Source organism: Salmo salar, chromosome ssa03 (assembly GCF_905237065.1).
Source record: "Salmo salar chromosome ssa03, Ssal_v3.1, whole genome shotgun sequence".
Classification (NCBI taxonomy): Eukaryota; Metazoa; Chordata; class Actinopteri; order Salmoniformes; family Salmonidae; genus Salmo; species Salmo salar.
The window spans coordinates 49,544,417-49,616,505 of NC_059444.1; the positions used below are offsets into that span (position 1 = coordinate 49,544,417).

Below are 72,089 nucleotides of genomic sequence, written 5' to 3' on the forward strand. Positions count from 1 at the left end.
AATCATCTCCTTTGCCTTGAATCATGTAGTAACCAAAAAGGTGTTAAACAAATCAAAATATATTTTATATTTGAGATTCTTCAAAGTAGCCACCCTTTGCCTTAATGACAGCTTTGCACACTCTTGGCATTCTCTCAATCAGCTTCATGAGGTAGTCACCTGGAATGCAGTTCAATTAACAGGTGTGCCTTGTTAAAAGATAATTTGTGGAATTTCTTTCCTTTTTAATGCGTTTGAGCCAATCAGTTGTGTTGTGACAAGGTAGGTGTGGTATACAGAAGATAGTCCTATTTGGTAAAAGACCAAGTCCATATTATGTCAAGAAAAGCTCAAATAAGCAAAGAGAAACGACAGTCCACCATTACTTTAAAACATGAAGTCAATACAGAACATTTCAAGAAAGTTTCTTCAAGTGCAGTCGCAAAAACCATCAAGCGCTATGAGGAAACATGCTTTCATGAGGACCGCCACAGGAAAGGAAGACTCAGAGTTACCTCTGCTGCAGAAGATAAGTTCATTGGAGTTACCAGCCTCAGAAACTGCAGCCCAAATAAATGCTTCACAGAGTTCAAGTAACAGACACAAATCTCAACATCAACTGTTCAGAGGAGACTGCATGAATCAGGCCTTCATGGTCGAATTTATGCAAAGAAACCTCTACTAAAGGACACCAATACGAAGAAGAGACTTGCTTGGGCCAAGAAATATTAGCAATGGACATTAGACAGGTGGAAATCTGTCCTTTGGTCTGATGAGTCCAAATTTGAGATTTTTGGTTCCAACCACCGTGACTTTGTGAGACGCAGAGTAAGTGAACGGATGATCTCCGCATGTGTGGTTCCCACCATGAAGCATGGATGAGGAGGAGGTGTGATGGTGTGGGGGTGCATTGCTGGTGACACTGTCTGTCATTTATTTAGAATTCAAGGCACACTTAACCAGCATGGCTACCATAGCATTCTGCAGCAATACGCCATCCCATCTGGTTTGTGTTTAGTGGGACTATCATTTGATTTTCAACAGGACAATGACCCAACACATCACCAGGCAGTGTAAGGACTATTTGACCACAATCACCTGAACTCAACCCAACTGAAATGGTTTGGGATGAGTTGGACCAGTGCTCAGCATATGTGGGAACTCCTTCAAGACTGTTGGAAAAGCATTCCAGATGAAGCTGGTTGAGAGAATGCCAAGAGTGTGCAAAGCTGTCATCAAGGCAAAGGGTGGCTACTTTGAGGAATCTAAAATATAAATATATTTGTCACGTCCTGACCAGTATAAGGGTTATTTGTTATTGTAGTTTGGTCAGGACGTGGCAGAGGGTATTTTGTTTATGTGGTTCGGGGTGGTGATTTATTTAGTAGGGTGTTGGTTTAGTTAGTTCTGGGTTTTTGGGGTTATGTTCTAGGTTTGTATTTCTATGTGGTCTCTAGTCTTTTGTATTTCTATGTCTAGTTTATTGGGGTTGGACTCTCAATTGGAGGCAGGTGTTTTCTAGTTGCCTCTGATTGAGAGTCCTATATATGGGTATGTGTTTGGTTAAGTGTTTGTGGGAGATTTTTTCTTGTTTTGCCTGTGTGAGCCTGACAAGACTGTTGGTCGTGCGTTCTTCGTTTTGTTGTTTTGGTGTTCTCTTTATTTAAAATAAATATCAAGATGAGCATCCACATTCGTGTTGCGTTTTGGTCCTCTATTCCCGATGACAACCGTTACAGAATCTCCCACCACAATAGGACCAAGCAGCGGAGAAGGGAGCGATGGGAATATGATATGGACTGTCGGGAAAAGGAGACATGGGCAGAGTTGAGGAGAGGCATTTCCAGGGCTGTGGAGGATTTAAGGGAACCCGAGAGGCAGCCCCAAGATTTTTTATGGGGGGGGCACACGGGTAGTTTGGCTGGGCGAGGAGTGAGCCCCATGCCAAATCCCTGTACCTTTTTTAGGCAACCAGTGACTGGACAGGTCCCGTGCTTCGGGGTAATGGGTACTGTGGCGAGGCCAAGTATTTTTAGGCCAGTACGCGCAGTACCAGCGCCCTGCATTTGCCAGGGGGAAGTGGGCATCCAGCCAGTAAGAGCGATGCCAGTTCTGTGCTCGAGACCGCCAGTAAGCCTCTACGGTCCAGTGCGTCAGCCCAGTCATACTCGTCCTGTTCCCGCTCCCCGCACTAGCCCTGAGGTGCGTGTTCCCAGGCTGATACCTCCAGTACCAGCACCACGCATCAGGCTTCCAGTGCATCAACCCAGTCCGACTCGGCCTGTTCCCGCTCCCCGCACTAGCCCTGAGGTGCGTGTTCCCAGTGTGATACCTCCAGTACCAGCACCACGCATCAGGCTTCCAGTGCGTCAACCCAGTCCGACTCGGCCTGTTCCCGCTCCCCGCACTAGCCCTGAGGTGCGTGTCCCCAGACTGGCACATCCAGTACCACGCATCAGGCTTCCAGTGCGTCAGCCCAGCCTCGAGAGTTCGGCAATAGTGTGTAGTCCAGAGTATCCGGCAACAGTGTGCAGTCCAGAGTATCCGGCAACAGTATGCAGTCCAGAGTATCCGGCGACAGTGTCTAGCCCGGAACCAAGGGAGTCTGCCTGCGACCCGGAACCGAGGGAGTCTGCCTGCGACCCGGAACCGAGGGAGTCTGCCTGCGACCCGGAACCGAAGGGGTCTGCCTGCGACCCAGAACCGGGTGAGTCTGCCTATGACCCAGAACCAAGGGAGTCGATCAGCAACCCGGAACTGAGTAAGTCTGTTGACAATCCGGAGCTAAAGATGATTAACTGTGTATCGAATGAGTCTGCCTACAGTGTGGAATGGAAGAGGTCTGCCTACGATCCGGAACGATGGGAGTCTGCCTACGGCCCGAAACTGAGCAAGTCTGTCTGCATTCTGGAGGACAGTAGGCCGGAGCCAGAACCACCTCCTGTATAGGTGGGTTGTGGAGGGGTGGTGTAGCACAAGTGCCGTCGGTGACGGCAGCCACCCTCCCTTCCCTCCCTTTAGTTTAGGGGGATTTTTTGTTGTTGTTGTTTTTTTGTTTTTTTTAGTTATGAGGTGCATCTGGGGTCTGCACCTTTAGGGGGGGTACTGTCACGTCCTGACCAGTATAAGGGTTATTTGTTATTGTAGTTTGGTCAGGACGTGGCAGAGGGTATTTTGTTTGTGGTTCGGGGTGGTGATTTATTTAGTAGGGTGTTGGTTTAGTTAGTTCTGGGTTTTTGGGGTTATGTTCTAGGTTTGTATTTCTATGTGGTCTCTAGTGTTTTGTATTTCTATGTCTAGTTTATTGGGGTTGGACTCTCAATTGGAGGCAGGTGTTTTCTAGTTGCCTCTGATTGAGAGTCCTATATATGGGAGTGTGTTTGTGGGCGATTGTTTCTTGTTTTGCCTGTGTGAGCCTGACAAGACTGTTTTGTTGGTCGTGCGTTCTTCGTTTTGGTGTTCTCTCTATTTAAAATAAATATCAAGATGAGCATCCACATTCCTGCTGCGTTTTGGTCCTCTATTCCCGACGACAACCGTTACAATATTTGAATTTGTTTAACACTTTTTTGCTTACTACATGATTCCATATGTGTTATTTCATAGTTTTCATGTCTTCATTATTATTCTACAATGTAGAAAATAGTAATTTCACGTCTAATCCCGCTCCTCCCCTCCGGCGTTCGACGTCGCCGGTTTACTAACCACCGGACCTGGCATTCATCATTACGTGCACCTGGCATTCATCATTACGTGAACCTGTGCTTCATCAATAGGCACACCTGGACTCCATCACTTCACTGATTACCTCCCCTATATCTGTCACTCCCTTAGTTCCATTCCGAAGGCAGTATTGACTATGTGTTTCATGTCTGTATGCTACTCGTGTATCTTGTGTTGTTCCGTTTATTATTAAACTCAACACCTGCACTTGATTCCCAACTTCCAGCGTCCACATTACAGAACACTGCCTCGCCAAATGGAAGCAGCAGGAAATCAGGACATCTCCCAGACGGTCGATGATCAGGGATACCTACTTCGTAAGCACCATGACCAGCTGCAGTCTTCAAAGTCTAGAACATGCCCTAAAGGCGTTGCCTTCCACTAGCAGAGGATACTCTGCCACTAGTCGACCCAGCACATCAGTACATTCAGCAGTCTGCCCAGGTCAGCGATGCCCATTTGTCCCTCCTGGATAAATATGACGGAAACCCAACTAAATGCCGTGGCTTCCTACTCCAGTGCTCCCTCTATTTTACGCATCAGACGGGAGTCCCCGCCACCGAGAGGTCCAAGGCTGCCACCGTTATTTCTCTACTGACTGGGCGGGCGTTGGAGTGGGCTACGGCTGTCTGGGAGAGATGAGAGGAGGAGCTGACTTCGTATGAGGGGTTCATGGCTCTGTTCATAGGTATTTTTGATCATCCACCGGAGAGCAGAGAGGGGGATGAGCGCCTACTCCAACTATGGCAGGATGACCAGACCACTGCCGAGTACACGCTCACCTTCCAGACAGTAGCAGCATCCAGCAGATGGAATGAGCCTGTGCTCGGTATGCTTTTCCAAAGAGGACTTTGCGAGGAGGTCCAAACGGAACTGGCATGTCGTGACGACAACCTCTCCCTGGACGCAATCATCGTGACGCCCATCCGGTTGGATAATCCACTTCGGAGGCATCGGTACCCACATCCCTTCTCTCCCTCCCTCAGTGAACACTCTGTAGCAGAACCTGAACCTATGGAGGTAGGGGTCACACGCCTCCCTGCGGCCGGGCGACGCAGACGGAGACAGCTGAGGCTCTGTCTCTATTGTGGTCAAGGGGGTCACCAACTTCAGCAGTGTCCGGTACTTCCCAACTCAGGATCCACGAGAGCAGAGCAGGTCATGTGATCTTCCACCTCCTGAGACAGGTGTGAGTATCCCATCTTCATCAGTTTCTGTTAAACCCTTTTTATTGTCGATCACATTGTCACTTATGCACTGTTTCTACAGTGCTAGTGGATTCCGGTTCCGCAGGGAACTTTATTGACCAGACCCTCTCTGAACATCCCCTCATACCTGCTCTCCTCTCCGTTTCCGGTTCAAGCCCTTGATAATTGGCCACTAGGATCCGGAACCATCACACACATCACCACACCACTCACCCTCACCGTGGAGTCCATTCATCAGGAAGACATCCCCTTCATCACTAGTGCACCAGCTCACAAGAGCATCCTCTGCCTCCTATGGCTGGTCATAACCCCACCATCTCATGGTCGAGGATGAGAATCACGGACTGGTCACCCGAATGCCGGAGGACCTGTTTTCCTGTTCCCTCTCATGTCGTAGCCTCTGTCTTCTGGGACGTAGATGTGGACATTTGCCAGGCTCTGGAGAGGGAACCCACCTCCACTACCTGTCCTCCTAAGCACCTCTACGTTCCCACTGGGATAAGGGAGCGACTGTTGACCTGGGCACACACAGTTGTCGTCGCTGGACATCCTGGGATCACCCGTACTACACAATCACTCTCCGAAAAGTATTGGTGGCCTACCTTGGCGCAGGACGTTACTCGCTACGTCAACTCCTGTTCTGTGTATGCCCAAACTAAGTCTCCCCGGGACACTCCAACAGTGAAACACCTTCCCCTTCCCGTGCCTCAGCATCCTTGTTTTCATCTGTCTGTTGACTTTGTTACCGATCTCCCCTCCTGGGGTCCCGTGTGGCTCAGTTGGTAGAGCATGATGTTTGCAACGCCAGGGTTGTGGGTTTGATTCCCACGGGGGACCAGTACGGGGGAAGAAAATGTATGAAATGTATGCATTCACTACTCTAAGTCGCTCTGGATAAGAGTGTCAGCTAAATGACTAAAATATAAGTGTAAAATGTATTTGACGGTTTCACCACCATTCTGGTGGTTGTGGAAAGATTTTCTAAATCATGCCAGTTTATTCCTCTCTCTGGTCTCCCTACCTCTCTCCAGGTTGCTGAGGCACTGTTCCAGCAGGTCTTCCGTCGCTATGGCCTTCCGGAGGACATCGTCTCCGACCGTGGCCCCCAATTCACGTCACAGGTATGGAGGGATTTTGTAGAGAAACTGGGGGGTCACGGTCAGCCTCACTTCCGGGTACCGGCCTCAGTCCAACGGGCAGGTGGAGAAGATGAACCAGGAGCTGGGGAGGTTCCTGAGAGTCACTGCCAGGACCGGCAGGGGAGTGGGCCCGATTCCTTCCCTGGGCGGAATACACCAAGAATTAATTACGTCACTCTTCCACCGGGCTTACCCCCCTCCAGCTTGTCCTGGGTTATCAGCTGGCCCTGGCTCTGTGGACTCTGAGCCAGACCAAGGCCCCTGCAGTGGACAAATGGTTCCGGCGCGCAGAGGAGGTTTGGAGTGATGCACATGTGAAGCTCCAGTGTGTCGTCCGTCGCCAGAAGGAGCGATTGCCACTGCAGTAAGGCGCCCGTGTTCCATCCTGGTGATCGCGTCTGGCTCTACCATGAACCTCACTGCGCCTGCCCTGCAAGAGGCTGAGCCCCTGGTTTGTGGAGCCATTCATGGTTCTCCGGAGGATTGACGAGGTGACGTACAGGTTACAGCTTCCCGTTGACTATAGTATCTCACCTTTGTTTCATGGCTCCCTTCTCAGGCCGGTGGTTCCTGGCCCCCTGGTTGATGCTGTCCCCCACGACACCCCTCTAACCCCCCCCCGGATGCTGAGGGGGGTCCCGCCTATGCCGTCAGATCCCTACTGGACTCCAGACGTTGTGGGGGTCGGCTCCAGTACCTGGTGGACTGGAAGGGGTATGGCCCAGAGGAGCGGTGTTGTTTCCGGCCTGCTCCTCGGGGCCATCCCTCTGGCCGGCGTCATCCTGCGGCTGGAGCCGCGTGTTGGCGTACTCTCAAGTCTAGTCCCGCTCCACCCCTCCGGCGTTCAATGTTGCCAGTTTACTAACCACCGGTCCTGGCATTCATCATTACGTGCACATGGCATTCATCATTACGCACACCTGCGCTTCATCAATAGGCACACCTGGACTCCATCACTTCACTGATTACCTCCCCTATGTCTGTCACTCCCTTAGTTCCATTCCCCAGGCAGTATTGACAATGTGTTTCATGTCTGTACGCTACTCGTGTATGTTGCATTGTTCCATGTTTATTATTAAACTCACCACCTGCACTTGCTTCCTGACTCCCACTTGCTTCCTGACTCCCTGACTCCCACATTACAAGGGAAAATAAAGAAAAACCCTTGAATGAGTAGGTGTTCATAGTTTTGACTGGTACTGTACATGTGTCCAGTTTTGTAAGGGTTAGGAGAATATCCCATCAACGTCCCACCAAACACACACAGAACATGGTGGCCATGTTCTCAGAAAATAAGTTATTAATGTTCTCGACACATTTCATGGGAACGTTGCAAGAACATTTCTGTGTATCAGTTGTCAGGATGTCTCCTGATGGAACCAAAGAAATGTTCTCCACCAAAAAATAATTGACATTACGCCTTGTTACTGTTGCCGAACCAGTCAAGGCCTTGAGTGGTGAACCACTGACCCATTCACAGCTCTCCGTCTGTTGGCAAGGTTAGGGATACTCACACACAATGCTTTTAATAGTGTTTTCAGCCTACATTTGGAAAGTATTCAGAATCCTTGACTTTTTCACGTTACAGCCTTATTCTAAAATTGATTAAATTGTTTTTCCTCCCACATCAATCTACACACAATACCCCATGACAAAGTGAAAACAGGTTTTATATACATTTTTTCAAATATATATAAAAAAATCACAATTACATAAGTATTCAGACCCTTTAATCAGTAATTTGTTGAAGCACCTTTGACAGCGATTACAGCCTTGAATCTTCTTGGGTATAACGCTACAAACTTGGCACACCTGTATTTGGGGAGTTTCTCTGCAGATCCTATCAAGCTCTGTCAGGGTGGATGGGTAGCGTAACTGCACAGCTACAGAGATGTTTGATTGGGTTAAAGTCTAGGCTCTAGCTGGGCCATTTAAGGACATTCAGAGACTTGTCCCGAAGCCACTCCTTCATTGTCTTGGCTGTGTGCTTAGGGTCATTGTCCTGTTGGAAGATGAACCTTCTCCCCCAGTCTGAGGTCCAGAGCGTATCAAGGATCTCTCTGTATGTTGGTATTTTGCTCTGTTCATCTTTTCCTTGATCCTGCCTAGTCTCCCAGTCCCTGCTGCTGAAATACATCACCACAGCATGATTCTGCCACCACCATGCTTCACCGTAGGGATGGTGCCAGGTTTCCTCCAGAAGTGACTCTAGGCATTCAGGCCAAAGAGTTCATTCTTGGTTTCATCAGACCAAAGAATCTTGTTTCTCATGGAATGAGAGTCTTTAGGTGCCTTTTGGCAAACTCCAAGTGGGCTGTTATGTGCCTTTTACTGAGGAGTGGCTTCTGTCTGGCCACTCTACCATAAAGGGTTAATTGGTGGAGTGCTGCAGCGACGGTTGTCCTTCTGGAAGGTTCTCCCACAGAGGAACTCTAGAGCTCTATCAGAGTGACCATTAGGTTAGGGTTCTTTGTCACCTCCCTGACCAAAGCCCTTCTCCTCCAATTGCTCAGTTTGGCCATCCGGCCAGCTCTAGGAAGAGTCTTGGTGGTTCCAAACTTCTACCATTTAAGAATAATGTAGGCCACTGTGTTCTTGGGGACCTTCAATGCCGCAGAAATGTTTTGGTACCATACCCCAGATCTGTGCCTCGACACAATCCTGTCTCGGAGCTCTACAGACAATTCCTTCAACCTCATGGCTTGGTTTTTGCTCTGACATGCACTGTCAACTGTGGGACCTTATATAGACAGGTGTGTGCCTTTCCATATCATGTTCAATCAATTGAATTTACCACAATTTACCACAATTTTGATGGATAGCATCCCAGAGTCGCCTCTTCACTGTTGACGTTGAGACTGGTGTTTTGTGGGTACTATTTAATGAAGCTGCCAGTTGAGGACTTGCGAAGCGTCTGTTTCTCAAACTAGACATTCTAATGTACTTGTCCTCTTGCTCAGTTGAGCACTGGGGCCTCCCACTCCTCTTTCTATTCTGGTTAGAGCCAGTTTGTGCTGTTCTGTGAAGGGAGTAGTACATAGCATTGTACGAGATCTTCAGTTTCTTGGCAATTTCTCGCATGGAATAGCCTTCATTTCTCAGAACAAGAATAGACTGACAAGTTTCAGAAGAAAGTTCTTTGTTTCTGGCCATTTTGAGCCTGCAATCGAACCCACAAATGCTGATGATCCAGATACTCAACTAGTCTAAGGAAGGCCAGTTGTATTGCTTCTTTAATCAGGACAACAGTTTTCAGCTGTGCTAACATAATTGCAAAAGGGTTTTCTTTTTTATTTAACTAGACAAGTCAGTTAAGAACAAATTCTTATTTTCAATGACAGCCTAGGAACAGTGGGTTAACTGCCTTGTTCAGAGGCAGAACGACAGATTTTTACCTTGTCAGCTCGGGGATTCGATCTTGCAACCTTTTGGTTACTAGTCCAATGCTCTAACTACTAGGCTACCTTCCGCCCCATTTTAAAATTCTAAACTTGGATTAGCTAACACAACATGCCATTAGAACACAGGAGTGATGGTTGCTGATAATGGGCCTCTGTACGCCTATGCAGATATTCCATTAAAAATCAGCCGTTTCCAGCTACAATACTAATTTACAACATTAACAATGTCTACACTGTATTTCTGATCAATTTGATGTTAATATAATGGACAAAAAATGTGCTTTTCTTTCAAAAACCAGGACATTTCTGAGTGATCTCAAACTTTTGAACAGTATACTGTATTCTACTCTACTGTATTTTAGTCAATGCCACTCCGACATTGCTCATCCTAATATTTATATATTTCTTAATTCCATTCTTTTACTTTTAGATTTGTGTATTGTTGTGAATTGTTAAATACTACTGCACTGTTGGAGCTAGGAACAGAAGCATTTCACTACATCCGCAATAACATCTGCTAAATATGTGTATGACCAATACAACATGATTTGATTTGATTGGCTAGGCAACAGAGGTGAAAGCATTATTGTTGTCTATCAACAATGACAAGCCACCGGGGTCTGGTAACTTGGATGGAAAATTATTGAGGATAATAACGGACGATATTGCCACTCCTATTTGCCATATCTTCAATTTATTAAGCCTACTAGAAAGTTTGTGCCCTCAGGCCTTGAGGGAGGCACAAGTCATTCTGCTACCTAAGAACAGTAAAGCCCCCCGTTTAAAAAAAAATGAATTACCTTTATTTAAACAGGAAGTCACATTGAGATTAAAAATCTATTTTACAAATGAGCCCTGTATACATTACAATAAAAACAGAATAATAAAACATACACATGTGTATAAAACAATATAATTCAGCACACAATAACAAAATAAACATATTTAATAAAAGCAATCACATTAAACTACATACAGTGAGGGAAAAAAGTATTTGATCCCATGCTGATTTTGTATGTTTGCCCACTGACAAAGAAATGATCAGTCTATAATTTAATGGTAGGTTTATTTGAACAGTGAGAGACAGAATAACAACAACAAAAAATCCAGAAAAACGCATGTCAAAAATGTTATAAATTGATTTGCATTTTAATGAGCGAAATAGGTATTTGACCCCCTCAATCAGAAAGATTTCTGGCTCCCAGGTGTCTTTTATACAGGTAAGGAGCTGAGATTAGGAGCACTCTTAAAGGGAGTGCTCCTAATCTCAGCTTGTTACCTGTATAAAAGACACCTGTCCACAGAAGCAATCAATCAATCAGATTTCAAACTCTCCACCATGGCCAAGACCAAAGAGCTCTCCAAAGATGTCAGGGACAAGATTGTAGACCTACACAAGACTGGAATGGGCTACAAGACCATCGCCAAGCAGCTTGGTGAGAAGGTGACAACAGTTGATGTGATTATTCGCAAATGGAAGAAACACAAAAGAACTGTCAATCTCCCTCGGCCTGGGGCTCCATGCAAGATCTCACCTCGTGGAGTTGCAATGATCATGAGAACGGTGAGGAATCAGCCCAGAACTACACGGGAGGATCTTGTCAATGATCTCAAGGCAGCTGGGACCATAGTCACCAAGAAAACAATTGGTAACACACTACGCCGTGAAGGACTGAAATCCTGCAGCGCCCGCAAGGTCCCCCTGCTCAAGAAAGCACATATACATGCCCGTCTGAAGTTTGCCAATGAACATCTGAATGATTCAGAGGACAACTGGGTGAAAGTGTTGTGGTCAGATGAGACCAAAATGGAGCTCTTTGGCATCAACTCAACTTGCCGTGTTTGGAGGAGGAGGAATGCTGCTAAGGGGACAGGACAACTTCACCGCATCAAAGGGACGATGGACAGGGCCATGTACCGTCAAATCTTGGGTGATGTCACGGCCGTCTGAGTGAATGGATCAAGGGGCAGCGGGTCGAGTGTTCATCTTAACTTTATTTGCGAACACTTAATAAACAAAACAAGAAACGAACGAACTAACAGTCTTGCAGGCTAAATACAGCAATGCAAAGAACAACCTCCCACAATACCCAAAACAAACATACTCCTAATTATAGGACCTTCAATCAGAGGCAACAATAAACAGCTGCCTCCAATTGAAGGTCCCAATCCCAATTACTTAAACAAAGATCTAAACACCCTAGAATAGACATAGAAATATACAAACATAGAACAATGACCAAAACCCCCGGAATACATAAATCAAACACCCCTCTACATAAACACACACTCAAAACCATATAAAACAAATACCCCTGCCACGTCCTGACCAAACTATAATAACAAATAACCCCTTTACTGGTCAGGACGGGACAGCAACCCCCCCAAAGGTGCAGACCCCGGATGCACCTAACAACAAAAAATATCTACAAAATAAACCCCTAAACTAAAGGGAGGGAAGGGAGGGTGGCTGCCATCACCGACAGCTCCCGTGCTACACCCCCCTCCCCAAACCTCCTACAGTGGAGGTGGCTCAGGCCTTAGTCCCCCACCTGACCAGTCCACCTCTACTGAATACCTTGGCCTGAAGCATGTCACTGTAGACCCTGGACTGTACTCTGGGAGCTCCAAACTGTAGGGCGATTCTGGGAGCTCCGGACTGCAGGGCGACTCTGGGAGCTCCGGACTGTAGGCCGTCTCACTCGGTTCCGGACTGTAGGCCGACTCACTCGGTTCCGGACTGTAGGCCGACTCACTCGGTTCCGGACTGTAGGCCGACTCACTCGGTTCCGGACTGTAGGCCGACTCACTCGGTTCCGGACTGTAGGCCGACTCACTCGGTTCCGGACTGTAGGCCGACTCACTCGGTTCCAGACTGTAGGCCGTCTCACTCGGTTCCGGACTAGTAGGCCGTCTCACTCGGTTCCGGACAGTGGGCCGTCTCTCTTGGTTCCAGACAGTGGGCTGTCCGTATACGGGGCACTGTCGCCGGAAGCTCTGGATGAGGCACTGTTGCCAGACACTCTGGATGAGGCACTGTTGCCGGAAGTTCTGGACGAGGCACTGTTGCCGGACACCCTGGACGAGGTACTATCGTCGGAAGCTCGGGACTGGGCTGACGCACTGGAAGCCTGGTGCGTGGGGCTGGTACTGGAGGTATCAGACTGGAGACACGCACCCCAAGGCTAGTGCGAGGAGCAGGTACAGGACGTACTGGACTGGGCTGATGCACTGGAAGCCCACAGTGCGTGGTGCTGGTACTGGAGGCATCAGACTGGAGACACGCACCTCAAGGCTAGTGCGAGGAGCGGGAACAGGACGTACTGGACTGGGCTGACGCACTGGAAGCCTGGTGCGTGGGGCTGGTACTGGAGGTATCAGACTGGAGACACACACCCCAAGGCTAGTGCGAGGAGCGGGAACAGGACGTACTGGACTGGGCTGACGCACTGGAAGCCTGGTGTGTGGTGCTGGTACTGGAGGTATCAGACTGGAGACACGTACCTCATGGCTAGTGCGAGGAGTGGGAACAGGACGTACTGGACTGGGCTGATGCACTGGAAGTCTGGTGCGTGGTGCTGGTACTGGAGGTATCAGACTGGAGACACGCACCTCAAGGGTCGTGAAGCATTACTGGCGGTCTGGAGCATACAACCCCTACGGCCTGAGTGCTCACTCGAGCATGGCACTTGCGAGGGGCTGGAATCATTTTCACCGGACTGTTCGTGCGCATAGGCGAAATCGTGCGCACTTCCGCATAGTACAGTGCTCCTCTGATCCTCTGTTCCCCATAATAATCACGGATAGTTGGCTCAGGTCTACTGCCTGCTCTTGCCAAACTACCCGTGCAGTAATTTGCATTTTATTGCATGACATAAGTATTTGATACATCAGAAAAGCAGAACTTAATATTTGGTACAGAAACCTTTGTTTGCAATTACAGAGATCATACGTTTCCTGTAGTTCTTGACCAGGTTTGCACACACTGCAGCAGGGATTTTGGCCCACTCCTCCATACAGACCTTCTCCAGATCCTTCAGGTTTCGGGGCTGTCGCTGGGCAATACGGACTTTCAGCTCTCTCCAAAGATTTTCTATTGGGTTCAGGTCTGGGGACTGGCTAGGCCACTCCAGGACCTTGAGATGCTTCTTACGGAGCCACTCCTTAGTTGCCCTGGCTGTGTGTTTCGGGTCGTTGTCATGCTGGAAGACCTAGCCACGACCCATCTTCAATGCTCTTACTGAGGGAAGGAGGTTGTTGGCCAAGATCTTGCGATACATGGCCCCATCCATCCTCCCCTCAATACGGTGCAGTCGTCCTGTCCCCTTTGCAGAAAAGCATCCCCAAAGAATGATGTTTCCACCTCCATGCTTCACGGTTGGGATGGTGTTCTTGGGGTTGTACTCATCCTTCTTCTTCCTCCAAACACGGCGAGTGGAGTTTAGACCAAAAAGCTCTATTTTTGTCTCATGAGACCACATGACCTTCTCCCATTCCTCCTCGGGATCATCCAAATGGTCATTGGCAAACTTCAGACGGGCCTGGACATGCTCTGGCTTGAGCAGGGGGACCTTGCGTGTGCTGCAGGTTTTTAATCCATGACGGCGTAGTGTGTTACTAATGGTTTTCTTTGAGACTGTGGTCCCAGCTCTCTTCAGGTCATTGACCAGGTCCTGCCTTGTAGTTCTGGGCTGATCTCTCACCTTCCTCATCATCATTGATGCCCCACGAGGTGAGATCTTGCATGGAGCCCCAGACCGAGGGTGATTGACCGTCATCTTGAACTTCTTCCATTTTCGAATAATTGCGCCAACAGTTGTTGCCTTCTCACCAAGCTGCTTGCCTATTGTCCTGTAGCCCACCCCAGCCTTGTGCAGGTCCACAATTTTATCCCTGAAGTCCTTACACAGCTCTCTGGTCTTGGCCATTGTGGAGAGGTTGGAGTCTGTTTGATTGAGTGTGAGGACAAGTGTCTTTTATACAGGTAACGAGTTCAAACAGGTGCAGTTAATACAGGTAATGAGTGGAGAACAGGAGGGCTTCTTAAAGAAAAACTAACAGGTCTGTAAGAACTGGAATTCTTACTTGTTGGTAGGTGATCAAATACTCTGCTCAAAAAAATAAAGGGAACACTTAAACAACAAAATGTAACTCCAAGTCAATCACACTTCTGTGAAATCAAACTGTCCACTTAGGAAGCAAAACTGATTGACAATACATTTCACATGCTGTTGTGCAAATGGAATAGACAACAGGTGGAATTTATAGGCAATTAGCAAGACACCCCCAATAAAGGAGTAGTTCTGCAGGTGGTGACCACAGACCACTTCTCAGTTCCCATGCTTCCTGGCTGATGTTTTGGTCACTTTTGAATGCTGGCGGTGCTTTCACTCTAGTGGTAGCAGGAGACGGAGTCTACAACCCACACAAGTGGCTCAAGTAGTGCAGCTCATCCAGGATGGCACATCAATGCGAGCTGTGGCAAGAAGGTTTGCTGTGTCTGTCAGCGTAGTGTCCAGAGCATGGAGGCGCTACCAGGAGACAGGCCAGTACATCAGGAGACGTGGAGGAGGCCGTAGGAGGGCAACAACCCAGCAGCAGGACCGCTACTTCCGCCTTTGTGCAAGGAGGAGCAGGAGGAGCACTGCCAGAGCCCTGCAAAATGACCTCCAGCAGGCCACAAATGTGCATGTGTCTGCTCAAACGGTCAGAAACAGACTCCATGAGGGTGGTATGAGGGCCCGACGTCCACAGGTGGGGGTTGTGCTTACAGCCCAACACCGTGCAGGACGTTTGGCATTTGCCAGAGAACACCAAGATTGGCAAATTCGCCACTGGCGCCCTGTGCTCTTCACAGATGAAAGCAGGTTCACACTGAGCACATGTGACAGACGTGACAGAGTCTGGAGACGCAGTGGAGAACGTTCTGCTGCCTGCAACATCCTCCAGCATGACCGGTTTGGCGGTGGGTCAGTCATGGTGTGGGGTGGCATTTCTTTGGGGGGCCGCACAGCCCTCCATGTGCTCGCCAGAGGTAGCCTGACTGCCATTAGGTACCGAGAGGAGATCCTCAGACCCCTTGTGAGACCATATGCTGGTGTGGTTGGCCCTGGGTTCCTCCTAATGCAAGACAATGCTAGACCTCATGTGGCTGGAGTGTGTCAGCAGTTCCTGCAAGAGGAAGGCATTGATGCTATGGACTGGCCCGCCCGTTCCTCAGACCTGAATCCAATTGAGCACATCTGGGACATCATGTCTCGTTCCATCCACCAACGCCACGTTGCACCACAGACTGTCCAGGAGTTGGCGGATGCTTTAGTCCAGGTCTGGGAGGAGATCCCTCAGGAGACCATCCGCCACCTCATCAGGAGCATGCCCAGGCGTTGTAGGGAGGTCATACAGGCACGTGGAGGCCACACACACTACTGAGCCTCATTTTGACTTGTTTTAAGGACATTACATCAAAGTTGGATCAGCCTGTTGTGTGGTGTCCCACTTTAATTTTGAGTGTGACTCAAAATCCAGACCTCCATGGGTTGATAAATTGGATTTCCATAGATTATTTTTGTGTGATTTTGTTGTCAGCACATTCAACTATGTAAAGAAAAAAGTATTTAATAAGATTATTTCATTCATTCAGATCTAGGATGTGTTATTTTAGTGTTCCCTTTATTTTATTGAGCAGTGTACTTATGTCATGCAATAAAATGCAAATGAATTACTTAAAAATCATACAATGTGATTTTCTGGATTTTTTACAGACCTCTACTTGCTTTGTAAGTAGGAAAACCTGCAAAACCAGTAATGTATCAAATACTTGTTCTCCCCACTGTATATATACATTTTACTTACATCATTTAGCAGACACTCTTCTCCAGAGTGACTTACAGTAGTGAATACATACATTTCATGCATTTCTTTTTGTACTGGCCCCCCGTGGGACTCGAACCCATAACCCTGGCATTGCACACACCATGCTGGCGTTGCAAACACCATGCTCTACCAACTGAGCCACAGGGAAGACTAAAGTAACATGCACGTATATATATATATATATATATGTACACACACACACAGTTGAAGTTGGATGTTTACATACACTTCGGTTGGAGTCATTAAAATTAGTTTTTCAACCATTTCACAAACTTCTTGTTAACAAACTATAGTTTTGGCAAGTCGGTCAGGACATCTACTGTGTGCATGACACAAGTAATTTTTCAAACAATTGTTTACAGACAGATTATTTCACTTATAGTTCACTGTATCACAATTCCAGTGGGTCATAAGTTTACATACACTAAGTTGACTGTGCCTTTAAACAGCTTGGAAAATTCCAGAAAATGATGTCATGGCTTTAGAAGCTTCTGATAGGCTAATTGACATCATTTGAGTCAATTGGAGGTGAAAAATCAAAATAAATCAGCCAAGACCTCAGAAACAAAATTGTAGACCTCCACAAGTCTGGTTCATCCTTGGGAGCAATTTCCAAACGCCTGAAGGCCCCGTCGATGAAAATGGAGGTGTGCTCGGTCCACCTTTTCCTGTAGTCCACAATCATCTCCATTGTCTTGATCACGTTGAGGGAGAGGTTGTTGTCTTGGCACCACATGGCCAGGTCTCTGACCTCCTCCCTATAGGCTGTCTCATCGTTGTTGGTGATCAGGCCTACCACTGTTGTGTCATCTGCAATTTGATGATGGTGTTGGAGTCGTGCCTGGCCATGCAGCCATGAGTGAACAGGGAGTACAGGAGGGAACTGAGCACGCACCCCTGAGGGGCCCCAGTGTTGAGGATCAGCGTGGCAGATGTGTTGTTACCTACCCTTACCACCTGGGGCGGCCTGTCAGGAAGTCCAGGATCCAGTTGCAGAGTGAGGTGTTTACTCCCAGGGTCCTTAGCTTAGTGATGAGCTTTGAGGGCACTATGGTGTTGAACACTGAGCTGTAGTCAATGAACAGAATTCTCACATGCGTGTTACTTTTGTCAAGGTGGGAAAAGGCAGTGTGGAGTGCAATAGAGATTGCATCATCTGAGGATCTGTTGGGGCGGTATGCAAATTGGAGTGGGTCTAGGGTTTCTGAGATAATGGTGTTGATGTGAGCCATGAACAGCCTTTCAAAGCACTTCATGGCTACAGACGTCAGTGCTACGGGTCGGTAGTTATTTAGGCATGTTACCTTAGTGCTCTTGGGCACAGGGACTATGGTGGTCTGCTTGAAACATGTTGGTATTACAGACTCAGTCAGGGACAGGTTGAACATGTCAGTGAAGACACTTGCCAGTTGACCAGCGCATGCTCAGAATACATGTCCTGGTAATCTGTCTGGCCCTGCGGCCTTGTGAATGTTGACCTATTTAAAGGTCTTACTCACATTGGCTACGGAGAGCGTGATCAAACAGTCGTACGGAACAGCTGATTCTCTCACGCATGCTTCAGGCTTACTTGCCTCGAAGCGAGCATAGTAATTAAAAGTAGTTTAGCTCGTCTGGTAGGCTCGTGTCACTAGGCAGCTCAAGGCTGTGCTTCCCTTTGTAGTCTGTAATAGTTTGCAAGCCCTGCCACATCCGACGAGCGTCGGAGCCAGTGTAGTACAATTCAATCTTAGTCCTGTATTGAAGCTTTGCTTGTTTGATGGTTCGTTTTAGGGCATAGCGGGATTTCTTATAAACTTCCGGGTTGGAGTCCCGCTCCTTGAAAGCGTCAGCTCTAAATGAAATAAAATGTTATTGGTCACATGCACATGGTTAGCAGATGTTATTGTTAGTGTAGCAAAATGCTTACCCTTTAGCTCAGTGCAGATGTTGCCTGTAATCCATGGCTTCTGGTTGGGGGATGTATATACGGTCACTGTGGGGACGACGTCATCGATGTAGTTATTGATGAAGCCAGTGACTAATGTGGTGTACTCCTCAATGCCATCGGAAGAATCCCAGAACATATTCCAGTCTGTGCTAGCAAAACAGTCCTGTAGCTTAGCATCTGCTTCATCTGACAACTTTCTTATTCACCGAGTCACTGGTGCTTCCTGCTTTTGTTTTTGCTTGTAAGCAGGAGTCAGGAGGATAGAATTATGACCAGATTTGCCAAAAGGAGGGCGAGCGAGAGCTTTGTACGCGTCTCTGTGTGTGGAGTAAAGGTTGTCAAGAGTTTTTTTCCCTCTGGTTGTACATTTAACATGCTAAAAAATATGAATTTCCCTGCATTAAAGTCCCCGGCCACTAAGAGCACCGCCTCTGCATAAGCGTTTTCCTGTTTGCTTATGGCCGTATAGAGTTCATTGAGTGTGGTCTTAGTGCCAGCATTGGTTTGTGGTGGTATATACATTGAGGGAAAAATGTATTTGATCCCCTGCTGATTTTGTACACTTGCACACTGACAAAGAAATGATCAGTCTATAATTTTAATGGTAGGTTTATTTGAACAGTGAGAGACAGAACAAAAAGATCCAGAAAAAGCTCGTCAGAAATGTTAGAAAATGATTTGCATTTTAATGAGGGAAATAAGTATTTGACCCCTCTGCAAAACATGACTTAGTACTTGGTGGCAAAACCCTTGTTGGCAATCACAGAGGTCAGACATTTCTTGTAGTTGGCCACCAGGTTTGCACACATCTCAGGAGGGATTTTGTCCCACTCCTCTTTGCAGATCTTCTCCAAGTCATTAAGGTTTCGAGACTGATGTTTGGCAACTCGAACCTTCAGCTCCCTCCACAGATTTTCTATGGGATTAAGGTCTGGAGACTAGCTAGGCCACTTCAGGACCTTAATGTGCTTCTTCTTGAGCCACTCCTTTGTTGCCTTGGCCGTGTGTTTTGGGTCATTGTCATGCTGGAATACCCATTCATGATCCATTTTCAATGCCCTGGCTGAGGGAAGGAGGTTCTCACCCAAGATTTGACTGTACACAGCCCTGTCCATCGTCCCTTTGTTGCGGTGAAGTTGTCCTGTCCCCTTAGCAGAAAAACACCCCCATAGCATAATGTTTTCACCTCCATGTTTGACGGTGGGGATGGTGTTCTTGGGGTCATAGGCAGCATTCCTCCTCCTCCAAACACGGTGAGTTGAGTTGATGCCAAAGAGCTCCATTTTGGTCTCATCTGACCACAACGCTTTCACCCAGTTGTCCTCTGAATCATTCAGATGTTCATTGGCAAACTTCAGACGGGCATGTATGTGCTTTCTTGAGCAGGGGGACCTTGCGGGCACTGCAGGATTTCAGTCCTTCACGACATAGTGCGTTACCAATTGTTTTCTTGGTGACTATGGTCCCAGCTGCCTTGAGATCATTGACAAGAATCTCCCGTGTAGTTCTGGGCTGATTCCTCACCGTTCTCATAATCATTGCAACTCCACGAGGTGAGATCTTGCATGGAGCCCCAGGCCGAGGGAGATTGACAGTTCTTTTGTGTTTCTTCCATTTGCGAATAATCGCACCAACTGTTGTCACCTTCTCACCAAGCTGCTTGGTGATGGTCTTGTAGCCCATTCCAGCCTTGTGTAGGTCTACAATCTTGTCCCTGACATCCTTGGAGAGCTCTTTGGTCTTGGCCATGGTGGAGAGTTTGGAATCTGATTGATTGCTTCTGTGGACAGGTGTCTTTTATACAGGTAACAAGGTGAGATTAGGAGCACTCCCTTTAAGAGTGTGCTCCTAATCTCAGCTCCTTACCTATATAAAATACACCTGGGAGCCAGAAATCTTTCTGATTGAGAGGGGGTCAAATACTTATTTCCCTCATTAAAATGCAAATCAATTTATAACATTTTTGACATGCGTTTTTCTGGATTTTTTGTTGTTATTCTGTCTCTCACTGTTCAAATAAACCTACCATTAAAATTATAGACTGATCCTTTCTTTGTCAGTGGGCAAACATACAAAATCAGCAGGGGATGAAATACTTTTTTCCCTCACTGTAGATAGCTACGAAAAATACAGATGAAAACTCTTGGTAAATAGTGTGGTCTACAGTTTATCATGAGATACTCTACCTCAGGCGAGCAAAACCTCAACACTTCCTTAGATTTCGTGCACCAGCTGTTGTTTACAAATATACATAGACCGCCACCCCTTGTCTTACCAGGGGCCGCTGTTCTATCCTGCCGAAAAAGCTTAAAACCTGCCAGCTGTATGTTATTCATGTTGTCGTTTAGCCACGACTCAGTGAAACATAAGATATTCCAGTTTTTAATATCCCGTTGGTAGGAAGTACTTGATCGTAGTTCGTCTATTTTATTATCGATTGAGCATGCGTTGGCTAATAAGTTGGCTAACAAATAACGGGGAAAAAACATACACAATAGCGCAATTGGTTACGGGATCGTAAAACGGCAGCTATCTCCATCTTCGCAATTCTTCACATGTATGTGTATGTGTGCCTGTGTGTGTGTGTGTCTCTTCACAGTCCCAGCTGTTCCATAAGGTGTATTTCTTATCCTTTTTTTATCTGATTCTATTGCTTGCATCAGTTACCTCATGTGGAATAGAGTTCCATGTAGCCATGGATCTATGTAGTACTGTGCGCCTCCCATAGTCTGATCTTGACTTGGGTATTATGAAGAGACCTTTCATGGCATGTCTTGTGGGGTATGCATCGGTGTATGCGCTGTGTGCTAGTAGTATAAACAAACCCCTCGGTGCATTCAGCTTGTCAACACTTCTTACAAAAACAATTTGTGCTGAAGTCAATCTCTCCTCAACCTTGAGCCACAAGAGATGTACATGCAAATTATTAATGTTAGCTCTAAGTGTGCATTCAATGGCCAGTCGTGCTGCCCTGTTCTGAGCCAATTGTAATTTTCAGAGGTTCTTCTTTTTGGCACCTGACCACACGACTGAACAGTAGACCAGGTGTGACAAAACTAGAGCCTGTAGGACCTGCCTTGTTGATAGAGTTGTTAAAAAGGCAGAGCAACGCTTTATTATGGACAGACTTCTCCCCATCTTAGCTATTGTTGCATCAACATGTTTTGACCATGACCGTTTACAATCCAGGGTTACTCCAAGCCGTTTAGTCACCTCAACTTGCTCAATTTCCACATTATTTATTACAAGATTTAGTTGTGGTTTAGGATTTAGTGAACTTATTCATGGCCATTCTTTCTGAAACTAACTGCAGCTCTTTGTTAAGTGTTACAGTGATTTCACTTGCTGTAGTAGCTGACGTGAATAGTGTTGAGTCACCCGCATACATAGACACACTTACTTTACTCAAAGGCAGTGACATGTCATTAGTAAAGATTGAAAAAAGTAAGGGGCCTTGACAGCTTCCCTGGGGAATTTCATTCTACCTGGATTATGTTGGAGAGGGTTCCATTAAATAACATCCTCTGTGTTCTGTTAGACAGGTAACTCTTTTTCCACAATATAGCAGGGGGTGTAAAGCCATTGCACATCCATTTTTCCATCAGCAGATTATGATCTATAATGTCAAAAGCCTCGCTGAAGTTTAACAAAACATATCATACAATCTTTTTATAATCAGTTTCTCTCAGCCAATCATTAGTCATTTATGTTAGTGTCATGCTTGTCTGTTGTCAATTTGTTTTCAGCAAACATAATTTTTGCCAGAATTTTTGGTTGGTTGATTGGTCGGCTATTTGTGGGCTTTACTATTCTTTGATAGCAAAATTACTTTTGCTTCCCTCCAGGCCTGAGGGCACACACTTTCTAGTAGGCTTAGATTGAAGATATGTCAAATAGGAGTGGCAACATTGTCCACTTTTATCCTCAGTAATTTTCTATCCGAGTTGTCTGGCTTGTCTGGCTTGTCATTGTTGTTGTCATTGTTATTGTTGATAGACAACAATAATTTTTTTGCATCTTCCACACTCACTTTACGGAATTCAAAATGACAATGCTTGTCCTTCATAATTTGATCAGTTATACTTTCATGTGTAGTGTCAGCGTTTGTTGCTGGCATGTCATGCCTAAGTTTGCTTATCTTGCCAATGAACAAAATTATTAAAGTAATTGGCAATATCAGTGGATTTTGTGATGAATAAGCCATCTGATTTAATTAATGTAATTTAAGGTTCTCCAAATCTTTTTACTATTATTCTTTATGTAATTTATCTCTGTTTCATAGTGTAGTTTCATAGTGTAGTTTCAATCCACTGGGATTTAACCTTTTTTACAGTCAATTTCTTAATGGGTGCATGGTTATTAGTAACTGGAATAAGCAATTTCATAAATGTGTCAAGTGCCTGGTTGCTCCTCATTATACACCACAGACCAACAAATATTCAGCAAATTAGGAATCACTACAAAATGTATCACATGTCCTCGTATACACTATATTAGGCCCAGCCTTTGGAACTTTGGTTTTCATAGAAATTGTTACTATATTGTGATTACTACATCCAATGCATTTTGAAACTGCTTTAAAGAAATGTTCTGTAGCATTAGAAAATATGTGACCAATACAGGTTGATGATTTCATTCCTGTGCTGTTTGTAACTACCCTGGTAAACTGATAACCTGAACCAGGTTGCAAGCACTAGTTACAGTTTGAAGCTTTTTGTTGAGTGGGCAGCTTGATGAAAGCCAATCAATATTTAAATAACCCAGAAAATACCTAGGTAGCCTAGTGGTTAGAGTTTTGGACTTGTAACCGAAAGATCAAATCCCCGAGCTGACAAGGTAAAAATCTGTTGTTCTGCCCCTGAACAAGGCAGTTAATAACCCACTATTCCTAGGCCGTCATTGAAAATAAGAATTTGTTCTTAACTGACTTGCCTAGTTAAATAAAGGTTAAAAAATAAATACAAATATCACATGCATTTCACGTTACCAGATACTGACTGTTAACATGTGGTGGTCTATTGCAGCTTTGCACCAGAATGGGCTTTAGGTGGGGCAGATGAACCTGTAGTCATATTACTTCAACAATATGTAACTCTTAGCACTCTTTACAGGACTGTGGTTCTGAATGTGGCAACACCTCCTTCTGCATTTCTATCTTTTCTGTAGATGTTATAACAATGTATTGCTACCATTGTGTCTTCCAATGCCCCTGGGAAAATGTACATTTGCTAAAACATTATGACAACTCAGCAACACAATGGTAGGGATTAACTGAGCTGGGCTTGGGTCATTGATAAGTCATTGTCTCAATGCAGGCTTGAAAGGATCCAGGAGCCCAAATTATTTGGGTGTATCCCATCCTCCTTATAAAACAATCTTATTTCCAGAATGTATCAAACTTGTCAATAAGTGTTACACCCACAGAGCTGCAATCATCTCGTAGCCATTTATGGAGGTCTAAACGTCTGCCGAAACATTCACTACCATGATTTAGGTAGGGCACAGGGCCAGATATTATGGGGCATTTGTTGGTGTCAAGCAGAGACACAATCAGTTCTTTAAAATCCATCTTCAGCTGTTCTGAGCTGCCCTTCATAATGTCATTGAATCCCACATTAACTATAATATATTACATTTCCTGATGCAGGTTTAACATGTTTGGGAGCAGCTTATTGATGTCCTGTACTTGTGCTCCTGGATAGCAAAATGTTTTTGCTCCAGGGACTGAGACATGGGATGGAGAAATCCACACATTCCTACCCCTCCCACAATTCGTTTAACTATTCCAGGGCCCACGAGAACCAGGTTAGCCTACGTCCGTTGCTCCAGGCGATAGGTCCAGACCTCTCACAGCAGACAGGGCCTCGTCAGATCCAGGGAAAGGAGCCGAACTCTATGACAAAGCCGCTGCTGGAGTCAGCATAGTTGGAGTCAGCAAAGCCGTCGCAGACACAGACAATCCCAACGATGTAGGCACAGGTAGATCAGGTAACAGTGCAGCGAAGCTATTCCTTATGTCAATCTGCTTCCAACTTCTCACAGACACTCGAGTCGGCTTAGTATCATGCCGCTGCCTTTGGTTTCCACGACTTGTGACATGGGACCAGCACTGATTTGTAGAATCCTTTTGCTGTTCTCCGTCTACTCCACTACAAGATGGAGGGGGAGAAGCAGATGGAGATGACTTCCTTGGCAGGCTAGATCCAAGTAGCACAGGCAATTTGGATAGGGACAGACAACACGGCGGGGCATCCACCAGGCCCGAGCGACATCCAGCCACAGGTGTTGAGAATGATAAACTTTCCATTTGCGTTTCCCCACAATTTCCCGCAGACTTGAAATTTGCTTGCTAAGGATAGCCACCTAATTTCTTTAATCCTCTGCAAGCAAACAATTGCCCCATTGGAACTCTGGATTGGCAATATTTTCCCGGACAAAAGCGTAATAAACACAGCTTCTACAGAGCTGGAAATATTTGTTAGCTATTCCAGGCGAAGCAGGCTCCATTGCAACCTAGCTAGCCAGCTAGATGCCTAGTTGTAAGAAGGGATGCTTTATATAAGAAATAGACTGCCATTGGGGATGCAGACCTTAGATAGGTCCATGTGACACTTAATAGGTCACAGAACTGGGTCTGTGACACTGTTTGAGAATATTTTTTATTTAAGCTTTATTTTGACAAGGAGCAACTTGGTGAACTGCGTACAGTAAGATATATAGTAAGTGTATCTTTTGTATTTTAAACTGTTTCTCACTCATGTAAGTGGTCTGGACATTTACTTCGGTTGGCATACAGTGGCTTGTGAAAGTATTCACCCCCTTGGCATTTTTCCTATTTTGTTGCCTTACAACCTGGAATTAAAAATGATTGGGGGTTCGTATCATTTGATTTACACAACATGCCTACCACTTTGAAGATGCAAAATATTTTTCATTGTGAAACTGACAAGAAATAAGACAAAAAAAACTGAAAACTTGAGCGTGCATAACTATTCACCCCCCCCCCCAAGTCAATACTTTGTAGAGGCACCTTTCGCAGCAATTACAGCTGCAAGTCTCTTGGGGTATATCTCCATAAACTTGGCACATCTAGCCACTGGGATTTTTGCCCATTCTTCAAGGCAAAATTGCTCCAGCTCCTTCAAGTTGGATGGGTTCCGCTGGTTTACAGTCGTGGCCAAAAGTTTTCACAAAGTCTGCTGCCTCAGTTTGTATGATGGCAATTTGCATATTCTCCAGAATGTGCAGATGTGCAGATGAATAGAAATTAATTGCAAAGTCCCTCTTTGCCATGCAAATGAACTGAATCCCCCAAAAATATTTCAACTGCATTTCAGCCCTGCCACAAAAGGACCAGCTGAAATCATGTCAGTGATTCTCTTGTTAACACAGGTGTGAGTGTTGACGAGGACAAGGCTGGAGATCACTCTGTCATGCTGATTGAGTTCGAATAACAGACTGAAATGTTCAAAATGAGGGTGGTGCTTGGAATCATTGCTCTTCCTCTGTCAAAACATGGTTACCTGCAAGGAAATACGTGCCGTCATCATCGCTTTGCACAAAAAGGGCCTCACAGGCAAGGATATTGCTCCCAGTAAGATTTCACCTAAATCAACCATTTATCGGATCATGAAGAACTTCAAGGAGAGTGGTTCAATTGTTGTGAAGAAGGCTTCAGGGCACCCAAGAAAGTCCAGCAAGCGCCAGGACCGTCTCCTAAAGTTGATTCAGCTGCGGGATTGGGGCACCACCAGTACAGAGCTTGCTCAGGAATGGCAGCAGGCAGGTGTGAGTGCATCTGCACGCACAGTGAGGCAAAGACTTTTGGAGGATGGCCTGGTGTCAAGAAGGGCAGGAAAGAAGCCACTTCTCTCTAGGAAAAACATCAAGGACAGACTGATATTCTGCAAAAGGTACAGGGATTGGATTGCTGAGGACTGGGGTAAAGTCATTTTCTCTGATGAATCCCCTTTCCGATTGTTTGGAGCATCTGGAAAAAAGCTTGTCCGGAGAAGACAAGGTGAGCGCTACCATCAGTCCTGTGTCATGCCAACAGTAAAGCATCCTGAGACCATTCATGTGTGGGGTTGCTTCTCAGCCAAGGTGGGCTCACTCACAATTTTGCCTAAGAACACAGCCATGAATAAAGAATGGTACCAACACATCCTCCGAGAGCAACTTCTCCCAACCATCCAGGAATAGTTTGGTGACGAACAAGGCCTTTTCCAGCATGATGGAGCACCTTGCCATAAGGCAAAGGTGATAACTAAGTGGCTTGGGGAACAAAACATCGATATTTTGGGTCCATGGCCAGGAAACAGCCCAAACCTTAATCCCATTGAGAATTTGTGGTCAATCCTAAAGAGGCGGGTGGACAAACAAAACCCCACAAATTCTGACAAACTCCAAGCATTGATTATGCAATAATGGGCTGCCATCAGTCAGGATGTGGCCCAGAAGTTAATTGACAGCATGCCAGGGCGGATTACAGAGGTCTTGAAAGAGAAGGGTCAACACTGCAAATAGACTCTTTGCATCAACTTCATGTAATTGTCAATAAAAGCCGTTGACACTTATAAAATGCTTGTAATTCAAATCAAATCAAATGTATTTTTATATAGCCCTTCGTACATCAGCTGATATTCTCAAAGTGCTGTACAGAAACCCAGCCTAAAACCCCAAACAGCAAGCAAAGCATGTGAAAGAAGCACGGTGGCTAGGAAAAACTCCCTAGGAAAAACTCCCTAGAAAGGCCAAAAACCTAGGAAGAAACCTAGAGAGGAACCAGGCTATGAGGGGTGGCCAGTCCTCTTCTGGCTGTGCAGGGTGGATATTATAACAGAACATGGTCAAAATGTTAAAATGTTCATATATGACCAGCATGGTCAAATAATAATAATCATAGTAGTTGTCGAGGGTGCAACAAGCACGTCCGGTGAACAGGTCAGGGTTCCATAGCCGCAGGCAGAACAGTTGAAACTGGAGCAGCAGCACGGCCAGGTGGACTGGGGACAGCAAGGAGTCATCATACCAGGTAGTCCTGAGGCATGGTCCTAGGGCTCAGGTCCTCCGAGAGAAAGACAGAAAGAGAGAAAGAGAGAATTAGAGAGAGCATATTTAAATACACACAGGACACCGGATAAGACAAGAGAAATACTCCAGATGTAACAGACTGACCCTAGCCCCCCGACACATAAACTACTGCAGCATAAATACTGGAGGCTGTATTCCATAGTAACATCTGACAAAAATATCTAAAGACACTGAAGCAGCAAACTTTGTGAAAATTAATATTTGTGTCATTCTCAAAACTTTTGGCCACGACTGTACAGCAATCTTTACGTCATCCCACAGATTCTCAATTGGATTGATGTCCGGCTTTGACTGGGCCATTCCAAGACATTTAAATGTTTCCCCTTAAACCACTCGAGTGTTGCTTTAGCAGTATGCTTAGGGTCATTGTCCTGCTGGAAGGTGAACCTCTGTCCCAGTTCTCAAATCTCTGGAAGACTAAAACAGGTTTCCCTCAAGAATTTCCCTGTATTTAGCGCCATCCATCATTCCTTCGATACTGACCAGTTTCCCAGTCCCTGCCGATAAAAAACACCCCCACAGCATGATGCTGCCACCACCATGCTTCACTGTGGGGATGATATTCTCGGGGTGATGAGAGGTGTTGGGTTTGTGCCAGACAGCGTTTTCCTTGATGGCGAAAAGCTCAATTTTAGTCTCATCTGACCAGAGTACCTTCTTCCATATGTTTGGGGAGTCTCCCACATGCCGTTTGACGAACACCCAATGTGTTTGCTTATTTTTTTCTTGGTGCAATGGCTTTTTTCTGGCCACTCTTCCGTAAAGCCCAGATCTGTGGAGTGTACAGTTTAAAGTGGTCCTATGGACAGATACTCCAATCTCCGCCTTGGAGCTTTTCAGCTCCTTCAGGGTTATCTTTGGTCTCTTTGTTGCCTCTCTGACTAATGCCCTCCTTGCCTGATCCATGAGTTTTGGTGGGCGGCCCTCTCTTGGCAGGTTTGTTGTGGTGCCATATTCTTTCCATTTTTTACTAATGGTTTTAATGATGCTCCATGGGATGTTCAAAGTTTCAGATAGTTTTTTATAACCCAACCCTGATCTGTACTTCTCCACAACTTTGTCCCTGGCCTGTTTGGAGAGCTCCTTGGTCTTGGTGGTGCCGCTTGCTTGGTGGTGCCCCTTGTTTAGTGGTGTTGCAGAATCTGGGTTCTTTCAGAACAGGTGTATATATACTGAGATCATGTGACACTTAGATTGCACACACTTAGATTGTACTTTATTTAACTAATTATGTGAATTCTGAAGGTAATTGGTTGCACCAGATCTTATTTAGGGGCATCATAGCAAAGGGGGTGAATACATATGCACCCACCACTTTTCCATTTGTATTTTATTTTGAATTTTTTGAAACAAGTTATTTTTTTTCATTTCACTTCATCAATTTGGATGATTTTGTGTATGTCCATTACATGAAATACAAATCCATTTAAATTACAGGTTGTAATGCAACAAAATAGGAAAACCGCCAAGTGGGATGAATACTTTTACAAGGCACTGTATACACTACATGACCAAAAGTATGTGGACACCTGCTCGTCGAACATCTCATTCCAAAATCATGGGCATTAATATGGATTTAGTCTCCCCTTTGCTGCTATAACAGGCACTCTTCTGGGAATGCTTTCCACTAGCTGTTAGAACATGGCTGAGGTGACTTTCTTCCATTCAGCCACAAGAGCAGGCACTGATGATGGGTGATTAGGCCTGGCTCACAGTCGGTGTTCCAATTCATCCCAAAGGTGTTCAATGGTGTTGAGGTCTGGGCTCTGTGCAAGCCAGTCAAGTTCTTCCACACCTATCTCGACAAACCATTTCTGTATGAACCTCGCTTTGTGCACGGGGGCATTGTCATGCTGAAACAGGAAAGTGCAATCCCCAAATTGTTGCCACAAAGTTGGAAGTACAGAATCATCTAAAATGTAATTGTATGCATTAAGATTTCCCTCATTGGAACTAAGGGGCCTAGTCCAAACAATGAAAAAGCCCCAGACCATTGTTCCTCCTCCAGCAAACTTTACAGTTGGCACTATACATTGGGGCAAGTAGCTTTCTCCTGGCATCCGCCAAAGCCAGATTTGTCCATCGAACTGCCAGATGGTGAAGCATGATTCATAACTCCAGAGAATACGTTTACACTGCTCCAGCATCCAATGGCGGCGTGCTTTACACCACTCCAGCCGATGCTTGGCACTGCGCATGGTGATCTCAGGCTTGTGTGCGGCTGCTCGGCCATGGAAACCCATTTCATGAAGCTCCCGACGAACAGTTATTGTGCTGACATTGCTTCCAGAGGCAGTTTGGTACTCGGTAGTGAGTGTTGCAACTGAGCTACACGCTTCAGCACTCGGCGGTCATGTTCTGTGAGCTTGAGTGGCCTACCACTTCGCTGCTGACCCATTGTTGCTCCTAGAACTTCCACTTCACAATAGTGACTGGGGAAGGTCTAGCAGGGCAGACATTTTACGAACTGACTTGTTGGAAAGGTGGCATCCTATGACGGTGCCACGTTGAAAGGCCATTCTACTGCCAATGTGTGTCTATGGAGAGTGCATAGCTGTGTGTTCAATTTTATATACCTGTCAAGAACGGGTGTGGCTGAAATAGCAGAATCCACTAATTTGAAGGCTGTCCACATACTTTTGTATATACACTGTATAGTGTAGGTACGTGGAATGACCCAATGCAATTATAGTCATGATAAAGACAACCTTGGTGGCTAGAGTGGTCCTCCTCAGTGAGGTGAAGAGAGCTACTTTGGTGACTAGAGTGTGCCTCCTTGTTGATGGGGGAAAAAAAAGAGCTACCTAGGTAGTAAAGTGGGCCTCCTTCTTGGTGGCTTGTGTGGTCCTCCTAGGTACGCAGGGGGCCCTAATGCAGGGGTACTCAAGGTACAAAACTTTTGAGAAATGAAAGAAAGCCTCTATCATTCTGCGAGTAGTAAAGTATCACACTGTTGGAGACAGACGTGCATCTGAAATGGCACCCTATTCCCTATATAGTGCACTAATTTTGACCAGAGCCCTAAAAGTAGTGCAATAGGATGTTATTTCAGACTCAGCTAGAGACAGGCGTGACCTTTTCTCTAGAATGGGACTAATTGGGTCTCCAGCATCATAAGTAAACAACATGAGCTCAGAGACTATGTGTGTGTTCCCCTCAGGGTGTGTGTGTGTGTGTGTGTGTGTGGTGCCAAGTATCAGATTTCACTTTCCCTCTAACCGCCACATTTAGAGCAAGACACAATATCTGTTTCCCCTCACCCTCTCGTCGCTCTCTCTCATTTAACCACCTCAGCAGCAGCAGCATCTCCTTTATCTTTTTACTCTCCTTTTCACTTTACCTCACTGTTACCTACTGACTTTTCCTTCATCCACCCCCTTCCGCCCTCTCTGCTTCTCTCCTGCTACAATTTTATGTCCAGCTTTTTCACTTTACTACAAAGTTAATCTCTTGCTACAAGTTAACATGCTACATAGCAGCCATTGCTTTAGTGTATTGTTTGTGTTCCGTCATTGTAGCTTCTCCTGTTAAATTTAACCTATGAAATGACGCTTCAAGTAGCCAGGAAATGACGCTTCAAGTAGCCAGGTTAGACAGCTCTACTAGCTGTCTAACCTGGGTGTCAGTCTGTTTTGGCTTTGTCATGCCAAATAGACTGGACTCGCTGCTATCTCAATGCGTACCTGTTCCTGTATTTCTGAGCTTGAAGAGAAGAAAGAGTACAGCAGGTCCTTATCTTGATGAAATAATTCATAGTTTGCCATATGAAGAACAAAAGAGCGGTACATTGGCAATCATCTAAATGAAATCTTCATCAACATCTTCCTCATCAAGTACCCCAGTGGATGTCAGGGAAAGATGTCATATGTTGGTTGTTATCTGGTCAGATAACAGGTCACAATTTATACCACACAAAAAGATATGGGATCAGTACATTTATTGGGTGGGTTGTGTCCAAATTTTGACACCTTCTAATTTAGAAATGAGTAGTCTAGTCCAGGAAGAGGCAGGATGAGGCATAATGCTAATTCCAGTTCCTGGCACCCTCCAATACACCTCTGGGAAACATTCCAGAAAACTCCACAAATAGCCCTGAAAGATTCATCTGGCCTGATCAGAAGTACAGAGAGATCTGATTCCATAGAAATAAAATCATTAATCAAAAAGTTTATTATTTGCGAACAGAGATTTGCAGATGTTATCACAGGTGAAGTGAAATGCTTGTGTTTCCAGCTACAACAGTGCAGTAATTCTGAGCAATACTAAACGATATACAATGCACACACAATCCAAAACCTACTCATTCCATTTATTGACATTTTTAAAAACTTTTTTCTACATTTTAGAATAACAGTGAAGACATAACTATGAAATAACACATATGGAGTCATGTAGTAACCAAAAAAGTGGTAAACAAATCAAAATATATTTTATATTTGTGATTCTTCAAAGTAGCCATCCTTTGCCTTGATGACAGCTTTGCACACTCTTGACATTCTCTCAACTAGCTTCATGAGGTAGTCACCTGGAATGCATTTAAATTAACAGGTGTGCCTTGTTAAAAGTTAATTTGTGGAATTTCATTCCTTCATAATACGTTTGAGCCAATCAGTTGTGTTGTGAAAAGGTAGGGGTGGTATACAGAAGATACTATTTGGTAAAATACCAGGTCCATATTATGGTAAGAACAGCTCAAATAAGCAAAGAGAAATGACAGTCCATCATAACTTTAAGACATGACGGTCAGTCAATACAGAACATTTCAAGAACTTCAAAAGTTTCTTCAAGTACAGTCGCAAAAACCATCAAGTGCTGTGATGAAACTGACTCTCATGAAGATCGCCACAGGAAAGGAAGACCCAGAGTTACCTTTGCTGTAGAGGATACGTTTATTAGAGTTACCATCCTCAGAAATCAGAAATTGCAGCCCAAATAAATGCTTCACAGAGTTCAAGTAACAGACACATCTCAACCTCAACTGTTCAGATGAGACTGTGTGAATCAGGCCTTCATGGTCGAATTGCTGCAAAGAAACTACTGAAGGACACCAATAAGAAGAAGAGACTTGCTTGGGCCAAGAAACACAAGCAATGGACATTAGACCGGTGGAAATCTGTCCTTTGGTCTGATGAGTCCAAATTTGAGACTTTTGGTTCAAACCGCCGTGTCTTTATGAGACGCAGAGTAGGTGAATGGATGATTTCCGCATGTGTATTTCCCACCGTGAGGTATGGAGAAGGAGGTGTGTCAACCATTGCGAAAGAACAGTCACCTCTAGTGATTCTATTTTGCACCATATCATCTGGTCCCGTGTGGCTCAGTTGGTAGAGCATGGTGTTTGCAATGCCAGGGTTGTGGGTTCGATTCCCACGGGGGACCAGTATGGGAAAAAATTTATGAAATGTATGCATTCACTACTGTAAGTCGCTCTGGATAAGAGCGTATGTAAATGTAATAATATGCAGCACAACAAACACACAGACACTTTTATATGGGCAGGTTTTCACATGCCTGTAACCGTTCATAGTGTCATGTTTAAAGCCACAATGTGTAATTTTTCCATATTTTGTCATACTATAGAGAGAAATAGTAATGTAAGCATTTGTAAGCATTAATTCCGCCATGGTTCATTGGACAAAGCCTCTGTGGAAATGTATGGTGTTTTTTTGGGGGGGGAGGGGGTAAACGTTGAAAATTAGGTCTGTGGTAAACACAGGCTTAGGAGATCTTATAACGTTTTGTTCTGAGATAATCTTCAACAGCTAACCTTACTTTTTGTGAATTTTAAAGCATTTATTTCATGTAAAAATGCACATAAAGGCTTCATAATTCCAAAAGGAAGTGTTAACTGACTGATATTATCTCAGAACATGTGACGTTCGTCCTAAGGAGTAGACCAAGGTGCAGCGTGTTGAGTGCTCATGATAAATATTTATTATTATACTCAGAACACTATACAAAACAATAAACAAAGAAACACGAACGTCACGTTCTGCAGGCTTCACTGAGCAATACAAAAACAAGATCCCACAACAAAAGGTGGAAAAAAGGGCTGCCTAAGTCTGATTCCTAATCAGAGACAACGATAAACAGCTGCCTCTGATTAGGAACCATACTCGGCTCAACACAAAGAAATAGGAAACATAGAAATGAACATAGAAATACAAAATCTAGAATGCCCACCCAAATCACACCCTGACCTAACCAAAATAGAGAAAATAAACGGCAATCTAAGGTCAGGGCGTGACAGAACAAAACGTATAAGATCTCCTAAGCTTGACCTTATTTTCGGTGTGTATCCCAAAACCCTATAATTTCCCCATTAACTTTCACCATATATCCCAATTGTCATGAATATACAAATATTAAACTCCATCAATACCACCAAAACAAGGTGGTGACTATTAAGCGCCATGTCAACCTCAGGACAACTATTAAGCAACTCCAGAGCGTGCCGTTTGTAACCCGCCTGTGTTTAGGACCATGTAGCCATGCGCGCTGTCAATCATAGTGAAAGTGACGGTGTTGACTGCTTGACACTTCGGAATGGGATATTTAACTTGAGAGTGGGGTCCACTTTCTACAGAAGCAGTTACTCTCCCGCATTGGAAATGGGTGAAGGTGTCTAGGAGCTTCAGCAAAATATAATTATAAAATAGAAGCAACTATCCTATAGGCTACAGCATTCACGACAGACTCTCCATGAATGGATTACTTTCAGAAACAGAGGTGTAATGCATCTTAATCTCGGGTGGCATCTCCTCCGGTGATAAGGATTTTAAGTTGAGTTTTCTAAAGGCATGTTTGTTTAGGAGGTTTTGGCTTATTTATCCTCAAAGCACTGAGAGGAGGCACAGATGAGAAGAGAAAAAAAGAAAACTCTACTGAGTTTGCGTGTGGTGGAACATTGATGGAAATCCGTTATATCCATTTAATGAACTAGGACGCTCATGCGCTCTATGGTCAAAGGGAATGGTCTGTATTGATGTATTAAGTTTAGTGATGGTTACCGTTCTCTTCCTCACTTAGTAACTTTATACATTGGCGATTTCTGCGCTACAACTGGGACGGATATCTTATTTAAGCACACACCACCTCTCCAATCCAAATGTCAAAGTGGGATACTAATGCAGCACTTGCTCTTTTGCTGTAAGTGAAAATAATTTGCGTAAATAACAGCTCGATCTATAGAACATGGGGCTTTCTCCGGCGGCTCTGCTCTATGTCATAGCGACCATCCACCTCGGTGTCTCTCAGCATTTTTTGCGTCTGCGCCCTTCGCCCAGCGAGCATCTCCCAGTGCCCGGTCTTAAAGAGGACCCTGACCCAAAATACGACCCGAGGAAACAGGACCTGGCCGAACGGACACTGAAGAGGAAACTCGGGAGAAACTTTGACCCTGTCTTCATGTCAATCAACAGCCCCCCTGTTGTAGAGAACCGGACTGCCCTTGAAGCACAGTCCAGACTAATGGGACCTATTCCCAACCAGCTGAAACAGCTGGACCGGGTGACAGCGGGCAAGAAAGCCCGTCGGAAGTTTTCACAGTGGTTGTGGGCATACACACACTGCCCCGTGGGCTATGTATGGAAGGACTTGGGCGTGAGGTTCTGGCCGCGTTACGTCAAGGAGGGACAGTGTCTGAATGAGCGCTCTTGTTCGTTCCCGGCGGGGATGTTTTGCATGCCCGACAAGTCAGTCACCAAGACATTCCTCCGCTGGTACTGCCAGGGCTTTCTCAAAAAGAAATACTGCATGTGGATACAGGTCCAATACCCCATCATATCCGAATGCAAGTGTTCCTGTGTAGAATAGGCCATCTAACTCGGGGTAAAACTATTTCCATTCAACTTGAATTAAACCCTCATCATACAAAATCGGATTTTATTAATTAAAAAGCTAATAAATTAACATTGTTTCAGATGTAAACATTTAGCTACAATAGCTTACATCAAGTGTAATAGGGGCAATTTCAATTGGAATTGGAAAATGGAACATGTACATGAACGTCTTCACAAAGTTGTCTTGACAAAGTTTGTGCGTTTCTTTGTTTTTTATGTCTGGCACAGGATGGAGAGTGTATCACGTTATAGGCTACTGTTAACAGTTTTTATTTATTTTATTTATTACCACAGCCATTGTTAGTATGAAACTATGATTATGTATAGATGTTTATATGAGTGTTTCTCTGAAGGCTATTAAAAAGTATCAATAAAAAATGGTTTTGTTAAGAGCTTAATTTTGTCTTTAATTTGCCAAGAGAGTCATATTTCCACATATGCCCGAATTGTATGACAGCAACAACTGTTAACTGTTTAAGAGCATCCAATACAATCATTTTTACGTGCGTTTTGGCGTGAAAATATGACATGATATGGGCTCAATAACTTTCTGAGGTTCTAACCCAAATGGCACCATATTCCCTATATAGTGCACTTATTTTGTTCAGAGCCCTATAAAGGGAATATGGTGCCATTTGGGATATCGCCACTCTTAAGACCTAAACAACCTTGTTCCTGACATGTGGAAAAACACAGCTGTTAGACGGAGGCTTGGAGAGGATAGAGATAGAGAGAGAGAGAGCAAATAATGAATGTGAACCGCCAATGAGGCCATGCATTGTGTAGACTAGGCACACCATTCCTGATATGTTTCCATAATAGTCAAACATGTCTCAAACATTTCAAACTATGTGCGAAAAGACTAATGGTGAGAATCGCGCCAGCAAACGCCTCTCCGCCCCTCTCTCAGACTGACGCAAACATACAATATGCATGGTACGGTTCTCGGCTGCAAAGCCTAATGCTGATAAGGCTATATCCGTAGTGTGGTTTTTATTACATAAATAGGCTACTGGATATATTATACTACGCGACGACCTGTCAGCTACAGAGAGGGAGGGAATTGGGTTAGGTAGTTTCAACAAAACACCTCTGTTACACATCCATAGCTCTGTCCCCAGCGAACCACTCAGTTTACCAAAGTGTCAGGGTCAGGCTTTTGAAAATGCAGATTGTGCCTTTGGTAGCCTAACTTATATTGGCCTACTTTTATTAACGTTGATTAACTTTGGGATTGTTAGAGATCATGATTAAATATTTTTTCTCCTTAAACATTGGATTGGTGTCACAGGATAGAGACCAAGACGCAGCGAGAAAATATATACTCATCTTCTAATTTATTTGGTGAAGAAGGGAAACACAATAAACGTATACAAAACACAAACGAACTGGACAGTCTTGTCAGGCACACAGCTAAACAAGCACAATCTCCCACAAAATCCCATGACAAACAAACTCCTAATTATAGGACCTTCAATCAGAGGCAACGATAACCAACTGCCTCCAATTGAAGGTCCAACCCCAATAAACTAAACATAGAACTACAATAGACTAGATAGAACATAGAAAAACTAACATAGAACATAGACTAACAATCCCCGAACCACATAAACCAAACACCCCTCTACCTAAATACATAGCCCAAACCACATGAAACAAACACCCCCTGCCACGTCCTGACCAAACTATAATAACAAATAACCCCTATTACTGGTCAGGATGTGACAATTGGCCATCTGGCAATTCTGGCAAATGCCAGATGGGCTGGAACATTTTTTAGTTGGGTGGGCTGGTCGAAATTGACCAGCCCCGAAATTGACAAAAGTGTGCCTTTTAAAGATTTTTGCGCAATTTCTCTGGTATACTAATCTACAATGAGCTTTTTGCTGATCAGTGGCCAAGATCACGGATTGTAAAAAACTGAACATTTGCCTATAAACATAGAAAGAGCACATTCGACATGATCACCTCACTGAAAAAACGTCCTATTTGTTGTGTGGCTAAAACCATGATTTGGTCAAACAGTGAAGTGCATTATCCTCATGATTCCTGTAATGAAAGTGTCTGCCCTGCCCCTGTGCCTGCACCCTTGCTTTTCCCAGATTAGCCTTCAGAAAGAAAAAAGTAACTCTGAAGTTAAACACAAGCGTGAACATGGCTCAGGTAGGCAGTTTGGACTGGTTCTCTGTGTGTGTAAACACATAATAGATAAACAAAGGAAACAAGCGTGTGTGTGTGGGTGGTGGGTTTGATTAGGATATAAACAGGTCAAGTAAAGTAACATGATTGTCTGTGACTTTGTCCCAAATGCCAACCTATTCCCTACATAGTGAGCTACTTTTGACCAGAGCTCTGGTGAAAAGTAGTGAACTATAAAGGGAATAGGGTCCCATTTTGGATATAACATCTGTGTTTTTATGGGACATAGACAGCTTAAACAGCAACTAGGCCATCTAGTGGCTAGCTAATATGCCACTGACACTGGGTCCCACAGTTGTGTCAAGTTGGCTGGGTGTTGTTTAGGTGGTGGACCACCTCCCTTTCATCTACACTGATTGAAGTGGATTGAACAAGTGACATCAATAAGGGATCATAGCTTTCACCTGGATTCAACTGGTCAGTCTATGTCCGCAATAGGCTGGGAGAGGCTGGAATAAGGGCTTGTAGGCCTGCTGCAAGGCAGGTCCTCACCAGACATCACTGGCAGCAACATCGCCTATGGGCACAAACCCATTGTCGCTGGACCAGACAGGACTGGCAAAAAGTGCTCTTCACTGACGAGTCGCGGTTTTGTCTCACCAGGGGTGATGGTCAGATTTGCGTTTATTGTCGAAGGAATGAGCGTTACACCGAGGCCTGTACTCTGGAGCCGGGATCGATTTGGAGGTGGAGAGTCCGTCATAGTCTGGGGCGGTGTGTCACAGCATCATCGGACTGAGCTTGTTGTCACTGTGAGGGCTAGGGCCATTCCCGCCAGAAATGTCCGGGAACTTGCAGGTGCCTTGGTGGAAGAGTGGGGTAACATCTCACAGCAAAAACTGGCAAATCTGGTGCAGTCCATGAGGAGGAGATGCACTGCAGTACTTAATGCAGCTGGTGGCCACACCAGATACTGACTGTTACTTTTTATTTTGACCCCCCCCTTTGTTCAGGGACACATTATTCCATGCCTGTTAGTCACATGTCTGTGGAACTTGTTCAGTTTATGTCTCAGTTGTTGAATCTTATGTTCATACAAATATTTACACATGTCAAGTTTGCTGAAAATAAATGCAGTTGACAGTGAGAGGACGTTTCTTTTTTTGCTGAGTTTATATTCCATTCCTCCTCTCCAAATGTTACCTCCAAGTATTTTTCCCTATGGCCTTTAGACCCTTACAAGTTCCATTAGTTCCACCTATAAAGTGGCTATATATAATCCCTGCAGTATGTGGTAATTTGCAAAGGATTACTATCTTAACATTTATATCAGAATGTACAGGGAACTTGCTGCTATTCTGTCCTACTGTAAACATAAAATCTCTAAACTGGAGATATCTCCAAAAATCTTGTTTCCGTAAATTATACTTGGACTTTAGTTCTTCAAAAGAGGTAAATATGTTTTCTTGATATAGACAACTAATGTTCTTTATCCCGTTTCTATACCTATCTTTCCAGAAAACCATGTGTCCCCCTATTTTTTATTTAGGGTTGTTCCATGATGAAGCAGAGCTTGTCTAGAAAGATGAAAATCTCTCTCTTATGAATCTGACTCCATATATTTTTAGTATGGGACATTATTGGATTCTGCAGTCCCACTTTTTGTTGACTAAAATAATCTGATGCTCCGAATGGGGCATTAAGTTCCTCTTCCATATCCACCCAAATTGGCCTAGTCGAGTTCTCAATAAAAAGAGAGCCTATCCGGGAAACTACAAAGGCTTCTTTGATATAATTGCATGATAGGGAGCTTTAATCCTCCCTTCTCAGTCTTTTCATGTAATCTCACTATGTTCATCCTGGCCCGTTTTCCGCCCAAATAAACTCAGTAATCATTTTGTCTATGGATTTAAAAGTATAGACAGGTATGGACAGTGGTAACATGCAAATGATGTAATTCGGTTTAGGAGCTAAGACCATCTTTATAACCTGTATCCTACCCCATAATAAGATTTGTAGCTAATACCAGCTCAAACTGGAGTTGAATTTTGTTCAATAGTGGGTCAAGGTTTTCAGAAATCATATTCTCTAGACCAGGATTTAAAGCAATCCCCAGGTACCTCAAGTTTTTAGGGACCAATTGAAACCTCCAGTTGAGGAAGTCATTTCTCAGACAATGTTTTGATAGGGGCACTACATCAGATTTGGTCCAGTTTACTTTATAGGCTGTTAGAGTCGACAGCATCCAGTCAGAGCCATTGGAGTTGGTTAAAGCGGTCCCACAAGGTTCCATACTTGGTCCATTACTGTTCACGCTCTACATAAACAATATCAGTGATGAGATAAGAAAGTGTCAAATTCATCTACATGCTGATGACACCGTCATGTACTCTATTGCGTCAACGGCTGACCAAGCATCGAGACAGATTTTAAGATATTACAAGGACCTTTTTTACAGCTTGAACTTTTAAATGCAAAGAAAACACATTTTATGATTTTTAATAGGTTCAAAAAGTTGGTTGAAAATACACTTGCACTTATGAGCTTAGATAGCTCGCAAATTAATCAGGTCTCTGTAACGATCGTCTAAAGGAGTTGACCAAGGTGCAGCGTGGCAAGTGTTCATCTTGAATTTATTTTAAATCAGAACACTTAAACAAAATAATAAACAATGATAAACGACCGTCACGTCTTGCAGGCTATACCGAGCAGTACAAAAATAAGATCCCACAACTCAAGGAGGGAAAAGGGCTGCCTAAGTATGGTTCCCAATCAGAGACAACAATAGGCAGCTGCCTCTGATTGGAAACCATACCTGGCCAAAACATAGAAATAGAAACCATAGAATGCCCACCCCACACCCTGACCTAACAACATAGAGAAATAAACCGTCTCTCTCAGGTCAGGGTGTGACAGTCTCTGCATATGAATACTTAGGGATATGGTTGGATGATAAACTGTCTTTTAGAATGCATGTTGACGAACTTTGTATACGGCTAAAAATCAAGCTAGGCTTCCTCTATAGAAACAGGACATGTTTGTCCTCCACAATAGAAGAAATTGTACAAGCTACTTTTATGTCTCTTATAGATTATGAGGATATTATCTACATGCATGCTGCGGCATCCACACTTAAATCGCTGGATCCAATTTATCATTGCGCACTTATTATTACGGGTACTAGCTACAGAACTCACCCCTGTTGTTAGGTGCCTCCCAAGAAGAGGTAGGTGCAGGAGTCAGGAGCAGGAGAGCAAGGAATTTCCAGTAGCACAATCGTTTATTGAATGTCCCAAAACACGACAACTACAGGTGGGGAAACACACCCAACGAAGTCGCCACACACAGGGAAATAAACGTAACACACGGAGGAGAAATCTCTACTCCCAAATAAACTACAACGGTACAACACGACCGTGAGGGGGGGAAAAAACCCTGTGGCGCAAACACGCACCCCTAGCAGAGCAACAACAGCAAATAATCCCGCACAAAGAATAGCAGGCAGCGGAAGTTAATAAACCCACCGAAATTAACTAATAGGACACAGGTGTAAACAAAACAGACAGACACAAACAAAAAGGAAAAATGGATCGGTGGCAGCTAGTAGGCCGGCGACGACGACCGCCGAGCACCACCCAAACAGGGAGAGGAGCCACCTTCGGTGGAAGTCGTGACACCTGTGTTTTATATCAAAATGTGGGTTGGATTTTGCTGTCCATGAGACGAGAACAACATGCTCTCGTGTTTGTCTATAAAGCACTTCTGAATAAACTACCTTCTTATTTATAATCACTCATCAGCATTATAATTATAATTCCTAAAACCAGGTCTCAAGCATGGATTACACATGAGGCCCATGCGATCTCCACAGATTTGGGTATGGCTGCCTTTTCCTGCTACGCTCCTTGTTTATGGAATAGCCTGCAGACTAAACTTAAACTTGAGACTCTTGTCCCCCTTGCCCATTTTAAACATTTATTGGAGGATATTTATTTTTGTATTGCTTGTAACTGCTTCGGGTAATGCAAGTTCTTGTGCTGTTAGGGGAATAACCTGTGTGTAAATGTAACAATCTGCTGCTGTTTTTTTTGTGTTATCTGTGATCGTTTTGTTTGTCTTGTGTAGTTTCTTAATAATTTTTTCCTAAACTGTATGTGTAAACATGTATACGCAGGGCCCAGCTGTAAAAGAAACCTTGGTCTCAGTCTGTCTTCCTTGTTGAAATAAAGGTATAATAATAATAGCCCGATATCTCTGAAAATGCATTTACTAGGTCCAATAAAGGCGATTTGGAGAGTTGGGGGTCTGACATTAACCTCCCTGGGCAAGGTGGGACAGCCAGTGGAATCGCGTGGCGCGAAATACAAATACCTCAAAAATGCTATAACTTCAATTTCTCAAACATATGACTATTTTACACCATTTTAAAGACAAGACTCTTGTTAATCTAACCACATTGTCCGATTTCAAAAAGGCTTTTCAGCGAAAGCAAAACATTAGATTATGTCAGGAGAGTACCCTGCCAAAAAAAAATCGCACAGCCATTTTCAAAGCAAGCATATATGTCACAAAAACCAAAACCACAGCTAAATGCAGCACTAACCTTTGATGATCTTCATCAGATGACACTCTTAGGACATTATGTTATACAATACATGCATGTTTTGTTCAATCAAGTTCATATTTATATTAAAAAAACAGCTTTTTACATTAGCATGTGATGTTCAGAACTAGCATACCCACCGCAAACATCCGGTGAATTTACTAAATTACTCATGAATAACGTTCACAAAATACATAACAATTATTTTAAGAATTATAGATACAGAACTCCTTTATGCAATCGCGGTGTCAGATTTTAAAATTGCTTTTCGGCGAAAGCACATTTTGCAATATTCTGAGTACATAGCCCGGCCATCACGGGTAGCTAATTTGACACCCACCAAGTTTGGCCCTCACCAAACTCAGATTGACTATAAGAAAAATTGGATTACCTTTGCTGTTCTTCGTCAGAATGCACTCCCAGGACTTCTACTTCAACAACAAATGTTGTTTTGGTTCCAAATAATCCATAGTTATATTGAAATAGCTCTGTTTTGTTCGTGCGTTCAGGTCACAATCCAAAGGGTGACGCGCGAGCGAATTTCGTGACAAAGAATTTCAAAATATTCCATTACCGTACTTCGAAGCATGTCAAACGCTGTTTAAAATCAATTTTTATGCTATTTTTCTCGTAAAATAGCGATAATATTCCAACCGGGCGACGTTGTATTCATTCAAAGACTGAAAGAAAAACATGGAGTCGTCTCGTGAACCCGCATCTCCAGTGTCATTGTTCCCTGCCTGACCACTCACAAAAACTCCTGCTGTTTTTCGCCCAGAGACTGCAGAGACCTCATTCCACTTTCTGGCGCCTTCTGAGAGCCAATGGAAGCCTTAGAAAATGTCACGTTACAGCAGAGATGCTGTATTTTTGATAGAGATGCCACAGAAGGAGAACAAATTGTCAGACAGGGCACTTCCTGTATGGAATCTTCTCAGGTTTTGGCCTGCCATATGAGTTATGTTATACTCACAGACACCCTTCAAACAGTTTTAGAACCTTTAGAGTGTTTTCTATCCAAATCTACTAATTATATGCATATTCTCGTTTCTGGGCAAGAGTAGTAACCAGTTTAAATCGGGTACGTTTTTTATCCGGCCGTGCAAATATTGCCCCCTAGTCCCAACAGGTTAACAGCCTCTGTATCTGAGCAACAGAGCAAAGGCAGGAAACCATTCCTCTAATAAGTGTCAAAATGCTTAGAATAGTACTCCACTGTTCTATAACCAACCCCATGGTATTGAGTCAGCACAGCTGACATAAAACCACCCGTTTCAGAAACAAAGATATGAAAAGGTTTTGTATGGTCTGGCAACCCTGAACAAGGGATTGAGAGTAAGGTTTGCTATAACCTTACAAGGGCAATTCCAGCCTCATCAGTCCAAACAAAAACCTCTGACACCTCCATCTTTCTCCCATAGATACAATCCTGCAAGGGCTGGACTATCTCCGCATAGTCTTTCAACCATGGATGACATTAACCAGCCACTCCCAACAGGGACAGCATGTGTTGTTAAGTGACAGGTTTAGGCAATGTCCTTATAGCCTCCAATCTGTCCTGCTAGAGGGAGCGACCCTCAGAAGTAATGTCATGACCCAAATACTTAACTGAACTCCTACACAGCTGTATCTTAGAAGGGGAAACTTTGTGACCATTCTCTGCTAGAAAGATCAATAGGGCCTTGGTGTCCTCGTGACAGATCTCATCAGAAGGGGAACAGACCAACAGGTAATCTACATAATGGACGATAGTGCTCCCACCTGGTGGGAGGAAACTCTCAAGGTTTCAAGCCATTTCCTTAGAAAAAATGGCAGGTGATTCGACATAGCCTTACTAGAAAAACATTTCCCAAGAAATGTGTAGGAAAACCACTCCTGTGACTCTGATTCCACAGGGATACTTTAAAAGGTATTAGCCAAATCATTAACTGAAAAACAACTTCCAGGGGGAACCTGGGAGAGAATGGTGACAGAGTTTGGCACTAAAGGTGCTCTGGCAAACAGCATCATTCACAATCCTCAGTATGAGGGTTACTCTGTTCTCGGTCGATTTATCCCTTTCATGCATCTAGATAGCATCTGTGGTCACCTTCGCCATAACCTTGAGAGAGATGACAGACCAGAACAACAGTTTAGGACATTTCTGATTCAGGAAATCCAGTCAAACTATTCACTGTATGACAAATTATTACATTCCCAATATTCTTAATACAAATGTCTAAGACAAATGTCAAAGAGAATAACAACACACTGTTGAAACCATTTTGCAAATTGGTTTATACTCCCTTATCATATTGGCGACCTCACCACAGAGTTACAGGGTTAGGGAGTTAGAGGGCTAATCCTCAGGGAGAAATCCTGACCATCCAGCAGATCCAATCTGGTGAGATTTATATTGGAGCAAAAACTAAAATAAAACAATAACATCTTTACACTTCTTCATATATCACATGAGGTGGGGAAAACTTCAATCCAGTTGGTGTAACTGTCAATCATTACCAACATATATTTATTCCTTTTATAGGCAGACGTGAACAAAATCAATTAGTATTTTTTCTAAAGGGCCCCAGGGGACTGGTAATTCCCCCTTTGGACACATGACTTACATCGTGATTCATGCGTCCCCAAAAAAACAACAACACTGCCTGTTAAATCAAAATAACAAATAAAATTTGAATTACAACCCTCGATAACTCCATCTAAAAATAATTGTATCCCATATGGTAATTCAAGGAATAGTAAAATTCACTAGATACAGATGTCCCTTATTCAGAGGCAGCACTCTCTCTCTCTGTCCTCATGGTCTGAATCACACATAGGACTATTGCTAAATTATAAACTTCTTCCTAATTCTTAGTGTTTCCATATTACATTTAAATGTCACCCAATGTCACCTCACCAGAAAGTCAAAACAGAGGTCAGAGTTCATTCAACACCATTAAGTGAGTGTTTCTTTCCCTGAACTTCAGACTCATTATTTAAAGACATTTTAAACATTCTGTGTAACAGGTTTACATCAGATTTTTCAGCACATTTCTTATCAGGAGAATATACGTGTGCAACCAAAACTCTGACAATAAATACTTGAGAAAATGTCATTTGTGTGCCCTTTAAGGTGCTAACCCATGAAAAACCCACGAAAACCAAAATAAAAAGACCCCACACAATAAATCAAACATGGTATTAACACCACTAACAAATATTCATAACAGGTGGGTTGTGTGTGGGTCCCGGCATTTGTGGTAAAGCGTAGGGGGAAAACAAACAAATGGCCAGGCCTTACTTAATTGGGTATCTGTGCCTTGCTTTTTTGGGTATCTGTACTTTACTTTTACTTCATTACATTCCTTAAGAAAATTAAGTACTTTTTACTCCATACATTTTGCCTGACACCCAAAAGTACTCATTACATTTCAAATACTTTGCAGAACAGGAAAATGGTCTAATTCACACACTTATCAAGAGAACATCCCTGGTCATCCCTACTGCCTCTGATCTGGCAGACTCACTAAACACATCCTTCATTTGTAAACTATGTTTGAGGGTTGGAGTGTGCCTCTGGCTATCCGTAAAATTAAAAAACAAGAAAATGGTTCCATCTGGTTTGCTTAATATAAGGAATTTGAAATGATTTATACTTTTACTTTTGATACTTAAGTATGTTTTAGCAATTACATTTACTTTTGATACTTAAGTATATTTAAAACCAAATAAGTTTTTACTTTTACTCAAGTAGGATTTTAATGGGTGATTTTCGCTTTTACTTGAGTCATTTTCTATTAAGGTATCTTTACTTTTACTAAAATATGACAATTGGGTACTTTTTTCACCACTGCTATTTGCTTCATATTCATTTCATTGGTTAATAATCTTACCCTTTACAGTTTAAGAATTAACAATCCACACTCTCCTCATTCACACGGGAGGCTATTCCTCCTGTCAAAAAGTTAGTCATTCCCACTTGTTCTCTCATACATGCATGTTCAACACACCACTGAACAGTATTCAACTCTCACATCTCTATTTTCACTACTCGTAGCTCTCAGGCTACATAGACATTTATCTTATGCCTATCTTTACTGCTCGTACCTCTCAGGCTACATAGACATTTCTCTTCTGCCTATCTTCACTGCTTGTAGCTCTCAGGCTACATAGACATTTATCCTATGCTTATATTTACTACTCTTAGCTCTCAGGCTACATAGACATGTATATTATGCCTAAAAACTGTACTGTCAACGGGGCTCTCACTAGCCCTGCCAAATCCTCTCTCTGGGATTTAGGATCCTTGTCACTACTTTTATTTTCACTACAAATTCATTTAAATGTACTTACTGAAATGCAGTGGGTTGTTCTGTCCAGATTCGTGAATGTGGTGATTTCACCCCAGGCAGTCACCACTGGTGGTCTGGTCAGGGTGTGTCCTAGTCATCTTTGGTCGGACAGGAATTTTCTTCACTCTCCCATTTCTAAGTATGCAACAGGTCAAACATGTATGATACGTGTGAGACACTGTAGGCAGAAAGAGACACTGTAATATTCCACTACACGACATAAACAATACCATTATCCAAGTTTGTAGGCACGCCCCATCTTCCTAGTGGGCTGTATCTACATTCGCTATGAATGCCGGACGTTGTGGTTCACTATGAGCAGCCAAATACACAGGAAGTCGAAACTTCCCAATTCTACCAGTGAAAAGAAAATGTGCTCGTTGAAGCTTGTGGTTTGGATCATTTTGATGATTATGACAAAAAAGTAATGTCGTTAATATAATGACCGCAGTTGAAGTCGGAAGTTTACATACACCTTAGCCAAATACATTTAAACTCAGGTTTTCACAATTCCTGACATTTAATCCTAGTAGAAACTCCCTGTCTTAGGTCAATTAGGATCACCACTTTATTTTAAGGATGTGAAATGTCAGAATAATAGTAGAGAGAATTATTTATTTCAGCTTTTATTTCTTTCATCACATTCCCAGTGGGTTAGAAGTTTACATACACTCAATTAGTATTTGGTAGCATTGCCTTTAAATTATGAAACGTTTCGGGTAGCCTTCAACACAGCTTCCCACAATAAGTTGGGTGAATTTTGGCCCATTCCTCCTGACAGAGCTGGTGTAACTGAATCAGGGTTGTAGGCCTCCTTGCTCGCACACACTTTTTCAGTTCTGCCCACATATTTTCTATGGGATTGAGGTCAGAGCTTTGTGATGGTCACTCCAATACCTTGACTTTGTTGTCCTTAAGCCATTTTGCCACAACTTTGGAAGCATGCTTGGGGTCATTGTCCATTTGGAAGACCCATTTGCGACCAAGCTTTAACTTCCTGTCTGATGTCTTGAGATGTTGCTTCAATATATCCTCATAATTTTCCATCCTCAGGATGCCATCTATTTTGTGACGTGCACCAGTCCGTCCTGCAGCAAAGCACCCCCACATCATGATGCTGCCACCCCCGTGCTTCACGGTTGGGAGGGTGTTCTTCGACTTGCAAGCCTCCCCCTTTTTCCTCCAAACATAACGATGGTCATTATGGCCAAACAGTTCTGTTTTTGTTTCATCAGACCAGAGGACATTTTTCCAAAAAGTACAATCTTTGTCCCCAAGTGCAGTTACAAACCAAAGTCTGGGTTTTTTATGGCGATTTTGGAGCAGTGGCTTCTTCCTTGCTGAGCGGCCTTTCAGGTTATTTCGATATAGGACTCGTTTTACTGTGGATATAGATACTTTTGTACCTGTTTCCTCCAGCATCTTCACAAGGTCCTTTGCTGTTGTTCTGGGATTGATTTGTACTTTTCGCACCAAAGTACATTCATCTCTAGGAGACAGAACACATCTCCTCTTGAGCGGTATGATGGCTGTGTGGTCCCATGGTGTTTATACTTGCGTACTATTGTTTGTACAGATGAACGTGGTACATTCAGGCGTTTGGAAATGGCTCCCAAGGATGAACCAGACTTGTGGAGGTCCACAATTTTTTTTCTGAGGTCTAGGCTGATTTCTTTTGATTTTCCTATGATGTCAAGTAAAGAGGCACTGAGTTTGAAGCTAGGCCTTGAAATGCATCCGTAGGTACATGTCCAATTGACTCAAATGATGTCAATTAGCCTATCAGAAGCTTCTAAAGCCATGACATCATTTTCTGGAATTTTCCAAGCTGTTTAAAGGCACAGTCAACTTAGTGTATGTAAACTTCTGACCCACTGGAATTGTGATACAGTGAATTATCAGTGAAATAATCTGTCTGTAAACAGTTGTTGGAAAAATGACTTGTGTCATGCACAAAGTAGATGTCCTAACCTTCTTGCCAAAACTATAGTTTGTTAACAAGAAATGTGTGGAGTGGTTGAAAAACGAGTTTTAATGTCTCCAACCTAAGTGTATGTAAACTTCCGACTTCAACTGTATATGCCATGGCAGAGCCAGAGTGAAATTTCCTTATAATTTTGAGTGATCTTCATTTGGATTGGTTTACTGCCAGCTTCTGGTAGGCTGAAACATATCTGCATTAGGCTAAATGTAACTCAACCGATAACTGAACCAACCCACCCCAACTGTAAACGCTTTAAAATCTACAAACACCCCTCATAGGTATACAGTCAATGGAATTTTTGCTAACGAGTTCAGTGATGGTATTATTAGGAAGAGATTATAGACATTTTAATGAGCAATAATTCTTGTCTGATCTGGGATTGTGTGGATGGGGGATTGTGTCAGATATCTCTGACTCGGATCAGGCCCTAAATTGTTTTACTTCTTTGTTCAACTCTATTGCAGATAAGCATGCACCATTCAAAAAACAATTGGTAAGCATAGTGCTAATCCCTGTTTCACGCATGAACTATCAGATGAACTTCAGGAAAGAAATTTAGCTTGGGCTAAGGCCGACTGATTCTACGTCTGACTGGCAGTCTTTCAGACACTTGAGAAATAGATGTTTATCCCTGGCTAGAAAAGCAAAATTGACATACTTCTTGAACTGTGTATCTGAGAATGGTGGGAATCCAGCTGCCTTCTGGAAGATAACCAAATCTCTGAAACAAAACTTCACACCCTCATTACCCCAGCAGGTTATGACAGCTTCTGGTCCCATAACAGATAAGACAGAAATTTGTGGTACTTTTAATAACCACTTTGCCTCAGCGGGCCACCTATTTGATAGAATAGCTTCTGAAAACTGTGATCCCAGTAGAGGGTGTCCCTAAGCCAAAGCTACATTTCTCTCCTGAAGTTTCTGTGATAGTTCATGCATTCAGGTTGCAGAGAACGATACATTCCCAGATTGGTTGCAGAGAACAATACAATTTCAACATTTGATGTCTATGATGCACTAAGTGCCTAATTGAACATCAATGTAAAATAATCCACTGTGGCTGACTCACTTCATCCCTTTTGCTGCAGATTTCTGCCCCACTTATTGCAGAATTATTCACCTATATTTTTTACTCTACAATTGTTTCTGGGGTTTTCCCTGCGATCTGGAAAAGTCCTTCCCCTACACAAAGGCAGAGATCCTTCTGACTTGGATAACTACCGTCCAATTTCCAAGCCAACTCTCAGCTGAGAACTTCTCATTCTATTCTTAATGAGCAGCAATCCAGTTTTAGACGTTGACATAGCACTGTTTCAGTGGCTACACTTGTCTTAGATGATGTGCGATATTGTTTAGACCATAAAAATCATTGCGCTGTCTTATTTATTGACGTGTCGAAGGTGTTTTGATACAGTTGACAATTTTGTTTTGTTCAAAGGCTGTCTGAAATAGGCCTAGATCAGGCATTTTGCAATTGGTTCAAGAACTATCTAACGGACAGGACACAATGTGTGCTTACTGACGGTATCAAATGTAGTTTCCTCAATATCAAATCAAATGTTATTTGTCACATGCAGCGAACACAACAGGTGTAGACATTACAGTGAAATGTTTACTTACAAGTTCTTAACCAACAATGCAGTTCAAGAAATAGAGTTAAGAAAATATTTACTAAATAAACTAAAGTAAAAAATAAAATAAAAAGTAACAAAATAAAATAACAATAATGAGTCTATATACAGGGGTACCGGTACTGAGTCAATGTGCGGGGGTACAGGTTAGTCGAGGTAATTTGTACATGTAAGTAGGGGTAAAGCGACTTTGCGTCGATAATAAACAGGGTTTAGCAGCAGTGAAAAAACATAGTGGGGGGAGTGTCAATGTAAATAGTCCGGGTTGCCATTTGATTAACTGTTCAGAAGTCTTATAGCTTGGGCGTAGAAGCTGTTAAGGAGCTTTTTAGACCTAGACTTGGCGCTCAGGTACTGCTTGCTGTGTGGTAGCAGAGAGAACAGTCTATGACTTGGGTGACTGGAGTCTTTAATGTTTTGGGCCTTCCTCTGACACCGCCTAGTATATAGGTCCTGGATGGCAGGATGCTTGGCCCCAGTGATGTACTGGGCCATACGCATTACCCTCTGTAGCATTTTACGGTCAGATGCCGAGCAGTTGCCATACCAGGCGGTGATGCAACCGGTCAGGATGCTCTCGATGGTGCAGCTTGTTAGCAGTTGATGTGATTCTTCAATAACAGAGACCCCACAGCAAATCAGGGGGAGAAAAATTGGTTTATTCAAAGAGAACAAATCGTGCGGGGAGATAAATGGTTGATGTTCATTCTCCCTTGTCCTCAGTGATTCTCTCCACAGTATGTAATTTATAACCTCCAACCCTCAGGGGCCCCTGTGTTGAGGATCAGCGTGGCAGCTGTGTGTTGCCTACCCTTACCACCTGAGGGTGGCCCATCAGGAAGCCCAGGATCCAGTTGCAGAGGGAGGTGTATAGTCCCAGGGTCCTTAGCTTAGTGATGAGCTTTGTGGGCACTATGGAGTTCAATGCTGAGCCGAGTCAATGAACAGCATTCTCACATAGGTGTTCCTTTTGCCCATGTGGGAAAGGGCAATGTGGATTGCAATTGAGATTGTGCCATCTGTGGATCTGTTGGGGCGGTATATGAATTGGAGTGGGTCTAGGGTTTCCGGGATGATTGTGTTGATGTGAGCCATGACCAGCCTTTCAAAGCACTTCATGACTACCGACGTGCGTGCTATGGGACGGTAGTCATTTAGGCAGGTTACCTTCTCTTTCTTGGGCACAGAAACTATGTTGGTCTGCTTGTACAGTACCAGTCAAAAGGAGTTCCCACATATGCTGAGCACTTGTTGGCTGCTTTTCCTTCACTCTGCGGTCCAACTCATCCCAAACCATCTCAGTTGGGTTGAGGTCGGGTGATTGTGGAGAACAGGTCATCTGAAGTAGCACTCCATCACTCTCCTTATTGGTCAAATAGCCCTTACACGGCTTGGAGGTTTGTTGGGTCATTGTCCTGTTGAAAAACAAATGGAAGTCCCACTAAGTGCAAACCAGATGGAATGGCATATAGCAACAGATTGCTGTGCTATCCATGCTGGTTAAGTGTGCCTTGAATTCTAAATAAATCACTGACAGTGTCACCAGCAAAGCACCCCCACACCATCACACCTCCTCCTCCATGCTTCACGGTGGGAACCACACATGCAGAGATCATCTGTTCACCTACTCTGCATCTCACAAAGACACAGCAGTTGAAACCCAAAATCTCAAATTTGGACTCATCAGACCAAAGGACAGATTAATGGAGGTAAAGTCACGATACCATTTGAAGAATTTCAAATATAAAATATATTTGATTTGTTTAACTCTTTTCTGGTTACTACATGATTCCATATGTGTTATTTCATAGTTTTGTTGTCTTCACCATTATTCTACAATGTAGAAAATAGTAAAAATAAAGAAAAACCTTTGAATGAATAGGTGTGTCCAAACTTTTGACTGGTATTGTATATATTTTTTAATTAAACAATTAATTTTGAATTTCTGAATTTAATTCAAATCAAACAATGAATTGACTTTTTATTGGCCACACCCACAGGAAGCAGAATTTTTATTGAATTTTAATTGCAATTGAATTGAAAGGAATTCAAAGGAATTCAAACAAATTCAACTGAGATGTGAAACATCAAAAGTCTCATTAATTTCACAAATATTGTTATCAAAAGGATATGCCACTTATTAATGTAAAGAATACACATATAATTTCAAATATTAGTTTGATAATAACTCAAAGATCACAAACAGTATTTTTCTTTGTCATGAGACAAATTGTTCCCTTCCATACTGCAGTGTTTGATCATTTATTTAATTGTATTTATTGAACTAGGCAAGTGTCACGTCCTGACCAGTATAGAGGATATTTTGTTATTGTAGTTTGGTCAGGACGTGGCAGAGGGTAGTTGATTTATGTATTACGGGGTTTGTTGGTCACTGGTTTATGTTTGTATTTCTAGGGGTATGTTCTAGGTTAGTTTTTCTATGTGTAGGTTGGGTGCTGGACTCTCAATTGGAGGCAGGTGTTTCTAGTTGCCTCTGATTGTGAGTCCTATAAGTAGGTGTGTGTTTTGTTTGTCACTTGTGGGTAGTTATTTGTTAGCACTGCTTTTGTTGAGCCTGCTACTCTGTTCCTGTCGTTAGTTTGTTTATTGTTTTTTCGTGGTGTTCTCATACTTATAATAAAGATGTTGAGCACGCAACCCGCTGCACCTTGGTCCCATTCTATCTTCCACGACAGCTGTGACAGCAAGTCAGTTAAAAACAAATTCTTTTTTACAATGACGGCCCATCAAAAGGCCTCCTGCGGGGATGTGGGCTGGGATTAAAAATAAATGAAATAAAAATATAGGACAGAAGGAACATCACGACAAGAGAGACAACACAACACTACATAAAGAGAGACCTAAGACAACAACATAGCATGGCAGCAACACATGACAACACAGCATTGTAGCAACACAATATGACAACAACATGGTAGAAACACAACATGGCAGCAACACAACATGGTAGCAGCACAAAACAGGGTACAAACATTATTGGGCACAGACAACAGCACAAAGGGCAAGAAGATAGAGACAACAATACATCAAGCAAGCAGCCACAACTGTCAGTAAGTGTCCATAATTGAGTCTTTGAATTAAGAGATTGTCACGACTTCCGCCGAAGTCGTTTCCTCCCCGTGTTCGGCGGTCGGCGTCACCGGTCTTCTAGCCATCGTCGATCCACTTTTCATTGTCCATTTCTTTTGTCTTGTTTTCTTACACACCTAGTTTCCATTTCCCTCATTATTTTTTGTGTATTTAACCCTCTGCTCCCCGCATGTCCTTGTGGAATTGTTTGTAAGTGTAAGTGCTTGTACTCTATGTTGCTGGTGCACGTCGGGTTTTGTACCCATGTAGGTTATTTTTGTATTGCCGTGGGTTTTGTATTAAGCTGCTCTAGCTATTACCTATTTCTGCTCTCCTGCGTCTGACTTCACTACCACCAGTTCCGCAACCCTTACAGAATTCCACACCACCATATGGAGTCAGCAGGAGCAGGTGCCCCTGGTATAGGGGTCGAGGAGCGCATCCTGGAGCAAGAGGCGATGATCCACCATCTCGGCACCGCCATGGACTGCGTTGTCGAAATCATGGACCGCTGGGAGAGACAGGGAGTTCCTCCAGCGCCTCCCCCAGCACAACAGGGGCCTCCACTACTCACTCCCCCTGCACCCGGTTCCAGTGGAATACGCCTCACCCTCCCCGGGGAGTACGATGGGACGGCTGCCCGCTGCCAGGGGTTCCTACTGCAGTTGGACTTATACCTGGCAACCGTCCACCCGGCTCCTTCGGGCCGTGAGAGGGTGTCCACCCTCGTCTCATGCCTCTCAGAGAAAGCCCTGGAGTGGGCCAATGCCGTGTGGGTGGAAGGAGATGCGGTGTTGGACCACTTTGAGGAGTTCACCCGTCGTTTCGGGGCAGTCTTCGACCACCCGCCCGAGGGCAGAGCGGTGGGTGAACGTCTTTTCCACCTACGGCAGGGGACGAGGAGCGCACAGGAGTTCGCTTTGGACTTTCGGACCCTGGCCTCCGGAGCGGGATGGAACGACAGGACCCTGATCGACCACTATCGCTGCAGTTTGCGCGAGGACGTCCGTCGAAAGTTGGCCTGCAGGGACACCACCCTTACCTTTGATCAGATGGTGGACCTGTCCATTCGGCTGGATAACCTGCTGGCTACCCGCGGACATCCAGATCGGGGTCTGTTGGTTCCATCCCCCAGGACCATCGCTCCGATGCCCATGGAGTTGGAAGGTGCTGCGCTCAGGGAGACCGGAGGAGGTTTCGTCTCGTGCACCATCTGTGGCTGCAGAGGTCACACTGCCGGTCGTTGCCGGGTTGGTTCCTCTGGGGGTCGAGGCAGCAGGCAAGGCACTCTGGCGTCACCCCAGGTGAGAAAGCACCATTTTCACCCAGAGCCCTCTGTTGCACACATGTTTTTGTTCGTCACTTTTCCTGAGTTTTCCCAGCATTCCCAGCATAAGGCGCTTGTCAATTCAGGCACGGCTGGGAATTTTATTGACAGTTCATTTGCCCATAGTTTAGGGATCCCCATCGTTCCTGTGGCAACACCCTTCCCAGTTCACGCCTTAGATAGTCGACCATTAGGGTCAGGGTTGATTAGGGAGACCACCGCTCCTCTGGGTATGGTGACGCAGGGGGGTCACACGGAGAGAATCAGTCTCTTTCTCATTGACTCTCCTGCATTTCCCGTGGTGTTAGGTCTACCCTGGTTAGCTTGTCATGACCCCACTGTTTCATGGCTACGGAGGGCTCTCACGGGGTGGTCGCAGGAGTGTTCGGGGAGGTGTTTAGGGGTTTCCGTAGGTGCTACTACGGTGAAAAGTCCAGACCAGGTCTCCACCGTGCGCATTCACCCCGAATATGCCGAATTGGCTCTCGCCTTCTCCAAAAAGAAGCCGACTCAATTACCACCCCATCGGCGGGGGGATTGTGCGATAAATCTCCTGGTAGACGCTGCACTTCCCAGGAGTCATGTGTATCCTCTGTCACAGGCGGAGACGGTGGCTATGGAAACATATGTCTCCGAATCCCTGCGTCAGGGGTACATTCGGTCCTCCACTTCCCCCGCCTCCTCGAGTTTCTTTTTTGTGAAGAAGAAGGAGGCGATTGAGTCAATGCACGGGGCGTGCTTCTTCACCAAACTTGATCTCAGGAGTGCTTACAACCTGGTGCGTATCCGGGAGGGAGACGAGTAGAAGACGGCGTTCAGTACGACCTCAGGGCATTATGAGTACCTCGTCATGCCGTACGGGTTGATGAATGCTCCATCAGTCTTCCAAGTCTTTGTTGATGAGATTTTCAGGGAAGAGCACGGGCTGGGTGTAGTGGTGTATATTGATGACATCCTGATATACTCCGCTACACGCGCCAAGCATGTGTCCCTGGTGCGCAAGGTGCTTGGTCAACTGTTGGAGCATGACCTTTACGCCAAGGCTGAGAAATGTCTGTTCTTCCAACAGTCCGTCTCCTTCCTAGGGTACCGCATTTCCACATCAGGGGTGGAGATGGAGAGTGACCGCATCTCAGCCGTGCATAATTGGCCGTCTCCCACCACGGTAAAGGGGGTGCAGCGGTTTCTAGGGTTTGCCAATTACTACCGGAGGTTTATACAGGGTTTTGGTCAGGTAGCGGCTCCCATTACCTCACTGCTGAAGGGGGGACCGGTACGTTTGCAGTGGTCAGCTGAGGCGGACAGGGCCTTTGGTCACCTGAGGGCTCTGTTTACCTCAGCTCCCGTGCCGGCCCATCCGGAGCCCTTTTTGGCATTCATAGTGGAGGTGGATTCGTCCGAGGCTGGGATAGGAGCCGTGCTTTCTCAGCGCTCGGGTACGCCACCAAAGCTCCGCCCCTGTGCCTTCTTCTCGAGGAAGCTCAGCCCGGCAGAACGAAACTATGACGTGGGGGACCAGAAGCTGTTGGCTGTCATCATGGCTTTGAAGGCGTGGAGACATTGGCCTGAGGGGGCTAAACACCCTTTTCTCATATGGACTGACCACCGCAATCTGGAGTACATCCGGGCGGTGAGGAGACTGAACCCTCGCCAGGCAAGGTGGGCCATGTTTTTCACCCGTTTTGTTTTCACCCTTTCCTACAGACCAGGTTCCCAGAACTGTAAGGCAGATGCACTGTCCCGGCTGTATGACACAGAGGAGCGGCCCATGGATCCAACCCCCATACTCCCGGCCTCCTGCCTGGTGGCGCCGGTAGTGTAGAAGCTGGACGCGGATATTGAGCAGGCGTTGCGTGCAGAGCCCGCTCCCCTCCAGTGTCCCGCTGGGCGTCTGTACGTTCTGTCTGCTGTCCGTGACCGGCTGATCTATTGGGCCCACACGTCACCCTCCTCTGGTCATCCAGGCATCGGTCGGACGGTGCCCTGTCTGAGTGGGAAGTACTGGTGGCCCAATTTGGCTAAGGATGTGAGGGTGTATGTTTCCTACTGCTCGGTGTGCTCCCAGTGCAAGGCTCCTAGGCACCTGCCCAGAGGTAAGCTACACCCCTTACCCGTTCCACAGCGGCCATGGTCACACCTGTCGATCGATTTCCTGACCGATCTTCCCCCATCACAGGGAAACACCACAATCCTGGTTGTTGTGGATCGTTTCTCTAAGTCCTGCCATCTCCTCACGCTGCCCGGTCTCCCTATGGCCCTACAGACTGGGGAGGCCTTGTTTAGACACGTATTCCGGCTCTACGAGGTGCCTGAAGACATAGTGTCTGATCGGGGTCCTCAGTTCACTTTGAGGGTCTGGAGGGCATTCATGGAACGTCTGGGAGTCTCAATCAGCCTTACCTCTGGTTTTCACCCCGAGAGTAATGTGCAGGTGGAGAGGGTAAAGCAGGATGTGGGTAGGTTTCTGAGGTCTTATTGCCAGGACCGGCCGTGGGAGTGGGCAGCGTTCGTGCCCTGGGCAGAGATGGCCCAGAACTTGCTCCACCACTCCTCGTTTAACCTCTCACCCTTCCAGTGCATACTGGGGTATCAGCTGGTTCTGGCTCCTTGGCATCAGAGTCAGAACGAGGCTCCTGCGGTGGACGACTGGTTCCAGCGCGTGGAGGAAACATGGGACGCCGCCCATGTTCACCTTCAGTGCGCCATAAAGCCGGATCAGACCGTCACCGCAGTGAGGCCCTGGTGTTCGCACCGGGGGACCGGGTCTGGCTCTCAACCCGAAACCTGCCCCTCCGCCTGCCCTTTCGAAAGCTGTGTCCGCGGTTTGTGGGGCAATTTAAAGTCCTGAGGAGACTGAACGAGGTGAGTTACAGGTTACAACTTCCCCCAGATTACCTTATTAACCCCTCGTTCTATGTGTCTCTCCTCAGGCCGGTGGTGGCTGGCCCGCTCCAGGCGTCTGAGGTGCGGGAGGTTCCTCCGCCCCCTCTGGACATCGATAGGGCCCCGGCGTACTTCGTTCAATCCATACTGGATTCGAGACGTCGGGCGAGGGGCCTTCAGTACCTCATGGACTGGGAGGGGTACGGTCTGGAGGAGAGATGCTGGGATCCGGTGGAGGACGTGTTGGACCCTTCAATGCTGCGGGAGTTCCACCATCTCCGGATCGCCCTGCACCTCGTCCTCCGGGTCGTCCCCGAGGCCGGGGTCGGCGCGCTGCTGTATAATTGTTTGTTTGTAAGTGCTTGAACTCTATGTTACTGGTGCGCGTCGCGTTTTGTACCTATGTTGGTTATTTTTGTATTGCCGTGGGTTTTGTATTAAACTGTTCCAGCTATTACCTATTTCTGCTCTCCTGCGTCTGACTTCACTGCCACCAGTTCCGCAATCCTTACAGAGATTGAGATAAAACTGTCCAGTTTGAGTGTTTTTTGCAGCTCATTCCAGTCACTAGCTGCAGTGACCTGAAAAGACGAGCGACCCAGGGATTTGTGTGCTTTGGGGACCTTTTACAGAATGTGACTAGCAGAACGGGTGTTGTATGTAGAAGATGAGGGCTGCAATAAATATCTCATGAAGGGGGGAGTGAGGCCAAAGAGGGTTTTATAAATGAGCATCAACCAGTGGGTCTTGCGATGGGTATACAGAGATGACCAGTTTACAGAAGAGTATAGAGTGCAGTGATGTGTCCTATAAAGAGCATTGGTGGCAAATCTGATGGCCGAATGGTAAAGCACTTCTAGCCGCTCGAGAGCACCCTTACCTGCCGATCTATAAATTACACCTCCATAATCTAGCATGGGTAGGATGATCATTTGTATCAGGGTTAGTTTGGCAGCTGGGGTGAAAGAGGAGCGATTCCGATAGAGGAAACCAAGTCTACATGTAACTTTAGCCTGCAGCTTTGATATGTGCTGAGAAGGACAGTGTACCGTCTAGCCATACTCCCATATACTTGTATGAGGTGACAACCTCAAGCTCTGAACCATCAGAGGTAGTAATCACACCTGTGGGGAGAGGGGCATTCTTCTTACCAAACCACATGATTATTGACAAGTTTTTCGAACACTTTTGATAAACAGGGCAAAAAAGAAATAGGCCTATAACTGTTAGGATCAGCTTGATCTCCCCCTTTAAATACAGGACAAACCGTGGATGCCTTCCAAGCAATGGGAACCTCCCCAGAGAGGAGAGACAGGTTAAAAAAGGTCAGAGATAGTCTTGGCAATTATATGGGCAGCAACCTTAAAGAAGAAAAGGTCTAAACCAGGGGTGGGCAAACCTTTTGGCTCGAGGGCCACTTCGGGATTTTGAAATTCAACGGAGGGATGCATTTTTTTGGGATCAATTGTTTGTTAAAATCAATTTGCGGGGGCATCCCGAGTGGCACAGCTGTCGAATGTACTGCACTGCAGTGCTTGAGGCGTCACTACAGACCCAGGTTCGATCCCAGGCTGTGTCACAGCTGGCCGTGACTGGGAGACCCATAAGGTGGCGGACGAATTGGCCCAGCATCGTCCGGGTTTGGAGAGGCTTTGGCAGGCCGAGATTTCCTTGTCCCATCGCGCTCTAGCGACTCCTGTGGCGGGCCGGGTGCATGCACGCTGACACGGTCACCAGGTGTATGGTGTTTTCTCCGACACATTGGTGCAGCTGGCTTCTGGGTTAAGCGGGCATTGTGTCAAGAAGCAGTGCGGCTTGGCTGGGTCATGTTTCAGAGGACGCACGGCTCTCGACCTTCGCCTCTCCCGAGACCGTATGGGAGTTGCAGCGATGGGACAAGACTGTAACTACCAATAGGATACCATGAAATTGGGGACAAAAAAGGGGTAAAAAAAAATGTCTCGCGGGCCGGATTGAAGATCACGGCGGGCTGGATACGGGCCGTACTTTGCCCCCTCCCCCCCTTGGTCTAAACCATCTGACACAGATTTTTTGGGGGGTCAAGTTTAAGGAGCTCCTTTAGCACCTCAGGCTTAGTGACCGCCTGCAAGGAGAAACTTTGTAGCAGGGCAGAGGAAAAAGAGGGAGGAGCATCAGGGGTGGAAGATGAGGGGAGAAGAGGAAATGTTGGACGGGCAAGGAGGCATGGCTGAGTCAAATAGGAATCCTGACTTAATGAAGTGGTGATTAAAAAACTCAGCCATGTGCTTCTTGTCAGTAACAACCACCTCATCAACTTTAAGGGACATGGGCAGCGGTGAGGAGGAGGGTTTATTCTCCAGGTCTTTAACCATTTTCCAGAACTTCTTGGGGTTAGACCCAGAGAGAGAACTGCTCCTTAAAATAACTAACTTTGGCCTTCCGGATAGCCTGAGTGCACTTATTTCTCATTTGCCTGAACGGGAGGCAGTCAGCCTGAGTATGCGTGTGCCGAGCCTTTCGCCAAATGCAATTGTTGATCTAACAAATACTGGGAAATAATTATTTTCTGATAACATATAGTGGCCGATTCCGACCCGAGTAACACGCTCTGTACTTAAGCATGAGAATATCATGCTATTCACCTGCTATTCGTTCGGGGTGAAGATCCAAGAAATTAAGGTGTGGCGGCGGTGTGTATTCAGATATGCCGTATTCTGACCTTGACTTAATTCACTTAACTTAAAATCACATCAACATGACATGATATGTATTGCGGCCCCTTTTCCACAGTGAAGTAGGCTATAAATAGTTGTGCCGTTATTCAGCATTTTATTTGTGTGCCCTCATAATTTGCGTGGAGGAAATTTGGAGAGGCTTCTGTAGGGCTGAACCTGCCGAGTTGATGTATGCGCTTTAGAATGTTTTAATTATATACCCGGGATTTTCTCCGTTTTATTTTACAATTTGTATCGTGTTAAATATTAGCTACTATTGGGAGCCACCGTCAGTAATACACACATACATTTACGACTGTCACTTTAGTATTTGTAGCTTCAATTTTGCATCATTCCATTCCATTACGTTTACCTTTTTTCCCCTCTGTCACATCTGTGTATTTGTTCCTGAGGGTCGCTAGCATTAGTGGATTTAATTAGGCTAACGTTGTGAAATAATTTGGGACATGTAGCCTATTTTAATCATTATAGAACTCAGACCACAAGTAGCAGGTTAAACCTGGAGCCTGGCACACGGTTCACGACAACTGGACCGGTGTCATACAGTTCCATGGATTAGGGTAGATTGTTGACCCTTATTGTACACTTTTTTTCCACCTTCCAATATTTCATGGATTGAACTTGAACATGACAACTTTTAGGATTAATCAAACCACTTTATTTTTGATTCATCAATATATACTGCTCAAAAAAATAAAGGGAACAGTTAAACAACACATCCTAGATTTGAATGAAATAAATAATCTTATTAAATACTTTTTTCTTTACATAGTTGAATGTGCTGACAACAAAATCACACAAAAATAATCAATGGAAATCCAATTTATCAACCCATGGAGGTCTGGATTTGGAGTCACACTCAAAATTGAAGTGGAAAACCACACTACAGGCTGATGCAACTTTGATGTAATGTCCTTAAAACAAGTCAAAATGAGGCTCAGTAGTGTGTGTGGCCTCCATGTGCCTATATGACCTCCCTACAACGCCTGGGCATGCTCCTGATGAGGTGGCGGATGGTCTCCTGAGGGATCTCCTCCCAGACCTGGACTAAAGCATCCGCCAACTCCTGGACAGTCTGTGGTGCAAGGTGGCGTTGGTGGATGGAGCGAGACATGATGTCCCAGATGTGCTCAATTGGATTCAGGTCTGGGAAACGGGCGGGCCAGTCCATAGCATCAATGCCTTCCTCTTGCAGGAACTGCTGACACACTCCAGCCACATGAGGTCTAGCATTGTCTTGCATTAGGTGGAACCCAGGGCCAACTGCACCAGCATATGGTCTCACAAGGGGTCTGAGGATCTCATCTCGGTACCTAATGGCAGTCAGGCTACCTCTGGCGAGCACATGGAGGGCTGTGCGGCCCCCCAAAGAAATGCCACCCTACACCATGACTGACCCACCGCCAAACCGGTCATGCTGGAGGATGTTGCAGGCAGCAGAACGTTCTCCACGGCATCTCCAGACTCTGTCACGTCTGTCACGTGCTCAGTGTGAACCTGCTTTCATCTGTGAAGAGCACAGGGCGCCAGTGGCGAATTTGCCAATCTTGGTGTTCTCTGGCAAATGCCAAATGTCCTGCACGGTGTTGGGCTGTAAGCACAACCCCCACCTGTGGACGTCGGGCCCTCATACCACCCTCATGGAGTCTGTTTCTGACCGTTTGAGCAGACACATGCACATTTGTGGCCTGCTGGAGGTCATTTTGTAGGGCTCTGGCAGTGCTTCTCCTGCTCCTCCTTGCACAAAGGCGGAGGTAGCGGTCCTGCTGCTGGGTTGTTGCCCTCCTACGGCCTCCTCCACGTCTCCTGATGTACTGGCCTGTCTCCTGGTAGTGCCTCCATGCTCTGGACACTACGCTGACAGACACAGCAAACCTTCTTGCCACAGCTCGCGTTGATGTGCCATCCTGGATGAGCTGCACTTCCTGAGCCACTTGTGTGGGTTGTAGACTCTCATGCTACCACTAGAGTGAAAGCACCACCAGCATTCAAAAGTGAACAAAACATCAGCCAGGAAGCATAGGAACTGAGAAGTGGTCTGTGGTCCCCACCTGCAGAACCACTCCTTTATTGGGGGTGTCTTGCTAATTGCCTATAATTTCCACCTGTTGTCTATTCCATTTGCACAACAGCATGTGAAATTTATTGTCAATCAGTGTTGCTTCCTAAGTGGACAGTTTGATTTCACAGAAGTGTGATTGACTTGGAGTTACATTGTGTTGTTTAAGTGTTCCCTTTATTTTTTTGAGCAGTGTATTTCATGGGTGAAGGCTCTCTAGACCAGTTTTTTTTATGATTCATACATACTTTCCTAACAAAAAATATTTTCCTAAATAATCTACAAGATCAGAGTATTTTTAAATCGACCAGTTGGTGCTGAAATGGATGGCTTTTGTGATGGAAATGTTATTGTGTTGTAACGGCTGTCGTAGTAATGAAACCAAGTTGCAGCGGAGGACGTGTGTTCATCTTGAAATTTAATTGAAAAAGAGAACACTACAAAAATAAACAAAAGACGACAGCAAAACAGTCCTGTCAGGAAATACTCTCAACAGAAAACACTAGACAGAAACAATCACCCACAAAAACCCAAAGATCTAGAAGGAGTGATACAATGTCTCAGTTTCAAAGTAAGAAACCTGATGTGGTATCAGTCAGTCACATGCAGGAACCAACCATGCTTATATGACTTGTCTGTGTCACAGTATAAAGGAACTGAAAGGGAACCTCCCCTTTGGAGTTTTCATTAAGCTTGTTTTGAGTCTGTGAACCTCTCCAGCCATGATATTAAAGATTGCTTAATTTACTTTGAGTCCTTAGTGGTGAATTTCCACAACACTTTCTTTCACTGATCCCAATATTCTGAACCCATTCTCCCTGTGTATTCTCTAGACAAAATTATATTTAAAGGTACATTGTATTTAAAAGGATGGCTTAAGATAAACTAACTGAAAACCCTATTGAATGAAGAGAGAAAATCGGTTGGCCAGCAAGTGGGTTTCCAACGACTGCATTTAATGTATTTTTATTGAGACCTACAGTGCATTTGGAAAGTATTCAGACCCCTTCACTTTTTCACCATTTTGTTATGTTACAGCTGTTGGGTTTTGAGAATGTGAAATATACTTATTCATGTCACTGATGGAGTGCTAAGGTTTAGAGGGTCTACACCAGAAGTTAAGGGTTATAGGTATATAAGGAGGAAGGAAGGTATATAGTGTGTGCAACTAAGCTTGGAATGTGTTGAGTGCAGGGAAGCGATTACATGTGGCAGACATTGATAAGGGGAGACGGGTGGAGATCTTAGAAACTAACAATGTCACTGAGGGAGAGAGGGTAATGTATAACGTTTACATTATGTCAGGATATGTTATTGTTAGCCATCAGGGATCCTCTGGGAGGAGAAGAGACACAGTCTGGTATCAATAACCATGACAGCCTTGAGTTAGGGAGGAGTGAGCACTTTGGGGTAGAGGTCAGGTTAGATGAAGTGAGGAAGAACAGTGTCACGTTCGTGGTAAAAGACGGACCAAGGCGCAGCGTGATTAGAGTTCCACATCTTTTATTTAAGTTAAACTTCTACAAAACAATAAACCAACAACGAAACGTGACAGTAGTGGTGCAACATGCACATACACAAAACAATATCCCACAAAGCAGGTGGGAACAGGGACACCTTAAGTATGATCCCCAATTAGAGACAACGAACATCAGCTGCCTCTAATTGGGAACCATACCAAGAGCACCAACATAGAAATGAAAAGACTAGAACACACCCTAGTCACGCCCTGACCTACAACACCATAGAGAACCAAGGGCTCTCTATGGTCAGGGCGTGACAAACAGATATCACTATGGTTCTGTCTAGCAACAGAGATGCATTCACTGTTCAGTTGTGGAGGAGACTCAGCCTAGGAGAAAGGGTTAAATATCAGTGCTTGTGTGAAATGTTGGTTGTCTGAATTACAGCTGTATCGACCCTTTGGGAAGAATTAAACCTGGTTAAGCTTCTCTAGTGCCCATAAGTTATTTACTATGAAAATTAGAACCTAACATAGACTTATTTTAAAATTGATTAAATAAATTTAAAAATCCTCATCAATCTACACACAATACCCCATAATGACAAAGAAAAACAGGTTTAAAAAAAATAAACAAATAAAAAATAACTGAAATAACCTTATTTACATAAGTATTCAGACCCTTTGCTTTGAGACTCGAAATTGCGTCTTGTTTCCATTGATAATCCTTGAGATGTTTCTACAACTTGATTGGAGTTCACCTGTGGTCAATTCAATTGATTGGACATGATTTGGAAAGCTACATACCTGTCTATATAAGGTCCCACAGTTGACAGTGCATGAGTACAAAGGAATTGTCAGTAGAGCTCCGAGACAGGATTGTGTCGAGGCACATATCTGGGGAAGGGTACCAAAAAATGTCTGCAGCATTGAAGGTCCCCAAGAACACAGTGGCCTACATCATTCTTAAATGGAAGAAGTTTGAAACCACCAAGACTCTTCCTAGAGCTGGCCACCCAGCCAAACTGAGCAATCGGGGGAGAAGGGTCTTGGTCAGCGTGGTGACCAAGAACCCGATGATCACTCTGACAGAGCTCCAGAGTTCCTCCGTGGAGATCTGAGAAACTTCCAGAAGAACAACCATCTCTGCAGCACTCCACCAATCAGGCTTTTATGGTAGAGTGGCCAGACGGAAGCCACTCCTCAGTAAAAGGCACATGACAGCCAGCTTGGAGTTTTTCCAAAAGGAGTTTTTCCAAAAGATTCTCTGGTCTAATGAAACCAAGATTGAACTCTTTGGCCTGAATGCCAAGTGTCACGTCTGGAGGAAACCAGGCACCGCACATCACCCGGTCAATACCATCCCTATAGTGAAGCATGGTGGTGGCAGCATCATGCTGTGGGGTTGTTTTTAAACCTCTCTAGGGTATGTGGGACGAAATCGTCCCACCTACTCAACAGCCAGTGGAATCCCGTGGCGCGATATTCAAATACCTTAGAAATGCTATTACTTCAATTTCTCAAACATATGACTATTTTACACCATTTTAAAGACAAGACTCTCGTTAATCTAACAACACTGTCCAATTTCAAAAAGGCTTTAAACGAAAGCAAAACATTAGATTATGTCAGCAGAGTACCCTGCCAGAAATAATCAGACACCCATTTTTCAAGCTTTAACATTACATTACATTTAAGTCATTTAGCAGACGCTCTTATCCAGAGCGACTTACAAAATGGTGCATTCACCTTATGATATCCAGTGGAACAACCACTTTACAATAGTGCATCTAAATCTTTTAAGGGGGGGGGTTAGAAGGATTACTTTATCCTATCCTAGGTATTCCTTAAAGAGGTGGGGTTTCAGGTGTCTCCGGAAGGTGGTGATTGACTCCGCTGTCCTGGCGTCGTGAGGGAGCTTGTTCCACCATTGGGGTGCCAGGGCAGCGAACAGTTTTGACTGGGCTGAGCGGGAACTGTGCTTCCTCAGAGGTAGGGGGGCCAGCAGGCCAGTGGTGGATGAACGCAGTGCCCTTGTTTGGGTGTAGGGCCTGATCAGAGCCTGAAGGTATGGAGGTGCCGTTCCCTTCACAGCTCCGTAGGCAATCACCATGGTCTTGTAGCGGATGCGAGCTTCAACTGGAAGCCAGTGGAGAGAGCAGAGGAGCGGGGTGACGTGAGAGAACTTGGGAAGGTTGAACACCAGACGGGCTGCGGCGTTCTGGATGAGTTGTAGGGGTTTAATGGCACAGGCAGGGAGCCCAGCCAACAGCGAGTTGCAGTAATCCAGACGGGAGATGACAAGTGCCTGGATTAGGACCTGCGCCGCTTCCTGTGTGAGGCAGGGTCGTACTCTGCGAATGTTGTAGAGCATGAACCTACAGGATCGGGTCACCGCCTTGATGTTAGTGGAGAACGACAGGGTGTTGTCCAGGATCACGCCAAGGTTCTTAGCACTCTGGGAGGAGGACACAAGGGAGTTGTCAACCGTGATGGCGAGATCATGGAACGGGCAGTCCTTCCCCGGGAGGAAGAGCAGCTCTGTCTTGCCGAGGTTCAGCTTGAGCTGGTGATCCGTCATCCACACTGATATGTCTGACAGACATGCAGAGATGCGATTCGCCGCCTGGTTATCAGAAGAGGGAAAGGAGAAGATTAATTGTGTGTCGTCTGCATAGCAATGATAGGAGAGACCATGTGAGGATATGACAGAGCCAAGTGACTTGGTGTATAGCGAGAATAGGAGAGGGCCTAGAACAGAGCCCTGGGGGACACCAGTGGTGAGAGCGCATGGTGCGGAGACAGATTCTCGCCACGCCACCTGGTAGGAGCGACCTGTCAGGTAGGACGCAATCCAAGCGTGGGCCGCGCCGGAGATGCCCAACTCGGAGAGGGTGGAGAGGAGGATCTGATGGTTCACAGTATCAAAGGCAGCAGATAGGTCTAGAAGGATGAGAGCAGAGGAGAGAGAGTTAGCTTTAGCAGTGCGGAGAGCCTCCGTGACACAGAGAAGAGCAGTCTCAGTTGAATGCCCAGTCTTGAAACCTGACTGATTAGGATCAAGAAGGTCATTCTGCGAGAGATAGCAGGAGAGCTGGCCAAGGACGGCACGTTCAAGAGTTTTGGAGAGAAAAGAAAGAAGGGATACTGGTCTGTAGTTGTTGACATCGGAGGGATCGAGTGTAGGTTTTTTCAGAAGGGGTGCAACTCTCGCTCTCTTGAAGACGGAAGGGACGTAGCCAGCGGTCAAGGATGAGTTGATGAGCGAGGTGAGGAAGGGGAGAAGGTCTCCGGAAATGGTCTGGAGAAGAGAGGAGGGGATAGGGTCAAGTGGGCAGGTTGTTGGGCGGCCGGCCGTCACAAGACGCGAGATTTCATCTGGAGAGAGAGGGGAGAAAGAGGTCAAAGCACAGGGTAGGGCAGTGTGAGCAGGGCCAGCGGTGTCGTTTGACTTAGCAAACGAGGATCGGATATCGTCAACCTTCTTTTCAAAATGGTTGACGAAGTCATCCGCAGAGAGGGAGGAGGGGGAGAGGGGGAGGAGGATTCAGGAGGGAGGAGAAGGTAGCAAAGAGCTTCCTAGGGTTAGAGGCAGATGCTTGGAATTTAGAGTGGTAGAAAGTGGCTTTAGCAGCAGAGACAGAAGAGGAGAATGTTGAGAGGAGTGAGTGAAAGGATGCCAGGTCCGCAGGGGAGGCGAGTTTTCCTCCATTTCCGCTCGGCTGCCCGGAGCCTTGTTCTGTGAGCTCGTAGTGAGTCGTCGAGCCACGGAGCAGGAGGGGAGGACCGAGCCGGCCTGGAGGATAGGGGACAGAGAAAATCAAAGGATGCAGAAAGGGAGGAGAGGAGGGTTGAGGAGGCAGAATCAGGAGATAGGTTGGAGAAGGTTTGAGCAGAGGGAAGAGATGATAGGATGGAAGAGGAGAGAGTAGCGGGAGAGAGAGAGCGAAGGTTGGGACGGCGCAATACCATCCGAGTAGGGGCAGAGTGAGAAGTGTTGGATGAGAGCAAGAGGGAAAAGGATACAAGGTAGTGGTCGGAGATTTGGAGGGGAGTTGCAATGAGATTAGTGGAAGAACAGCATCTAGTAAAGATGAGGTCAAGCGTATTGCCTGCCTTGTGAGTAGGGGGGGAAGGTGAGAGGGTGAGGTCAAAAGAGGAGAGGAGTGGAAAGAAGGAGGCAGAGAGGAATGAGTCAAAGGTAGACGTGGGGAGGTTAAAGTCACCCAGAACTGTGAGAGGTGAGCCATCCTCAGGAAAGGAACTTATCAAGGCGTCAAGCTCATTGATGAACTCTCCAAGGGAACCTGGAGGGCGATAAATGATAAGGATGTTAAGCTTGAAAGGGCTGGTAACTGTGACAGCATGGAATTCAAATGAGGAGATAGACAGATGGGTCAGGGGAGAAAGAGAGAATGTCCACTTGGGAGAGATGAGGATTCCAGTGCCACCACCCCGCTGGCTCGATGCTCTAGGGGTATGCGAGAACACGTGGGCAGACGAAGAGAGAGCAGTAGGAGTAGCAGTGTTATCTGTGGTAATCCATGTTTCCGTCAGCGCCAGGAAGTCTAGGGACTGGAGGGTAGCATAGGCTGAGATGAACTCAGCCTTGTTGGCTGCAGACCGGCAGTTCCAGAGGCTGCCGGAGACCTGGAACTCCACGTGGGTCGTGCGCGCTGGGACCACCAGGTTAGAGTGGCAGCGGCCACGCGGTGTGAAGCGTTTGTATGGCCTGTGCAGAGAGGAGAGAACAGGGATAGACAGACACATAGTTGACAAGCTACAGAAGTGTTGTTTCTTGTATTATTGTCTCCTGTGTCTTTAGAGAACTGTTTCACTTTGATATCCTTTTTCTTCTGTCCTGATTTTCTCTTTCTTTTCTTCTGTTAACTAGATATTCTTTGTTGTTCTTCGTTAGCTAGCTAGCTTCTTCCAAAAGAGTCCCTAGCAACTGCTTAGCAACTGGTAAACAATTCAGCTTGCTAAGATAACTACAATTTTATGAAAAATAGTTATATTTCAAAAGCCTATCTTCTTTGTTTGTTGCTTGTTTTTTCTCCTATTCAGTCTTGCAGTTTTCTTTTGCTTTTTTCCGATGTACTTCACTCTAAAAACCATGTAAATTTCAATATTTGTAGGAGCTCATTTTTCAGCTGCTGCTGCTCAAATTGGAGTTCCGGAACAATCATCAAAAGCTAGCATATAATGTCACAAAAACCAAAACCACAGCTAAATGCAGCACTAACCTTTGATGATCTTCATCAGATGACACTCGTAGGACATTATGTTATACAATACATGCATGTTTTGTTCAATCAAGTTCATATTTATATCAAAAACCAGCTTTTTACATTAGCATGTGACGTTCAGAATTAGCATACCCACCGCAAACTTCCGGTGAATTTACTAAATTACTCACGATAAACGTTCACAAAAAACATAACAATTATTTTAAGAATTATAGATACAGAACTCCTTTATGCAATCGCGGTGTCCGATTTTAAAATAGCTTTTCGACAAAAGCACATTTTGCAATATTCTGAGTAGATAGCTCGCCATCACGGGCTAGCTATTTTGACACCCACCAAGTTTGGCACTCACCAAACTCAGATTTACTATAAGAAAAATTGGATTACCTTTGCTGTTCTTCGTCAGAATGCACTCCCAGGACTTCTACTTCATCCACAAATGTTGTTTTGGTTCAAAATAATCCATAGTTATGTTCAAATATCCTCTGTTTTGTTCTTGCATTCAAGACACTATCCGAAGGGTGACGAAGGGTGACGCGCGGACCCGTATCGTGAAAAAAGAATTCTAAATATTCCATTACCGTACTTCGAAGCATGTCAAACGCTGTTTAAAATCAATTTTTATGCGATTTTTCTCGTAAAAAAGCGATAATATTCTGACCGGGAAACCCTGTTTTCGTTCAAAGACTCAAAGTTGAAAATGGCCTCTTCACGTGCACGCGCGCACCCGTCTCATTGTTCTCAGATTGACCACTTACCAAATGCGCTACTGTTTTTCAGCCATGGGCTGCAAAGTCATCATTCAACGTTCTGGCGCCCTCTGAGAGCGTATGGAAGCCGTAGGAAGTGTCACGTTACAGCAGAGATCCTCAGTTTTCAATAAAGAGAGTGTAGAAGGCCAAGAAATGGTCAGAGAGGGCACTTCCTGTACAGAATCTTCTCAGGTTTTTGCCTGCCATATGAGTTCTGTTATACTCACAGTCACCATTCAAACAGTTTTAGAAACTTTAGGGTGTTTTCTATCCAAATCAAACAATTATATGCATATTCTAGTTTCTGGGCAGTAGTAATAACCAGATTAAATCGGGTACGTTTTTTTATCCGGATGTGAAAATACTGCCCCCTACCCTAGAGAGGTTAATTGGCAGGGACTGGCAGAACTTGAAAGGATGTGCAGAGAAGAATGGGAGAAACTATCCAAATACAGGTGTGCCAAGATTGTAGCGTCATACCCAAGAAGACTCTAGGCTGTAATCGCTGCCATTTGCTTATTTGCTTCAATCACTGTACACAACCGGCGCTTATTAGAGGCTGGCTTCTATTTGAGCCAGCCGTCTATTTCCTTAATGCACACAGATTTTGCTCAATAAAATATTGAAAAGACTACCACACTGTTTATTGTGACCAGTATTGTGACATTATAACACCAAATCCATCGCATATCAGACTTACACACCCGATTTTGCGCTTCAGCACTATTCTCTCACTCTTTGCGCCTTGTATCCCTGTTGTTGCAGGGAGATCACAACAGATAGATCTCAGTATTCAATGTTTGTCCAGATGCCTTCAATACTATCCACGAGGGGCAACATGAGCACGTATTCATTTCTGCTTAACAGTTAAGATTTTTCTGTTTTAACAACCTTAACTTATCCTATCCCGTGGCTCAACTTACCCCATACCCAGAGACCACTTGGCACAACTTGAATGAATTCGGATTATTTCCATGGCTACACAGCATCCTAAAATATACTGTATGTAGATATCTTGGTTAGAAAGAATAATATATTTCCCTTGACGGAGTGATGCTGAATGTATAAATGTCTAAACTTACCCCACTCTCCCCTACCTACTTTCATGTCACCCATAGACATGTATCCCTCAGAAGGGTCTTTCCATGGAAGCCTTCACCCTGTGCATGCGGCTGGCCACCGAGCTGGCAACAGGCAGCCGTGAGATCATCCTGTTCACCTACCGCACAGAGTACTATGACAACCTCAACGTGTGGAGAAAGGCTAACGGCACCTACGGTCTGTGCATGAGTGAGGCCGGGCGACCTGTTCTAGGAAGAGTCTTGGTGGGTCCAAACTTCTTCATTTTAAGAATGTATGTTCTTGGGGACCTTGAATGCTGCAGAAATTCTAAATAAGGTATTTCTGTTTTATTTGCTCAAATGTACAAAAATATTTTTCTCTTTGTCATTATGGGGTATTGTGTGTAGGTTGCTGATTTAAAAAATGTATTTAATACATTTTAAAATAAGGCTGTAACGTAACAACATGTGGAAAAATTCAAGGGGTCTGAATACTTTCCGAAGGCACTCATGTCCTACAATCGATTACTTTAAAATCACACACAGACGAAGTCGCTAATGGCAGCCTGCAGTACCTCGGTCGGCCTTCAATTTGATATACTCAATAAGACGGGGCAGCACTGAGCTAGCCTGCAACGTCACTTCCTAAAGTAACTCAAACTGTGCATGCGATGTTTCCAAAAACTCCTCAATTTAGCAAGATGGTGACAGGCTGAAACGACAACACATGATCTTCAGATGCGCCACTGAGCCTTCTCATAGTAAACAATGGGGTGACGTCATCGATCGCTTCGTCCATATTTTTTTCATCCTCTGCCACAACCAGGCAGGCATGAATAGAACATAGACAGCCTTCAGCGGACCATACCACTATTACGATAAAATTAGGGATATCATCTAATTTATTTGATAATTCAATTATATACCTTTCTTGCCAACAAATTATATTATTTTAATTCTTATGTGAACGAAATGGGCATGAAATGACACGCAGGATGTTTTGGATACCCCTACATTGACATAATGGGACATGCCCAGTGGACTGATCATGTGACATTTTCCATGTCGCCATTTTCTACCGCTACACCACTGTTCCTGTGAAGAGGTGGATTCTTCGACTTTCGTCCTTGTGCTGGATTAAAGGGCCTTGCAATTGACAGTGTTGAGAATCGACAGAAACATTTACGTTTAAAAGAAAGGAAATACACGGTTGTGCACTTTCACTGTCAGTAGCTTTTCCTGTAAGAATGTCGTCAGAAAGCCCCGAATACTCCCCGTTCTTCGCAGTGATGGGAGCATCTGCGGCTATGGTCTTCAGCGGTAACGATAACTATCACAACACCTTCGCTAAGTCATATGTCTCATATGCCTTGTTCAATCTCTCTCTCTCTCTCTCTGTGTGTGTGTGTGTGTGTGTGTGTGTGTGTGTGTGTGTGTGTGTGTGTGTGTGTGTGTGTGTGTGTGTGTGTGTGTTTTTTACACTCGCCCGAAATGTCTACTAAGGAATTTTGTGTTGAATATGGAGCGGGCAAGTCAAAAAAGCCAAGAGGATGCGGTTGCTTGTTAGATAACTGGCCATCACAGGTGTGATGTGAGAGACAGTGGCGGTTC

General features: G+C 44.9%; 2 protein-coding genes across 2 annotated transcripts in view; both read left to right on the forward strand.

Moving 5' to 3' along the window:
- Positions 1 to 33,942: 33,942 nt before the first annotated feature.
- Positions 33,943 to 35,503, forward strand: LOC106600678 (noggin-2). Its single transcript, XM_014192206.2, has one exon. The coding sequence runs from the start codon at positions 34,541 to 34,543 to the stop codon at positions 35,159 to 35,161; it is 621 nt and encodes a 206-aa protein (XP_014047681.1). The 5' UTR covers positions 33,943 to 34,540; the 3' UTR covers positions 35,162 to 35,503.
- Positions 35,504 to 71,498: 35,995 nt separating this feature from the next.
- Positions 71,499 to 72,089, forward strand: part of atp6v0ca (ATPase H+ transporting V0 subunit ca) — a 15,640-nt gene continuing 15,049 nt past the window's right edge. The window contains exon 1 of the mRNA XM_014192208.2: positions 71,499 to 71,798. Within this exon, the coding sequence (XP_014047683.1) occupies positions 71,726 to 71,798 (73 nt within the window). The 5' untranslated portion in view covers positions 71,499 to 71,725. The remainder of the gene's footprint in view (positions 71,799 to 72,089) is intronic.

Excerpts from the sequence above, each read along its gene's own strand:
- LOC106600678 (XM_014192206.2), top strand. The coding sequence starts at position 34,541 with ATGGGGCTTTCTCCGGCGGCTCTGCTCTATGTCATAGCGACCATCCAC.